The sequence below is a fragment of the Pelmatolapia mariae genome, linkage group LG10_11 (assembly GCF_036321145.2).
Source record: "Pelmatolapia mariae isolate MD_Pm_ZW linkage group LG10_11, Pm_UMD_F_2, whole genome shotgun sequence".
Lineage (NCBI taxonomy): Eukaryota > Metazoa > Chordata > Actinopteri > Cichliformes > Cichlidae > Pelmatolapia > Pelmatolapia mariae.
The window spans coordinates 5,459,526-5,520,473 of NC_086236.1; the positions used below are offsets into that span (position 1 = coordinate 5,459,526).

Consider the following 60,948-nt stretch of genomic DNA (forward strand, 5'->3'; position numbering starts at 1 on the left):
GTTTACAAGACCTTCATAGCAACACAAGTCATTATTTAAATGATCCAAAAATGTATTTTGTCAGTAAAAGACAAAAAAAAAAGCTTGAAATAAAAAATAATGATAAGTTTGTCTATCAACAGTTGGATTAGCTGGATTGCAAAAGTCTAATTTAATTAAAAGTTTCTAGAAGAAGTTTCCTTCACTTTGTTTCCTGTGTATGTCAGGGCACAAGACCATGAATGTTCATCCTCAATAACTAGACATACAAACATGACGCAAAAAGCTGGCTTTGGCATCAAAAGGTCACCTCTTTGTTCATTCCAATGAAGCCATAAGTACATAAACCTCTCCCAGGGAGGAGGCGTTGGATCCAGTATAACAATCACCATTAACTTTCCATTTAATGATACACATCATCATCTTTAAACAACAAACCACATTAAAGGAACACTAAATAATGTATCGTGAATGTGAGGGAACGATGTCCAGACCAAAACATTGCTGGGAAACATTTTTAATAAAATTTTAGCTAGACAGACACTAAAGAAATTATTGGTGCTTTACGACTTTGCCAACAAAAAAAGGTTTAAAGCCTGTAAATGCAGATTACCTAAATAGCTTGAGAAACCCAAAACAACAAACAATGGAATGGAAAAAGGTTTTGACTATCATCTGTGCTGTGACAATAAAGCCATCCATCTACCCTTCCAGCATAGCCCGCATTCCTGTTGCACTTGAATACCACTGTCGCTGTTTTCTCAAACACAATGACAGGTTTAGTCAGAGTTACTCACTGGAACAGCAGAAATGTCTGAATAGATGTTGTTTGCTTAAGGTTGACAATCAGCATCAGTACTTCCGTCTTTCTTCAGTATAACAATCAGCTAGTTAACTTTTTGGTAAGGCAGATAAAGATTTCTTTTACATTATCGAGTGAGAATTTGAAAAGTTGAAAAGTTATGCTTTTAAACTTCTACTGGAATTTCTAAATAATTTTAACCTATTTAGAGTTTGCTGAATTTTGTTCTGCATCATCTAAATCAGGGGTGGGCAACTCCAGGCGTCAAGGGCCGGTGCCCTGCAGGTTTTAGATCTCACCCTGGGTCAACACACCTGACTCAAATGATTAGTTCATTACCAGGCCTCTGGAGAACTACAAGCCATGTTGAGGAGGTCATTTAGCCATTTAACTCAGCTGTGTTGGATCAAGGGCACATCTAAAACCTGCAGGACACCGGCCCTCGAGGCCTGGAGTTGCCCACCCCTGATCTAAACTATTTATTATCAGAAAAAATGCATTACAAACACAACAAGAGGTGTCAAATTTTACATTTGCATTTATTAAATAGCTGGTATACATCTGGTGTTCTTGTGGGTGCTTCCTGCAGAAAGTAACGTATACGTGACTTTGTCACAATAAACAAGTCCAACAAAAAGAAGGAATGCTTGATGGGAATTTAGAACCGGTTCATAGCCGGCTGGTCTGTCAAACGTCCCAGACGTCCCAGTTTCATTTGGGTCACATATTTGTATGACAGCAGCTACTAATCATGTTAACATCATCCCATGTTAGATTTTGCACACCTGCAACACACAAAAGCCCTTTTCTCCTTTCTCTTTCTCCACAGACTGAGAGATACTGAAATAGATGTGTTGATGGCGGTCTACTTTCTTTTTTTTCCCACACGCAGAAAATGAATGTGACATAAATCACCGTAGAATTCAATAAAATTGTACAAAGTCAAAGATAATACCAAGGTTCTAAGTAGATGAACAATAGACACAGTAAGGTCTGCAGAGCAACTACTTTGCTGTTCAATGACTGTTTTGCAGCATTGTCATTACCTTTCCTCTAGACTGATGGCCGCTATGAGCCAGTGCAAACCCAGCAAACTGACCCTGATGGACTTCGATCATGGGTCTCTTCCATCCCACTCTGAACTTTGATTCTGGAACTTTAATGAGTGGGGTACGAGGTTTCGGAGTGTGCGAATGCAGTTTTCAGATGCCAGCAATCACTTCACTTAGTAGTTCGGAGAAGTTTCAACACCCTCTTTGTTCTCGACTTGTTCAACACCTGGAAGCATGCCAAGTGCGTGCAGCAGAGAGAAAAGAATAAAAAGCCATGGGCTGTATGTTTAATGCCCAACATAAACAAGATGTTTCTTCTTTTTGTGTAGCCTTTTCTGAACTGTACAGACTTGTCAGCCTTGCTGCTTTCAAGTTTCTGAATTCCACCTTCACACTAGCACATGAGAGTTACCCAGCTGATCATGTGTACTTACAGTCACAACATGCTAAATGATGAGACTGAAACAATACAACTTCAAAACAATTTCAAATTTGTGGTAAACCTACAAACACTGTCTAAAATGGGGTTCACAATGTAAGGGAATAGTGAGAGTAAGATTGCTAAAGCAAAGAAGCGTTCAAATCCAAATCAGCCAAGGCAGCTATTGTGTGACAGGAAATAAATACAGCCTCTGTAGCAACCAGACATTAAAGATAATCAGAATTGTCTTTATTTGGCCAAGTTTGTGCACACAAACAAAAAATCTAACTTCAGTTCCGGTTCAAAAAAGAAAGATTTTTGCTAAGAAAAAACAAATTACAGAAAGTCTTAAGAAACTATATGTGCAAAACTAAGAAGTGCACTGTACATATGACCTGAATGATAGAGCCGTGGGTTATTTCACAGTGTTCATCAGAGAGACACCCTGAGGGAGGAAACCATCTCTGTGATGGTTGGTTTTAGTAAACAGTGCTCTGTAGCGCCTGCCTGAAGGCAGCAGTGTTACACAGTTTTTGTCTGGGATGTAAGGGCTCTACAGAGATGTCTGTTTCCTAACCCTGGAATGTACAGGTTCTAGATGGATGGAAGACCAGTGCCAGTGATTCTCTCTGTAGATCTGATTGTCCTTTGCAGATATGCGTTTCTTGTGCACCCTTGTAAAACATCCACAGGCTTTACTTGTTAGGCCATAACTGATTTGGTGGGACTTGGAAGACAGACTGATCCTTTAAACCACGTGGTAACACTCAGAAACAATAGACTAGTCTAAGCAGCCAATCCATGATAGAGCTACAACCTTCAACGCACATATTAAACAAATATGTAAGACTGCTTTCTTCCATTTACACAACATCTCTAAAATTAGAAATATCCTGTCTCAGAGTGACGCTGAAAAATTAGTTCATGCATTTATTACTTCCAGGCTGGACTACTGTGATTCATTATTATCAGGAAGTCCTAAAAACTCCCTAAAAAGCCTTCAGTTAATCCAAAATGCTGCAGCAAGAGTCCTGACAGGGACTAGAAAGAGAGAGCAGATTTCTCCTGTATTGGCTTCCCTTCATTGGCTTCCTGTTAAATCCAGAATTGAATTCAAAATCCTGCTCCTCACATACAAGGTCTTAAATAATCAGGCCCCATCATATCTTAATGACCTCGTAGTACCATGTCACCCTATTAGAGCACTTCGCTCTCGCACTGCAGGCTTACTTGTTGTTCCTAGAGTCTCCAAAAGTGGAATCTGTTCATCTGGACGTAGCGTTTTGTGGGAGAAACGTTTCGTCACTCATCCAAGTGACTTCTTCTTTGTTCCTAGAGTATTTAAAAGTAGAATGGGAGGGAGAGCCTTCAGTTTTCAGGCCCCTCTTCTGTGGAACCAGCTTCCAGTTTGGATTCGGGAGACAGACACTATCTCTACTTTTAAGATTAGGCTTAAAACTTTCCTTTTTGGTAAAGCATATAGTTAGGGCTGGACCAGGTGACCCTGAAACCTCCCTTAGTTATGTTGCAATAGACGTAGGCTGCCGGGGGATTCCCATGATGCATTGAGTTTTTCCTTTCCAGTCACCTTCTCACTCACTATGTGTTAATAGCAGTGTTGGGAAGGTTACTTTTAAAATGTATTCCACTACAGAGGCTACATGCTTTAGCGCTATGCCTGTAACACTCTGCCTATTGCCTTCATATTACATCATTTTTAAAAATATTTCTTCACGTCATTATAAGACGCGAGATTGAGACACGGGCATTAGGGCCTCTTAATGCATGGAATTACCAAAAATAGAGGGTATAGCCAAACATATTGTGGCGAGCTCAGACAAGGAGGAGACAGATGTGTCGTTTGGTCTTGCTTCCCCGAGTTGCCAGGGAGCACAGCCGTTTATTTTCCAACAGAAACACACCACCGCTAACCAAACTGCTCGGCATAGCTTAGCACAACAACAACAACAACAACAAAAAGGCGCTCTCTCACCCAGGAAACACACAGTCGCAGAGAGAGCGCGTCACCCTCTAACCATGGCAACCGTAAGGCTGCCGCCTGGAACAACAGAACATAGCCGTCAAACAAAACCCAAACAGTCCTGACCCGCGACAATATGAAACAGGAAAATACCGCCGTGTAATCCATTTATTTCAACAAAGTAACTGTATTCTAAATACCACCTTTTTAAACGGTAACTGTAACGGAATACAGTTACTCATATTTTGTATTTTAAATACGTAACGGCGGTACATGTATTCCGTTACTCCCCAACACTGGTTAATAGACCTCTCTGCATTGAATCATGCCTGTTATTAATATCTGTCTGTCTTCCACAGCATGTCTTTATCCTGTTTTCCTTCTCTCACCCCAACTGGTCGCAGCAGATGGCCCCGCCCCCTCCCTGAGCCTGGTTCTGCCGGAGGTTTCTTCCTGTTAAAAGGGAGTTTTTCCTTCCCACTGTCGTCAAAGTGCTTGCTCATAGGGGTCATTTGATTGTTTTGTTTTTCTCTGTATCTATTGTTGTACAATCTACTGTACATTATAAAGGGCCTTGAGGCGACTGCTGTTGTGATTTGGCGCTATATAAATAAAACTGAATTGAAATTGAATTGAATTGAATTACACGGCTGCAAAGCAAATGAAACATCAAAATGTCCATCTTCTTCCACTGTCCAGTCTTTCAGAAACACGAGACTTTACATGGACATGTACTTAACAGTATTTAACGATTTTGTTTTCACCATCAGAGATGATAATGCAGTCAGTGTAGTTTTGGCCAAGCTTTCACTTTGAAGGTTTGGTTGCTGCTAATCAGATTCCTCAAGTCCTTACAGTCTGGAGGTTTTCCTACTGTCCTGGTGACAGCCTGCCCGGATTACCATTTTGTCAATTCTTGATGTCAGTCAACTGTCATGAGTCTTTTATTCTGCAGTCTATCTTGTCCTTGATCTGCTCTTAAAGTGCTAATCTAATCTGAACCCGCAGCAGGTGGTGCCACTATGCTGAGCTCATCGAAGCAGCAGAGCAGAACAAGGACTACTATCAGCTGCAGTCCAATATGATGGATTCAAGTCATAAAACATATAGTATTTAGTTTTTTCAAAACAAAGGCAAAAAAAAGCAACTCTCTGAGATCAAATCCGACTCTCTGAGAAACTGCTGTCTGGAATGTTAGCAAAACTGGCACAACTCACTCAAAATCAAGAAAAGAGACAAGAGGCAATCGAAAAGCTTGTCTCATGCGGGCACAGGTGCTCTGAGCCACGCCAGACTGGCGCAAGAACGGGTTTTAAAAAATGCCGTTGCTCAACAGAAACCAACATCCTGATTTCCAGCGGTCCTGCTACCGTGTTCACTCTGGCATGTTGTTATGTTGCATCAGCGCAAACAGAAAAGAAGACAGAAGTCCTGCACACTGAGATTAAAGTTCAGCCACCGTCACATAATGCTGACTTTTCTTTTTCTTTTTAATCAGCAATGCCAAACAGTCTTTCCAAGGTTGCTATATACTACAATTTTCAAACAGCCAATCTGTTGTGAAAGAAATGTAACATGCCTCTAAAGATGCTCTCTCTGAACTGTTCTTTATGGCTTTCACTGGCAACCAGTGCTCTTTCCAAATAGCCTCTGCTCAACGAGGAGAAATAAAAACATGTTACTTCTATGTTTAAAAACCGCAAAGCATATAAGATGTTCCCAGTTACTAAAGCCGTCTGCACTTCCAGGTTAACACTCACTTCTCTATACTGACATTAAAGTGAAACAGAATAAAAGAATATCTGCAGTTTTCTCAACTCCAGCTTAGGTTTTTAGATTCTTTCAGCCAATCACATTGTTGTGCTACTCTGAAAACCTTATTTCCAGTCACAGCAGGCAGCTGTTTTCAAACTGTGTCCTCCTTCCCAGCAGACAGAAAGTTTTAGCAAACAGCTTGTGAATTATGGATTTTGAATTCTGACGCTAATGCTAATGCTATATTGAATGTAAATAAGGTGATAAATATGCATTTTACATAATCTGAACTAAGTTATGTTGCTGGGTGGACTAATCTGACTGGTGAAAATAAGAAAGCACTCCAAGTACTTAATGTGCTTACACATCCTATTAAGTGGTTATATGATTATGACATGTGTTTATTGGGACATAGCCTAAAGAGCATTTGTTTTTGCTTTTACTAGTTGCCAACAGACCTACTTTCACTTTTACTATTTGCAACATTGAGCTACAGTGTGACAGGGCTACATTGTTTTGTGCATTGCTGTGCTAAAAATACGGATATGTGCAGGTTTAGCACCTGAGCAAGGACACGACGTAACCTTGAGTCCTGGTTTTCAGATCATTTTCTGCAACTTTCAGGTTTTAATGTAGAATGCAAACTGTGTGTTTATTAGTTTTTGTTTTTTCAGGGCTGTTCTTTTGCACAGTCAGTATGTATGTACACCACTCATGCACACACACGTGCACTGTTACTTTTTAACGCCATTGTTTATAGTACCACATTTCCTCTCATTTAAATTCTGTAAGTGGCAGTTGAGCTGCAGAGGAGGAGAGAACGAGTGGGAGTCAGAGAGAGAGAGAGAGAGAGAGAGAGAGAGAGAGAGAGAGAGAGAGGTTAAAAAGCGTTCAGATCGAGATTACGCAGAAGTGGATCACTCAGTCCTGAGAAGACGAAGAAGAGCACAGAGAAAAATAAGGATCTTCGACTGAAATCTGGTATAACTTGAACCCACACCCAGGTCATAGTTTGCATTAGTGTGCTTCTATGATAACTACATAACTGACAATAATCTAAACATTTAAAGATGAATTATCACCTTTAAAGCAGCATGCTTTTGTACAGGTCTGGTTGAACTGATCATCATCATGCATTTCTTGTAGTCTGAGTTTCATTAATGTGGTTAAAAAAAACAATAGAGTTAAAGTTGATTTTGACTTTTGCATTAATAATATTTATTTCCCAGTCTACTTAACAGCATGTTTTTATTTGAAGTTTCTTTACGGCTGGAAAAATCAAGTGTCTCTACATAAATGTACCTAAATATATTTGTTGTCTACGGTGAGTCAAATACTGAAACGCTCTGAAATAATTTATTACTTATGGCTGCATAATTCAGTCTTACTGAAAGATTCCAATATCTTATCCAATGTTTGATATCAACTCAACTTTGATTGAGTTGCATACATGTATTGAATAATAAACAAATATACCGAGGCTTACAGGATTGCAAACACAGACCAATGTTGCAGGTTAGTTGGCCTGAAGGGAACATTTAAGTCTAAAACTTTTAAAGTGTTTTCTTTGCGACCACTGTGAATGAATTTTAAGAATTATATTGACTAAAAAGCGTAAAGGAGAAGAAAAATAACCCCTGAATTAACTGCAAAGTAAAAACTGTGCAAAGTACAGAGAACCTCTGCTTTCAGTGACAGTGCAGATCCAGCCAGTGTCCATAGGTCGCTTAGCAGAGAGTCCGGAGGTGACACTGTCAGTGTGGAGTTAGCTATTATTGCCAATATTGACAGAACTGTGGTGATGCTCCCAAAGTGACAACATGTGCTTGTTGATCTTTATAGCGTTATGCTTATCTAAGTTATTTATTGCAAAATGTGCAGCAGCTTCATATTCATTATGTTCTAAATGAAGTATAAACTTCCCTGTTATCAAGTTGCATCTTATTCAGCTTAAACCTACCCATACTGGATGAATTAACAGAAACAACTTTAAGTTTTTCAGGGGAAATACTACGTTGGCTCACACATTACACATAGCGACAAGTGTCCTCTGATGAATTCTAACCGGGCTGTACAGTTTAATTGGTGAATATTGGTTCCATATTGATTGTTTTGTAGTTTTGTTAGTCCACGATCAATACATGATCAATACAATATAAAGAATCTTACAAGCAATGTAAACTTTATAAATATTTTGAAGACCTATAAAAACTGCATTTGCAATATTTCAAAGACTAAAAGTCTTTCATAATTTATTGACCTGCTAACTCAAACTATATAATTTAATGTATTTATATATTTGATTATGATATTAAATATCTAGTGAAGGTACAGGAATTTCAATCAGTCATGCTTAAAAAGTGGTTCTTTGCTGGCATCAAGCCTTAAATCTTGTTTTCAGTTAATCTTTAAGTTCTAATCTTTTGTTTTTTTCCTTCCAAGACTTTTTCCACCAGGGGTCCTGGGGGTCCATCTTTTAGCTGGCACACCCTGTACCCTCCTACGCCTGGGCGGTGTGGCTGCTGTCAGCATCTCCAGACAAAGGGAAGATCCATCCAGCTTCAGTAGCCTCCAGTTAGGTGAGCTTCGCAGCTTCAAGTAAAGTTCCCCACATTCTAGGAAAGGCTGCTTCAGTGTGCCATTGTTATTGTCATGGTCTTACTTGCAGCTGCTCTTACAGACCTCTGCCTCCACCTCTTGGAGAATTAATGAACACAAACTGCTTCAGCAGCAGCTGCATTAAAGCTATAAGATCTACCCTAGATAAGAGCCAGACAAGTTCAGATAAAAACATGTTTAACTGGGTTGAGTTGGCAGACAGAGATGCTCTGAGCCGTGCTAGTTTGGTACCAGAACCGTTTTTTAAAATTTGCTTGCTCAGCAGACACGTGTTCACAGCAGATAAACCTGCTGAACTCTAAAAGTAAAGGCCAGGGACCAAATGTCAGTGCAATCAGTGCAAACAGCAAGGAAGGAAGAAGCCCTGGACACAGTCCAGGTTACAGACCAGCCACTGTCAATGTAACACTGACTTTTCTTTATCAGCAATACAAAACAGTCTGTCCAAGGTGGCCGAGTTCAGCAGCAAGCCAGAGCTTTTACCCCACATAATATCTGCTCAACAGGGGGAAAGGGAACCACATGGCTTTTAAGTTCAAGCACCACAATGCATTTGACATGTTTCTAACTACAAATGTTCTATTTGATTAAAGAGAAATTTCAGCTAAGATTCATCTGAATGCTGCACAAGTAGAAAAGTTGTGCTACTGCCAGCAGCCTTTTTTTACCTCCAGATTAATACCGACATCCCTTTAGTGACATTAAAGTGAGACGGAGTAAAAACTATCTGCAGTTTCCTTCAGCACCAACAAAGACTCTTTCAGCCAATCACTTTGAAAATATTATTCTAATCACAGCTTTAGTTTAGTTTTTATTAGTTTAGTTTTCCAAGTTCAAAAAATTGCTTCAGCTGGTTTTAATATTTGTCAAGTCTAGTTTTTATTTTTATTTAAGTTAACTAAAATGTTTTTTTTCACATCTAGTTTTAGTTTACTTTTAGTTAATTACAATAACCTTACTGGACACTTAATGACAGTGTTATAAAATTGCTTGTGAATTGTGGATTGTCAGATTTCTGACACTATTGCGAATATTTGGACATATCTATATTGGATGTAAATAAAGGTGATAAATATGTCTTTTGTTGTTTAATGTGGGTTTTTTTTTTTGTCTTTTTTCAGTCTCCCATGTGTTCACTCCAGAATTTATCATGCAGTGTGAACATAATTCAAAGAAAGTTAAGAATAAACTGAAAGAAATTACAAAAATATAATGAATGAAGCAAAATTACAGTTCTGCGCTCTATGTTACTCCACACTTGGCTGAGAGTCAGTGTTTATGTCTTTGTTGAAGATGCTACTCATAATGTTTTGGTGCATCTATACCTTCTACAGCAACAGAGGTGGCGGCTTGTAACAACAGAAGGATGGTAGACAGCAGTAAGCCAGAGAACACGTCTTCTGACCGGGATACTAAGTCGGCTATGTCCGGGCCGTCGCTGTCATACTGCTCCGAGATGCTGCACAGCCAGACTGACTCCTTCCTCATGGCAGCCCGACTCGTCCGCAGAGGATGGCCCAATGAAGGGACCAAAACAAACAGGCAGTTTTCACAATCTGATGGTTCAGCACGTCAACCCATTTTCACCAGTTCAGAGGGGCATAAGGCTCCAGTCATTGTTAGGATTTGCCGTAAGGACCCCATGAGAGATTGGACTCTTGATATGAGCAGTGGGGAGACATCCCTGGATGGAAAGACAGGCTTTGAAAAAGATGATAAAGCCAAAGAGACATCGGAAGGTGCAGCCTCACCAAACAGACCAGAAGAAAGACAGACAGGTGTAGTCTATGTTTGGAAGTCTGGCTGTCGCATCACATGCAGACAGACCAGAAGATTTAAGGCCCCGGTGCTACCAGCCATTGCTGAAGTTGAAGTTTAAAAGAAGACCTGTAATTGAATCTACAGGTGTATGAAGTACAGGGTTAATGGTGATTGTAAACTTGAATTAAAAAGTGCTAAAGTACCTGTGAGTTTGTTTTCGCTTCATATAAATAATTTCATTTGCCATCAGTTCAGGAGTTTTACAGATGAAAACCTTTGTTTTTGTTCTTCATTCAACTAAAATTATCCAAAATCAAGATGCTCTTAAAACACCAGAGTAAGTCTAAAATGGACTTTCCACTGTGACAGTGTCTGTAAAAGTTACACGACTATACATCTCGCAAAATCTGAACACTGAAGCCAAAATCGACCAGAAAAGGATTTTTTTTAAAAATAAACTATAATAATTCATAAGTACATCAGAAGGTTAGCTAGTAATCTCTGGTGATTTAAGCTACATTAGCTAATGCTTTGAACGCCATTTAGAGAACAAAGATAATTCCAGAAAATAAACTAAGATACGGTGTTATTAACACTATTAATTAGTTGTTTTTAAGGGTGCTCTGATGAAAGGGTCTAAACTCGGTATGGTGTGAGCTGAGTTTAACACCAGTGCCATCTAGTGGCTTTTAGTGGAAACAGCAACTTCATTAACAATACTTCCCAAAAGGATAGGATTTGATTTTAGTAAAATGTGCTTATTTTACTGTTTCATTTTAGGTAATTAAACAAAGAGATGAGAAAAAAAAGTCGATAGCTATGGGTGTTGCCCAGCTGTCTCTAATGCAAATGTGGTTATTATTCTAACTACAATTATTACCTGCAAGACGCTCATTATGGCTCATTTTTTTCCAGGTGTAGAATGAACACGGGAAAAACAGACAGACAAAAAATATACCAGCTTGGGGGAAAGGAGTTATCAGCTGAAGTGCAAAAAGCACCACCCTGCCTTTGCCATCGTTGTTTAGTTGTAGCTCAAGGAAGACGTAATTTTACCACAATGTATTAGCACTCTAGTCTCTTCAGTCAGGCTTCAAAGAGAACGTCAGGTATTACTTTTCTTACCTGGAGTCCACAAAGCGTGGCAGTTTTTCCTTCAACTTCAGCCACATCTGAGCGATCACTGGGACAGGCCTGATGTTTGTTTGTTTTTTAACGCATTTATTTTGTTTGCGCAAAGCCACATTTCAGTTCAAAGCCCTAACACCAAACTACAGAAACGCACGGTCGCCACTCCCCAGGCAAGACGATACTTTAGATTATAATTACTCCCAGATTGACAAGTGTGCATCCTTCTTCATCATTACAGAATGCTAGCTAATGCACCAAGCATCAATAGTGATGAATTTAAAAAAAAGAAAAAAAAGAAAAAGAAAAGTAACGCATGAAGCATCTACGTGCACATAATGGTGTGACAGAGGTCCAGGTGACATCCAGGGAACACAGACTTTTGGATTTAGGATTCCCTGGAATTGGCATCCTGAGGTCAAACTTGGATCGCTCACAAATGACTGAAAAATAAAAACCGCAGGGGCTCAATTGTAGTTCAGTAGGAAACTTCCTTTTCCTTTATGGAATGTTTCTATTGAAAGTTTTATCTAATGACTTGGACCATTAACAGTAACATTAAGAATTAAAAATACAAAGATCATTACAAACCAGAATGTTTATTACTAATAAATGCCAGAGACACTGGCTGAGACGACGACACTGGCCCTCAAGTCCGTCAAGAAAGAAAGAAAAAAAAAAAAAAAGACATTTAACTTCAGAAACGGTCATTTCTAAAACCAACGGCGTATGAAGAACACGATCTAAAGTGACAAAACATTTCCCCTCCCAGTACATCCCACACACCCTGCAGGCTTCCAGATGTTGGGTTCAAACAGCCTGGAACAATCTTTTAACCTGTGTTTTACAAATGATGAAATCTGGCAAGTTAAAATTCCTTCTCAGGTACACTGGAATCCATGTAAGGAGGGACAAAGAGGAAAGAAAGGGGGGGAAGGGGGAAAAAAGAATTCCATAATCAACATTATCCTTGACATTTGAACTTTAATCCTAAACCCACTCAATGTTTCATATTCCTCCCCAAAACCTGGAAGCATCAGAACAAAATTTACTGAAAACTGTATTTATTTGTCAAAAAAGCTCCTTTACAGCGCCAAGATTTTCAACCTGTAAAGCCATCAAACATGTAAAATACAACCCTTACAATACAATAGAATCAAAACAGGTACCAAAAAGTACAGTAAAAATTACACTTCCGGTGGAAATGTGGAAGGGGACGAGGAAACAAAACAAAAACACGAGGGAAAAATAAAAACTAAAACTGATAGGGTTTAAAAAAAAACAAACAAAAAAAAAGAAAACAAAAAGAAAACAGAAAAAAAAGTTACATTTCTGGTGTTTTCTGTACAAATGGTCTTCTGTCATAAAAGAGGTCGAGTCTGGCCCAGTGTGTGTCCGTCCAGCCGTCGGTCTCACTGGATCACTGGAGTCCTGAGGGGTGAAACACATTAATGACACAGCTGGAAGAAACCATTCAAAGTCTAATCTATGAACTTTCTACGAGTATTTTAACTTAAAAACTTCAAACTGTTCTCCACTTACAGCAGCTATTAGCAGCTCAGTGCCAAGTGAAACATCGCTGTCTAGAACTAAAGCTTAAAATGAAATCAAAAACACAGAAGAGTGGCACATGACACCTAAGTGTTCTCTATTTCAGTTTCAACAGCAGAGATGCTCCTGGCAGCCAATTTACTCAAGTACAAATCGTTATGCTTGTGTTAGTTCCTGCATCTGTTTGGGTCAGTCTGAGGCTACAGGAGGACGTCCACATGTTCACCAGTTTACTGTGATCAAATGCTTGTCGGAGACACAGCGCCAACTATAAATGTGTCCTCCAGGTGTTCAAATGGAGTTGCATTAAAAAGAAACCAAAAATAAAAACAAAAGAGCAACTAGTCATCAGTTATGTCTGCAGGCATCTGTATCCAACAGTAAAACAATCCTGGCCTCAAAAATACAGCGAGTGCTTTTGAGACTTTTCAGGTTATGATCTTCAGTAACAAACCTGTGCAACACTGGACATGGATAAATATGCTAACTGCAGTCGGTCAGCAGCAGGTGGCTGCCTAACATCTTGAACCTGTGTTCTATTATTAAAACGCAATATTTAATACAACTGCCTGGCATTTCTGGTGTCGATTGGAAAGGAATGTTTTCCCATTTGGTGAAAGCCAGGACTGCCCCTACAGCTATGTTTGGGACAGTGGCAGGTCAAATCCAAAGGGGAACTCATGCAAACTTGAAATTACAACAGCAAGGTGTGAGCGGGGGTCTAATCAGTCTAGCCACTGTTTAAACTGGAATACTTAGCACTAGGACACAGTGGCACATGTTGAGTTGTAGCAATGTCATACCTTGCACTGCCAAGTGACCATCAGTATGGCTTGTAGTTGGCCTGGTGTCCCCCCCGCCTTGGGGTTTTTCCATAGCTGGCATTGCCCTGGTCTGTGAAGGAGACGCAGTATTAAAGCAAGAGCTCAACATCTGACAGATGATGTTTGAGTGTTAAGTAAAGAGCAGGACAGGACCCCAGTTCTCCAGCTCCCCAAACTACACTCTAGAGGCTTGAGAAGAAAACATGGCACTCAACGAAGTCTTAAACACTAAAGATGGGTGGCAGGAATGAGGCAAACTCCAAGAGTCAAAACAGGAAACACGAGCCAGATGTGTTTTGGCACATTTTAGGTTGTTAATGCAGCACCAACTTTATGCATCTATAGAAATATAACTGAGGGAAAAAATGAACATCTTAAACATTATGTTAGCAAGTTTATCAGAGCATATGGAACAGCTCAAACAAAGGTCTAGAAGCACTGGCATGGCTACATCAAGCTGTTTACTCTTGTATTGTGGCTCTAGTGGGGGTGGGGTAAGGGGAAACAATCACACAATCAGTACTGATGCGTATACCTCGGGTTTGGGCTTCGATGTGTTAACTGTTACTCCAAGTTACAACTCATGTGCATGTTTGCACTTACTGTAATCGTATCCAGGACCATATCCGTAGTAACCAGAAGAGTAGTCATAGTTGCTGTAGTTGCCATATCCACCATAGCCATAGCCTTGGTTGCCATATCCTTGGTTCCAGTAGTTTCCATAGCCCTGGTTCCAGCCCTGGCTCTGACCTGGAACACAAAGTGCACATGAGTTTGGTCTAAACTTCAATATCATCCAAATCTGTACACGAGAAGTTCCACATTACATTTTAATACCCATTACCACTAAAACGTGCTCTGTCAACGGTAGAGCTGGGCGATAGAACGATAACGATATGTATTGCGAAATAACTTTTTCTCGATAGAAAAATTAAACTATTGCGATAGGCCTCATCTCTCTTGTCCTCTTAAAAAAAAAAGAAAAAAAAGAAAAGAACAGCCAATCCAAATTAAGTAGCGCAGAGCCGAACCAATCACAGCCGCAGCGTCACGTCACGTGACTTGTTACGTACAGCACAAGTGCCAAGGCGCACATGTGTATTTGTTTTTGCAGCCGGGCTGCCCGGGTAATGAAGGAAATTAGTTTGCCGACTAGAGAAAAATCAACCGGGAGCGTGAGCGAAGGTTACCGAAGAAAAAAACGATGATGGTTCCAATGAGAGATTGTCGAACGGAAGGGCCATAGAAGTTCCGTAGTGTGAAGGTATTTCGGCTATTTCAAGTCTGACAAAAAACAGAGTAGCGTGCACTGTAAATTGTGCCGAAAGCAAGTCTGGAAATACAATAAACCGGTGCATGCTCAATCTCTGACTGAAAGCGCTAATTCGTCATTCGGCGTTTGTCAGACTAAAGTAACAGTTAAAACTGTTTGAAAAGCTAAGCTATACAACAAGGAGAGATTGAGAATTTCCTTTTAGTTCTCAGTTTATTATTTGATATTGACAAAAGTTAGTCAATTTTGTCTGTTCTTCTGTAAAACAAACTAAGATTTATTTTTAGAATTAAAATTTTGTTTCTAAGTAGAATTGACAATTTAGTAGTCTGTTTTGTTTGTTCTATTTTGAAACTCAAACGCTTTAGCGGCTGCCTTTTGTGTAGTTTGCAATATTTGCCTTTATTTATCTGAAACTGAAGTCTCATGTTCCTTAAGTACATCTACCCTGTTGAACTTATTATGGGAAATAAATATTTAAATCAAAACAAGCTGCAGATTATTTCACATTTTACTCGTGAGCAACGGCACATTTAAATCTTACAAATATAGTTACTTGATTGATTATACTTTATTCATCCCGAGGGAAATTGGGTTAAGGCTGCCAGCCGTGCCAGCGCCGTTATAATTTGGCTTATATCGTGACATATATCGTTATCGCCTGAAATGAAAAAAACATATCGTGATATGAAAAAATCTTATATCGCCCAGCTCTAGTCAACGGTGACCTAGCCTCTTAGCATTTACCCGATCATACAGATTCAAAACACACAAACAAGAAAATCCAGAAAGGAAGAGGGTGATCATCTTCATTTACCTCCACGGCCCCTGCCTCCTCGGCCTCCATAGCCACCTCCACGCCCTGTTCCGTACTGCTGCTGCTGGTACACCTCCTTTGGCTGAGCAATTTTCAGCTCACACTAAAAGAGATATACATACTGAAAAATCCATTCTCTCCTTGCAATATTTATAAAAAACATTTGTTATTTGCAATTAAAGAGTGACCCACTTCCCACATGTATACAGAAAAAACTCAAAGTTGTACATTTCAAAAACGTCTTATGCATTAACTCAGGGTTTAACTACTGACTTGGTCAAAAACCAGTTTGCAACAAGTTAATCTGTAGTGGCTTAATCTTATGAACTTTGTCACTCTGCACCAAAACAGATCACAGGTGAGGCTGCACTGTCCACCAGGTAGCTGATTAGAAAAACTTAAGCTGATTTCTGTACATCAGCACTTCTGGAATAACTGCTTACCCGGCCACCCTGGATGTTGTGGTATTTCTTCTCCAGACACTTCTTTACGCTGGTTTCCTCTTTGTATGTGATGAAGATGAATCCCCTCCTTTTCTTTGATTTGGGGTCAATTGGGAGCTCAATGGTTTCGATCTGAAAAAAAAGGAGGATCGGACAAAAGATTTTGATTAGAAACAACAAATACGGTGCATATTAGTGCTGGGCGATATGGAAAAAATATTTATCACGATATGAATTATTTTATATCACGATAACGATATACCACCTGACCTGTGGTCATCTAGAAAGTACGCAGTCTGTAAACAGCGAGTGCCGAGGGTGCAGTCTTAGTTTTGAGTTACCGTAAAGTATGTCGCAAATCCGGGTGCACGTACAGCAGCACCAGCTCGCAAACCACGAGACGGAGTTTCTTTGCGAAAAATATCATTTTTTTTATACTTTTTTTTTTCTTGCATAAAGTTAAGAGCATGTATAGTGAGAAGACAACACTAATATATTTGCCACAGGCTATTTAACATTTAAGACCTACCATAGAACCAAGTCCGCCAGAGCTTATCTTTATGTTTTTACATGCTGTAGTGCCACTTGCGGGAGTATTTCAAGTTTCCATCAATACAACCGTTATAGCCCAAATTTTAATAATATGTATGCATTAAGTCCATAGTAACTACATAAATTGCAAAAACTTGTAGTGCAATAAACTACAAAAAAATTGAAAATCGTTTGTTTTGGTTTTTTACATATATTTCTAGTTAAAAAAAAATTTAAGAGGTGTATCCCTCAAAACTGTAAATACAAAAGTTTCCAACCACGAGAAATTTATTGTGTCTTCATAGTTTTATTTTTGAGATACACTAATTTTTATATACTACAGGAAAAATGAAAATAAATATTATAATGCATCAAAATAAACTATTTCCAACAGTGTAATTTGAGTTCTAAGCATCCCAGAAACGATACAGAAAAGCATAAAGTCAAACATGTCTTTTAAAAACATCAACATAGGCTTATAAGGCCCTTTCGCGAAAATGACGTCACTTCCGGTTTCGGGCAGGTAATGGCGGACATGCGATAGTTCGCGCTGACGTATATGCCAACGTAGGAAGTCTTATGAACGTCGGCAAAGCGTGTTTCTGGAATATTATGTTTTTGTTGCTGCAAGTGCTTCTTATGCAATTTTTGCAAAGTTATATGTGGAAGGAGACCGTGACCTTGGACAAGCTAATGGCATAAGATGTAAGTACAACTCCTCCGGTTTCACGTGCAAAAAAAAAAAAAAAATATTGCACTACCTTACGTGGTTCCAGTTCTACAGGGATTTAAAAATAGTTAGGTAAAACGGAGTGTGCCTGCTCCGACCGGTTGTAAAGGGTTAATTATATATTTTATGTAATAATTTATAAAATTTGGGTTAGTACGATATAAACGATAGAAGACAAATGGCACGATAGACACTTTTCTATCGTCCACACGATATATATTGTCATATCGCCCAGCACTAGTGCATATAGTATGGCAGTCTCAGGAGTAAATTATCTCTGCTTTAAAAATGTCAGCCACATCATTTAGTCAAACTTCAAACGCACAAACAAGTGCCAGAATATCTCAGTTATTATTTATCCTTAATAGGATGACTTCCTCAAATTAATCTACAACTTTGTTGTTTACTGGCCAGTGGTGATGTAGATGTGGTTAATTTATGGCTTAGACCAGTTTAGCTGGTAAGAACAGGATTAAAACTGTAAATAATGTGTTGAACTGCATGAGTATACAAAGTTGGGCAAGTCAGTGGCTCTCAAACATATCCACGGAGTTTGTACAGGAGAATAAAAATAATACTGCCATCTACCCAAGTTTAACTCTGGAAACACTTAACCAAAGAAGACTCAACGTACAAGAAGTGGTTGCTGCATTCTAACTGCAGATATTTAAAATACATTTTATTTGAAACCAACCTCTCCAAAGGCGCCGAAGTATTCCCTGATGGTTTCCTCAGTTGCTTCTGGGTTCAAACCCCCAACAAAGATCTTCTTGACGGGATCCTTCTTCATAGCCATCGCCCTCTTAGGGTCAATATTGCGTCCATCCAGTCTGTGTTCCTTCTGCTCGAGTACCTGCAGATACAGATATATTACCATTAACAGACAATAACAGCACAGAGATTAAAGTCATCATCACAGAGATGACTAATAATGCAGACAAGGCAGTGTGGCTGATTAGCATATGATTCATTTATATTACTAAGAGCCGTTCTCCCATAAAAGCTTCTGAAGCCCGTTCGGGATCAAATTATGCTCAGTTACAGGGGGAGTCACCTTATCCACGCTGGCAGAGTCTTTGAAGAGAACGAAACCAAAGCCTCGGGATCGGCCAGTGTTTGAGTCCATCTTGATGGTGCAGTCTGACACCTCACCGAACTTACTGAAGTAATCCTTCAGGTCCTTTTTACTCGTATCCCAGCTGAGGCCACCCACGAACATTTTCCTGTAAAATGACATGTAGGCATTGCTAACATTTCTCCATTTACAAGGTTTCACAGTTTATTTTCCCAGGGCTCATCATGCCATCACGAGATGCTCGTACACATCACATGTGGCCAACCACAGTCCAACCAGACACTCACCCAGCATCCTCCTCTCCTTTGCTAGCGTCGATCTTTCCGCCATCTGTGTTGTTGTCCTGCTCCTCGTCCCCGGCCATCTGCTCCTGCTCAGCTCCATTCTGCTCCTCCTCTCCCTCGTTGCCGTTCTGCTCCGATGTCTCCATGAGCAGGTTCTCAGCGTCTGCCATTCTGACGGTGGGATCTTCAAATGACTGAGATGGGACAAGACAAAGTTTGAGGGATTGGAGAAGTAGGTAGCAGACTACATTAAACCCACGTTTATCAATTCACGCACAACACTAACTGGCAGCGGTATTGTTTTCTTTACGTTTTTGATGCTCTATAAATACTCTTCAACAAGGACAAGAAACCTTTTGTTCATGTCACTACCTGATCCCATCTTTGCTCTCACTTGCTAGTTTGTTCAAATAAGACTGATTAAAATTCAGCCACACTTATGCTGACTTAAAGTCATTCTCACATTGGTTTTAAACTCACTCATACTTAAATGTACATTACATACTCTGCAACAGGCAGAACTTCTAAAATGCTGTTGATTTATTTACCAAAAGGATCCTCTATGATCTATTAACTGCAAAGTTTAACCAAAACAAAAACCGAGGCAGCACTTCCCATCTGAAAATACTGACATTTAAACTACAGAATGGCTTTTATTAGCTTATAATAAATGTATGGTTTTAGTCCTATATCATTTGTTGATCTTCTGTGATCAACTAATCGTGTGTAGTATTTTAAACATTTGTTACTTTACATCTTAATTTCTAGTCATTTTTAGGATACTACATTTTAAAATGTATAGTTTTAAAGGTCCTTTGTTAAAATAGTTAAACATAACCAATAGCATCATAACAAAACAACAGAATAGGCACATGGCTCTAAAAACACCCGGGATAAAAACTAATTAACTCTAAACAGATACACACAAAGAGTGTACTCATTTAAATTCAAGTAGCAAGAGAAACTATTTTTTCCAAGAGTTTGGAAATTACTGTATAAGGAGAGCCGAAACACGGCCTAAAGATATTTCTATTCGTCCCTATTTTCAGAGAATATTGAGCATAAATCGGAATGCTAATAAAGAGCCGCATACCTAATGCTAACTGAATGCTAATTTTAAGTTAAAGCGTTAGTCCGATCATTGCAATGGCGCCATATATCGGCAGGTTATTTATTATTTACACACCACCGACTATCATCAGTAATAAGACAGTTACACGCAGTTGTGCGTGCACCAGTGACCCCACAGCCGTGGTTGAAAGGAAAGAAAGAGCGTGAGTCTTCCATGTTATCCAAACGTTTAAGCGGACCGCGCTTTGCTCCGTTACCGCTCGGGGCAGACAGCAGGCCCGGCTATCAGATGGGCAACCGACCAAACACAAAAACCGTTTAGATGATATAAAGTGCACTTAAAAACTACCATTATGCGCAACGGATGAGAATCATGCCGCGAAATGTGAACAAGAGACTCGTAGCGTGCAAAAGCCGCGCTAACGCACATTAGCACGCTGCAGCTAACGAACTAGCCATGCTTACAGGCTAACAAGAAAACACCGCACACGAACAAAATGGTCGCCGCAGAAGAATCACGATGGAAATAAGCACGATATAAACCAGAACTCCAATAATTACTATTTACTACTCTTATATTTGCTATTACTCAAAATAACAATAAAAACGTGTTCTTACTTTGACTGAAAATACCGCGGACGCCGAGTGGCTGTTCAAAATGGACACGCTCCAAATTCGCCGCTAACTCGTGGCAACATATATATGACCGGATGTGACCAAGAAACAACGACGTCGTAATGTCGACATGCGTGATTGGACGAAAGCGACCCTTTCGAAGTTAAAGGCGTTGGATCATTGGTTGACTGTTCGCCCGCTGTGACAAAAGCCACATTCAGTAGCCAAACGTCCTTCCTGCTTCCTGTGTTCTGCTTTCTTTTTAGAGTGGCGTCTCAAAAGAAACGTTTTAAACGCGCCAGGCTTAAAAAACGTGAATAAGACTAATGTTCCTTTCCGTATCTTCATTTTAGTCGGCTATAAATAGCTTCAAAAGTGAAACCGATGTTTGTACTGTAGCTTCGCTACATTGTTACGATCCTCTGTGACATCAGGGATTAAAGAAGACATTTTGTACTGTACATATTTGTCACACTTACATGTTTCAGATCATCAAGAATATTTTAATATTAGACAAAGATACGTAAAAATAAAAATACAGTTTTTAAATGCTGATTTTATTTATTAATGGGAAAAATGCCCCTATGAGAATTAGTAATCGCCCCCTAAACCTAATAACTGGTTGTACAACCCATGGTAGCGAGAACTGCGTTTAGTCGTTTGCGATAACTGCTAATAAGTCTTTCACAGGTTTTTGGCCAATTATTATTTGTAGAGGATTGTTTTAATGTAGTCAGATTGGAGGGTTTTTGAAGCTGAATGTCTTGTTTACGGTCATGCCAAAGCACCTGAATCTGGTTTAAGTCTGGACTTTGACTACACACTCTTTGTCTTCTTCTTTGTCTTCTTCTGGTTTTTTTTGTTTGTTTGTTTGTTTGTTTGTTTGTTTTTTTAGCCTTTTAGAGGTGGACTTGCTGGTGTGTTTTGGATCATTGTCCAAAAACACACCAGGGCATAAACTGATGGTTTGACATTCTCTGTCAGGTTTTTCAGAATCAGAATCATCTTTCTTTGGCCAAGTTTGTGCACACAAACTTAAAAAAATATAGACAGTACATGCAGTATAAATACAAACTATAGGTTTTTTTATGGCAAGTCTTCCAGGTGCTGAAGCAGCAAAGTAACCCTAAACAATCACACTACCACCACGATGTTTGATTATTAGTATGATGTTCTTTTTCTGAAATCTGTTAATTTTACACCAGATGTAACGGGTCTCAAACCTTCCAAAAAGTTCATCTTTTGTCTCCTCAATCCACAGAATGTTTTCCCAAACATTTGGGGGGTCATCAAGATGTTTTTGGCAAATGTGAGACGAGCCTTTGTGTTCTTTTGCAGTGGTTTCATCTTGGAACTCTGCCATGGATAGCATTTTTGCCCCCAGTCTCTTTCTTATTGGTGAATGATGACCTGACCTTAACTGGGGGAAGTGAGGCCTTCAGTTCTTTAGAGGTTATTCTGGGTTCTTTTGTGACCTCCTCGATGACTCGTCGATGCTCTCTTGCAATAATTTTGGTAGACCATCCGTCCACTTCCTGGGAAGGTTTTTTCATTTGTGGATCATGGCTCTTACTTATTGGTGTGTGATACTAATGCAAATTTTAGCATTGATCCGAATACAAATATAGGTCTAATATTGCTGATGCCAATACTTTTACCCTATAAAGGCAGCGTATGTAGAGGAGAGCAGTGTGTCATGATTTATGAGATGAATCATCATTAATTAGCACATTCTGAACAAATTTTAATGACTACTGTATCACTGTGAATTTTTTCCCCCCACAATAATTCATTAATACAACAAAACACACTTTTGAGCATTTGACGCATCCCACACAAAAAACCTCATATACAGAGAAAATTAGTAGTGAACAGGACTCAGGTCAACTTATTCTTGCAGAACCTCCACAACACCCCCAGGTTGTCATGCGACACCACCCCTGTGTTAAAGAAACTCTTTCCATTCTGTAGGAAATTGAGGGAAAGTAGGTTTGAACTATAGTTACAGGCCAGAGAGTGATTCTTCATTTACACCAGAGCCAAATAATGTGGGGTAGAAACAAATGTACTTAAAACACAAGAGTGCTGGGGATTTGTAAATAGGGCAAAACGTGCCAGTCCTGGTGGTCAGGGCGACTGTTTACTGCTTTACCGGGCAAGTTGAGGCACGTACAACATGGACACACACACACACTCATACGCACACACAGTAAAGGGTATCTGTGGAGACAGTTGTGTTTCTCCAGCAGTGGTCACTTGTAAACAGAATGAGAACTGCAGCAACGACAGGTAAGAACGCAGCACATTTTAAACATGACTAAATTCTTTCTTCTTCTACTTTTTTTCAGTAAAAATATTTTCCAAGTTTACTTAATCCATTCAGTTGTATCAAAGTAATGATTATGCACTATACTAAATGTGTAACATGACTGACATGCCAGTTGAAGAGTTTGTTTTGGAAAGCCTGATGGAAAGGCCATCAGGCTCAAACCTCAAACCTTTTTGGATCTTCACCCAGCAATAATAATCTAATTAGAGCTTTATGTCCCTGTCTTGCTTTTTCCCTGCAATGTGCATTTTCCAGATTTGTAGATGTGGATAAATAAAAAAGTTAAAAATCCTTAACTGGAGTGGGTATTGTTATTTAATTTTAACTAAAATTACTTATTAGACTTTGTCTTTACATCCAATGTTAACTTTTTAAGAAGTCATTGCATTATAGAAAGAGATTAAAGCATGACACAACCTGTTTCTTGCACACACACACAAAAAAAGTTGTGGTGCTAAGGCCCATACATTGTTACCAAAGACCAAGTATAAGAGTGAGAAAAGTTGTCTTAGACAGTGTGACTGCTTTTGTTGTTCTAATAATGATCTCTTAATGCATGTGACTCATTCAAACTTTTTTTTTCCACGGCAAAAATGCATTAGAAGGCATAGACGTGGCTTTGCAAAGCGGTGACTTCATTCTTTTACAGAAGTATAGGACTCGGTTATTGAGCTCCCTCCTGGAGTGTCTGAAGGTTGCCTGGTGACTGCTCAGAGCTAATCACATGAAAAAGGCTTTTTGCACTTCTACTTGTGTCGGGATTTATAAAGTGCATATGGATTAAGTGGTGGATTTTGGATATTTTAATAAACTATCAAAATATAGTTTATCAAAATATGTAACCCTGTTTTACCAGTCTGAGTAATCTGCTCCCTGTACCCTTACATTTACTAAACATGAAAATGGCATTTGCTAATGCTTCAAGCTATTTTTGACATACATACACTATTACATTGTAAAACTGTGTTGTAATTTGCATGCACTCATTTGCCCTAAACAACATACTTAAGCTACTTTTGCCTGCTCCTTTGCCAAAAGGGTCGCCATAGTGGGGAGCTCTGCAAGTTTGATTCGATTAGTTTTATGCCAGATACGCTTCATAATGAATAATGAAGACATTTTTGTCTTTGGCCGGAATTGAACCAGCAACGCTTCAATTGTAAAACATGTTAACCACCAGAACAACTTCCAGATAAACATAATCTGCTTTCTGGGATAACCACTGCACACCATTGGAGCATTAAAGAAAAAAAAATCCTGTCAGGGGGAGCATTGGTCATTACAAGAGCATGAAAAAAGGTGGCAGCTGGACTGCTTGAGATTGTGAAGACATTTCACTTTGTATCCAAAACACTTCTGCTCTAAAAATAAAAAGCAGACAGTCCCAGGTATTGGCAGCTCATTGACCTGCTATTCATCATGCGAGTCATCACATGAGCCAAGGTCGGGAAAAAAAAAAAAAAAGGCACGAGTCATTACTGTCACTGGGGGTTAAAGGTGAAACCACTGTGAGACTTTGCACCATCCCACGATGTGCTTTATTGATGTTACCTGAAGCAAGGTGTGAGTGGGGTTTTTAGAAGTGTGAAAATCATATGTGGTTCCATTTAACTGACTGAACTAAATTAAATACAAAGTTACAAAATAACAAAAATTATAAAAATCTCAGAATATTAAGCAGATTATATATGGTTGACATTGGATTCGTAACTTTAAAACTTCTATTTTCACTGTAGAGGATGTGCAAGTGTTAAGGTTGTGCATCTATTGCACTCTCTGCTTAGTTGGATGGGTTGCAGAGAGAGATGGCCGAATTCAGGAATGATTTCCTGTGCCGTTCAGTGATGCAGATGGGAAATCTCATAAGGTATCAGAAACAAGGTATATTCAAGCAAAGGGTCTCCTGCACTTCTGCTAAAAATATTACAGGTGTGACACCAGGACCAGACACTGTACAAGGGCCTTCAATGAAGAATAAAAATGAAACTGACAAAAGGCAAACAACTAACAGGGACAAAAATATACATTTTATTACAACCCAAGCATTTACTGCAAGATTACAAGTTTCTGATGGTCAGTGTGATTGGGGTGGCTGTATAGGCAGTGTCGTTAGCTGATTGTTCTTACACGCTAATCACTAACTACACTACCAGTACAACCACCACACACACCAGCGCAGCTGTATTTGCTTCCAGACTGACCTGCTTTACAGGTAAATATAGATTCAGTGTTTTTCAAAGAACTTTTGGGATGTTTTATCTAAAAGTGCTAAATGTTAGGTTAACTAAAAACTGTTTAAGAGAGGGAGAAAAAAACAAAACAAAACATGTTATGGCCAGTAGAGCTGGCATGAATCCATTTATTTCTTTTCAATGACAGTTCAATGTTACTTTATTCACACTTTAATTTAAAAAAGACAATTAGAGTGAAGAATTATTTAAAATATCAATTTTCAAATCTTAAAAACATACTTAAACAGCATTACTTTAAATCAGGTACAAATAAGCTTATCCTTTAAAAGATGTACAAAGTCTGTGGCCTAAATCCAACATCAGCAGGACCCAGATTCTGGTTTGTATCTTTAAGGCTAGGATCGCGATTTGCTGACCCAGTGGTACTTGTCAACTCGAGGTCCAGTGAAGGTGAACGTGGCTCGATAGGATCTGAAGCCTTTCTGGCTTGAGAAGTGGGCTCCAGCAGGAGCGCCATGAGGTGGGAACATGTCTCCTGGAAAGCCTTTCCGCTTCTCCCTCAGCCAGGTCTGAGGGGCACCTGGAGAGAACTCGCTGAACTGAGGACAGGTACAACAAAGTCATTTAGAAAACCTGAGATCTCTTAGAGAAATACTTAAGTTACTAAAAATACTTTGCAAAGCTCTAGATTTAAAATTTTCATTCATTTTTAGCAAAAAACCAGCAGAAAGCCTATTTTTCAAGTCTCATGTTAATGAGCTTACAGAGAATGAAAATGTTAAGATATAAAACGCTTCCATCATTATCGTCATACAACAAGCTTGGGAGACTTTAAATTGTCCTGCATTTCATATATTGAACTCACCCTGTAAACACTGTTGGGGTTGCTAACAGTCGGAATGGTTTGGGGTTCACTGTTCATGGGTGGGATTTGAGGAGGGCAGAGGGTTGAAAGGCTGCTGCTGCTGGTACTCGTGCTCATGCTGTTGTCTCCGCCTCCGTCTTCATCCTCATCTGATGAGCTTCCTGATGGGACCTCGAGACTCGCCCGTTCCACAGCTTCATGGATGCGGCGGGACAATTCCCCATCACCGCGCCGACAGTTGTCCACCACTGAGACGCAGAATGGACTGCTGCGTTCACCATACCTGCAGGGATTCAAAAGAAAATTAGAGAAACTGCCGGCAAATTCAGGTTTCACAATTTCTTTGTACATGTACAATGATAATAAAGGGCTTTTCCATTATGAGGCCAGTATATGCACAAACCAGAAGTTCCACCTTAACACTGCTCTAAACTTCCGTTCCCCCATCACTCCTTGTTCTAATGTTCTAGAAACCTGCCAGAGCTGTGACAACATCAACCTGACTCATGTGCTTCAAATGTCTTTAGTTTAGTGGCAGGAAATCAGGACAAAAAAGCTCCAGCAAGGAAGCCAAATCAGCCCTTTTCAGTCACAGTCCATTCCCTCCCTTAGCAGCATTGATCAAGTACACAACTATGAATATATTAGTACACGCCCATGACAGACTTAATTACAAGTAATCAGATGCTTATTTGTAAAAATGAAATTACAACTATAGGTGTGGTAGACGCACAAGGTAAAATAGTTAACAAAAAACAGGTCATTTTATCATCTTGCTAAATTGTTGTCAGCCAATGCAATGGTATATTGATATAGATAAGAACCTTCAGTTTGACTGTTAACTCCTGGTGGTCTAGGAGAAGTTGAGATAAAGATTTCGTGTATTATACAAAGACACTCGCTTTATTGATTCAACACTAGGTTTGTAACTCACTGAACCACTTGTTAGCTCTAGATTTGGTATAAAGACACTGCTAACTAATCATATCACCATCTGTTTGAGCCATACCAAAAAAAAAAAAAAAAAAAAAAAAAAAAAATGTTGATTGGACCAATTTATTTCCACTTTTCCTCAAGTCTTGTCACTGTGTGGATGATCAGTAATTATATTATAATTAAGCATTTACTTCAAACTCTGCTTTTAAACTCTGACATTAAAATAAATTCTTATTCATGTCTTAATGATATCACCAACTGTTTAGTAAGTTAGATGTGAAACCAAATGGACTGGGGACTTTGAAATTTGAAACAAAGACACTTTGCAGGACAATATTAAGTCTTAATTTGGAAGCTACATCAGAACTCTTGTCTTTGAAATCAATGTAACCTGCAGCGTTGCACAAATGCAAGGTGACTAATGATTAAAGCAAACCTGCAGGACACCTCTCCAGGGTCGACCCACACTGTCAGCTCCTGGGGCAGGCCCAGGTCCTCGTACCTCACCCCGCTCCGCTCGCAGGCCTGCTCCAGCACCGGGTCCTGCAGCCGAACACGGTTCATACGCAGACACCTGAAAAACACCGGGCAGCTCAAAGCAAGTATTTTATCTAGTGTTGCAATTTCACGTGGTCACCAAGACATCAAGTCCAGTAAAAATCCAATTAAAATATAGATGGAAGAGTAGTAGTTGGTGCCATTAAAGGTGGTTTAAAGCCAGACAATTAGGAATGACATCAGCACATTAGTTCTTTAAATGGTACAAAAACAAACTGAAGATCTCCCTTTCATGAATCCTAAAAATTGTACGATTTCTTCATGTCCCGAATCAAATGAGAAAATACAGAATATAGAACTATAGATTTGCCTATAGTGTGCAATGCAAGCCCCATTTATTTTAATTAGAGTACAAAAAGAGGGGGGGAGTATTTCCCACCCCGAGTACCATTGAACCACAACACCTAATATTACATGGCCTAGCACCACTCAAAGTGAGCAGTGGAACGCAACTTTGTGCATTTACTCCAGTACTTTACTTAAGCACAGCTGCAATGCAAACGAATTTCTATTGTGCTGGTTTCTACTCCCTGCACCACTGTAAAGAGTCTTGTACTTTGAGCTGCAAGTCTTCAGACCTCTCCTTTGGTTGCTCAGATAAAGTGAGCAGATTGTAAGTCAAGCAATTTTCTGAGCAGCTGAGCAAAGCTTAAAATTAACCCGCCAACATTTAGATGGATATCCATTATATTCCTGTGAATAAACCTGAGAGCTGCAGTCCTGCTTCTTACTGAGGCCAGTAGAGTGGAGCATTACAACACATTTCCATTTTTAAGTGTTTTTCCAGGTGTTTTGATCATTTACAAGGTTAAATAACTCAAGTATAACAGTTGGTATTTTAAGTAAAGAATCAATACTTTCAATTACAAAGTGGGTTCATAATATTTGTTGCATTTCTGAAGGCAGCAAGAGTTTCATAACCTTACAATTTTAAAGATTTGGATACTTTATAGTCCAGTATATTTAATACAATCACCAGCTGCAACATTAAAGTGATATTCATTAAAAATAAAATCAGTAATTGTATTTTTAACCATTTATTTCTGATCAAATAATCTGATTTCCTGTGGGTCCCCGACCAACTTGTCTTATAGTAAATCCATACAACTTAAAAGGAGAGTGCCAAATGGATACAGATTCAAGCTCTGAAACAAAGTTTTTCCTCTTAAATTTAACTGAGTTTTTAATTTTTAAAATCACGTTTGGTTAACTTTTTATTTTTAAAAGGAAGCAGGACCTTCAGCCATTTTGAAACAATCAAAAGCATTTGCTTTTGGATTACTGACCTGTAGGCCTGACCCCTGGCGGGTGCACTTGGGTGCCAGTGGTTCTTGTAGTTCTCAAACAGAAGGGAGGTGAGGGAAGCAGCAAAGCGCTCTCTGCTATCATTGTCCAGACATCCGTATCTCTTCACCAGCCGAGCCAAAAAGAACACAGCGGCAGCAATTTCCTCCTTCATGGCGACACACTTACCGAGCACAGCAAACTCAAACCGTATTTTAAAAAAATTATCTCTTCAGATAAAACACATGTAGGGATCCTAGTACCACAGAAAATAAAAACTCCCAGAGCAAAGTGGAAACCAAACAATTCAAGCAAACATATTTGCTGCTGAAGCTCCACAGAGAACTCAGCTTGGATTGTAAGGCAGCTTCGTCAAAGATACCAAAACACAAATATATCCACATGCATCTAAATGTGCAAACGCAGCAGCACCCTTCTCAGCAATGAAACCTCACTCAAATCAAATTCTAAAAGAGAGTTTTTAATAAAACCACAGTTCAGCTGTGCGACCAGCTGCCACAGCTGATGCTGATTTACTTAATGACTCCTCTCAGGGTTAAAATGTAAACAATGCTCTCTCTGCACTTTTTCAGTGTTAAAATGCCCCAAATTCAATGAAATGTGTGAACAGTTCCGTGCAGCAGAAACAGACTTCTACATTAAATCTGTCCATAAAGCCCAAACAGAGAGAATATTTAAATTTCTCAGCTCATCAGCACATAAGAAGAGAGGCATTTCTGATGATGGTGCAAGGCTGAAAAAGTTGTTTTTACAACTTATATTTATTTCGTTGACTCAGTTTCATTTAAAATCACTTTCACTTATTTATGGTGGTACTATTGTGCAAGACGGTTCTGGGGCCTTTCTCTGTGGAGCTTGGATGTTCTATACCTGCACGTGCTCTCCGTGGTTCCTCCCACAGTCCAGAGACATACATGTTTCTAGAGTGATTCTAGAAATATGCATGATGGACTAGCAGCCCATCATAATCCTAGCAAGATATTTACTTCTGGAGTTGTTAGTCAGTGATTACATCGAGCCTATTTTGCTATTTAGAAAAAATAGCTGGCCTTAACCAGACACTAGCTGATATGTGACTCTAATCATGCTTGTAGTTGATTATTTAGTTTTATACAATGAATATGTAGCTTGCAAGGAAAAAGAACAATACATATATTTTTGTTATTCATTTGTTTGGCGTTCACGAACAGCCTATTTTGTCACCTGACTATATACGGTGATATAATGAAGATGAAAGGAATAATGTGATAAATTAACACGTCTGTCAAGTCATGTCTTTTCATACATGAGCGAAGCAATTGTGCCACAGGCCTGGCAAAAACCATTACAGTGCACAGAAAGCCAGAGGGGGGGACACTGCTTTGAGATACTAATGTAAGTTTTCCAAACAGTTTATCAGACAAGTCTGAGGTTGTTGCCTCTGATTTAGCAAAAAGAGTGAAATAAACACAGATCCTTTTTTGGTAGACGCAAGTGAAACCTTCCTCTAAGTAGGCCTGGAAATCATTCTCTTGATAAACTGATTAATCAGTCAACTATCCTATTAATAAGGGAATCTGTGTTTTTTCAGGTTTCAACATGACAAATAGTCATGCAATCTACTTCAAACACACATTTTTGCTTTTCTTTTTAACCTCACTAATAAAAAAGGGATTGTCTCCTTGTTAGTTTTTTTTTCTGTGTTTCACTTACCCCATCCCTCACCCAGTCCTTGAACCTTGATGTTGTATCACTGGGGACCCAAGTAAGCTTCACAGTTGTGTGCATCACTGTTGGGGTTTTAGTCTTTTCCATGTTGCTGATGCTTTGATACCGCTCTCTTGCTCTCTATATAAATATCTCTTCTCATATGTGCAAAAGTTCTAGGCAGGTGTGAAAAAATGCTGTAAACAAAGAATGCTTTCAGAAATATAAATAATTGTTTATTGGCCCCAAATGTATTCTGCAGGAGGATGACGACTCCAAACAGCCAAAGCCATTAAGAACTATCTTCAGCATAAAGAAAAACAAGAAGTACTGGAAGTGTTGGTATGGCCCCCACAGAGCCCTGATCTCATCGAGTGTGTCTGGGATTACATGAAGAGAGAAGGATGTGAGGAAGCCAGCATACACAGAAGATCTGTGTTTAGTTCTCCAAGATGTTTGTAACAATCTACCAAACAAGTTCCTTCAAAAACTGTGTGCAAGTGTACCTAGAAGAATGCAAAGGGTGGTCACACCAAATATAGATTTGATGTAGATTTCTCTTTTGTTCCTTCACTGCATTTTGTTGATTAATGAAAATAAATGATTAACTCTTCCATTTTTGAAAGCATTCTTTGTTTACAGCATTTTTCCTCACCTGCCTAAAACTTTATATATCTATCTAAAAAAAATCTCTCTGTATATAATTTTTAACTCTTAGATGTGGTACTAATGTTACAGCACATAACTTGTAACTTTTCTCCCCCAAGAGAACAAATGATATTTACCAATACTAATAAAAAGTTACTGTTATTTACTTATATCAGCTACTTTTACTTTTCATACATTTTTATTCATCATAAATATTTTTTTAAAAATCCATGAAATTGATTTTATCAACTAAACAACAAACATACAAAAATACAGGAAATTAATAATCACAGCTTATATTTTAATGATAAGTGAACAGTGAGTTTATATTGTCAAAAAAAAGGAAAAAAGAAAGATGTCTTTATACAGCAATGATACAAGCTAATCACAAATAAAAGTGCAAATGATCAGTGGGAGTGAAGAGGACACTTACAAAATAAAGATTTTCTTCTGCTTTCAGACTTTAAAAGAAGATGAAAATTTGGCAGTTACAAAGTTTCATAATTAAGTTACTTTAAACATAAAATGATGAAATTTAAGTGTGTCTGGACCCATCAGGACAAGAAACATTGCCTTTAATAGATGAAATCCAACCTTCAATTACATGTTTTCATGAAGTATAACGAAACAATAAAACCAATACACTACGTGTCCAGAAAAACCCATTTCCCCTGCATCACAAAGATCATTGATGCCAACTGCCCAAAATTGAACACTAAATTATTGGCCCTTAAGTCAGTGTAACAGTGTTGTAGTTTTGTTAATAAGAGTAAAAATAAATAATAACATGGCACACACTGGTGGGAAAAATTACTAGGCCCGAAAATGTGAAATAATGTGGTTGACACATAGCACCTGAACAGTTTAAATAAAATCACCCAAACAAATAAAATAAACATGTCTTGACTTCAGGTTAACTGAAGAGAGTCGAATAAATAGACAAATCAACAGATTGTCACATAAGATCAGCCAAAAAAAAAAAAAATAATAGAAATGTTATCATCAAACATAAAATGACCCTGTACAATCATGATTCTAAATATTTGACAATCAGAAAAGAAGAGAAACCTTTGGACATTTAAAAGCTGAACAGTTCACAGAACATTACAGTGAATTTCCAGCTCCGTGGTTTTACCGTTGGACTGTACTAGAGTGGATTTACACAGTTCACAATTTAAAATGATCCCATTTATCTTAGACTGGACATTTGCTCAGCCCCTCAATTCATCCTGTGTCTGAATCAAACCTTCCAAATTCCAAATTGGCTGTCCCTCACACACACACAGCATGTGGGTGGGGCCTCTGTGGTCACAGCCAGAGCCCTGTACCTAAGATGACCATATTTGGGGTATCCACCCTGATTGACATCATTAATTTAAATTTGAGGAGACCCCCCCCCCCCCAAAAAAAAGACAAAATTTAAAAAACAAACAAACAAAAAGACGTGAAACTTGCTGTTTAGAGCAATCTGAAGCCTGGGGTTTCGGATTACAGGGATTATTTCTATGTTGCTGATGTTTATTATGAGCATTCATCATCTGAACTGTAGACATATCACAGGGGAAACTGGAAAGCAGAAAAACAGGTTGAGCAGAAAGTGAATTACCCCACTGTGACATACATTCGTGGAAACATGAAATATGAGAGCGAATGTCAGTCAGCACTCCTGGTTTTAGAGAACATTAGAAGGAGTGAGATGAAAACATGTTCTGTAAATTTAAATGAGCCGACCTTCAACTGTTGTTCAATTCAGCGCTGTTCATAAATAAGTACACGACAGAAAGCCTCATCATTTACCTGTCTGAGTATCACAATCACATTTACATTCACAAAAATGTGCAAAAAGTAGCCGTTATACTCAGATTTAATAAATAATTATAATATTTTTGTGTACCATCCTTTACCCAAGTTAACAGCTTGAAAAAGTTTGTCCAGAGAATTAAACTTAAAGTTCTTCAGTCCAAATGACAATTTGGTTTTCCAGTAATTTCATCATTTTAAAAAAATATTAGTTTACATTTATCATGTTGAATGAATCGAAGACAATTGTATATTAACTAAATGTTCAATATTATCCACATTTACATCGGTACATCTGAAAATGCTGTTTGCACATCAAAGGTTTGCATCCAAGAAAAGCATTATAAACATATACTGTAGCATATGTTTATAGTACTTCAGTATATTAATGGAAGTTATTGAGGAGGAAACAAAGTATACCGGCATGACGGTATACTGCAAAAAATGATCAGGCGTAACCCCGTTAACCAGTCTTGCCAGTCCTAAGTCACCATTCGTGTCAGAGACATCAGAGACATGTCAGTTTGCCTTTGAAGCTGCCAAGGCTCTCCTCTGCAGTGCTCCTGTACTTGCCGCCCCGGACTTTACACGTCCCTTCAAGCTCGAGGTAGATGCCTCGAGCTTCTACCTCGAGCCCAGCCCAGGGTCTTCCCTGGGCTGGGGTGTAACACAATTTAATTAAAAAAACAAAACAAACAAACAAAAAAAAAACCCAAGTTTGAAATCAGGCAGGTCTGCCCTTTTTCCTTCTGCCTAGAATTCCCTGCTGATATTTTTTAATAAAAGAAATTATTAAACACACTTATAACTGCAGTATTGTTACTTCGGCGTGGACTGAACCCAAAACTGAAGACACATCTTTGTTTTCAGATGTACCCCTGTTATGAAAAACATCCTTGTGTAGCTGCATCTCCACCTCAGTCTTTAACCCACTCCATGGATTAAACCCTGTACTCAGATTACCAGTGTGCAGACAATAAATAAAACTGAAGTGCAAAAATCAGTACACTCAGTGCAGTGATGAGCCGTCAGAACAGGACTGGAAGAATATAATTACAGAATATCATCTCTAACAGCTGACTGATCTACAGTGTAAGGCTGTAACAGCACAACGCTCCCAGGATTCCAGGAAAACCTATTTTAAAGTGACCTCTGAAAGCAGCACGTCACACTTAGACGTACAAAGACGCAAAGTGAAACGGCTCACTACAAACTCTGGAGCACAAACTGGAAAAGAAATTAAACGCTACAGCAGTTTGAGGACAGGTAAAACCTACCAACTCCTCCTCGGAAAACTTTATTCACCATTAGTCACTTTAAAAAATGTGCACAGGACGACAGCATTTACACTGGAAGACTGTCTGTTTACTTAGGATTCTAAAGTCAGGCTCAATTAAGGAGAACTCAGTGGGTACCATGTGCCCCGTTTGTTTGATTAGCATCATTAGAGTACACAGAGGCCCAGGCTTAAGCAGGGCACTTAAACAGCTGCCTTTATGAAAATTGTGTTACGCAGTTAACAAATTGTTCCAATTAAACTACAAGATGCATAAAATTATGATCCTAATGCTCCTATGGAAGAGTGCTGCCCAAAGGTGTTTGAAAGAGACAAGCAAGCATGATAGAGAAGAGTTGAGATGCTGAGACAAAGTAAAGCACTCTCAGGGCCAGATTATTAAGCACATGTAATTAAAGGGAGGGAAGGAGGACTACTGTACGCAGTGCAAATGCAGCCTAAAAAAAACCAAACAAAACCCAAACATTTCTGCAGCTGCAATGATTCAGTACCAGTGGACACCATGTGCGTCTTTTAATCAAAACCAGAGGAGACGGGGTGATGCAATTAGAAGAAGAAACAGATTCACAAAATCCAATCAGGTTTTTTTTAGCATTTGAGAGAACGATGGCAGAGCTATGTGGATGAGTATGACCAACGTGGTGCTGGTTTATGAAATATTAGTCAAATATAACTTAAATAGCACGGCTGCCTACAACAGTGCTGTTAAAGGTTTTTGATAAACTAAGCAAAAAAAAACAAACAAAAAAAAAAAAAACTGAATTTGACCAGCACCCAGACACAAAATGAGGAAAAAAAATGTTTATTTTAAATAAAATTTAAACAAGCAGTTAAAAATAAATGTAAATGTGTCTGGTCTGTTTTACATGGGTGGAGTTCAGAGAATGTGATTTACAAATGTGCACACGTCACTGAGTAATCTACATCAACTACAGTGACTTATTACAAAGACCAAGTGCAAGTTCGGGACGGGACGCAATTTGGCACAGGAACTGAGGTTAAAAGAGGAAAGATAGCGCAATAAGGCCTTGTATGTACAGGAACATGCCTCAGGTAAAATACATCCACCTCTGAGTGTGAATGTGTCTGTACATACATTTACACTATGTACTGATTGTTCTCTTGTTGGTGTGGCAGCAAGCTCTGCTCACCACCGACTACATCCTAATACTGATTCAGATGGACGTGAACAGAACTGAAAAAATAAACAAAACAAACCTTTTTGTTAAGGATTGGCTGCTGCTTTGAATCAAGTACTTCTTAATAAGAGCTGATGTGCTATTTACTCTTCACAGGCTCAGATGGTTCAGATTTCTGACTGTAAAACAACAGAACAGAACAAAGGAATAACAAAAACCTTTAGATGAACAAAAAAAAGTCAATGTGTTGGGTTATTTTCCACCAAACTCCACAGAGACAGCTCACTGGAAGAGCCATCATCTCTCTGTAACAGTGTCAACTCTGTTGTACCTTCATCTCTCTTATTACTGTGACTACCAGTAACAGTCACTTTGTCACGTGTACCACTCATTCACACCATTCCTCACTGTTCAGCAGTTAAAATGAGATTTTCTGAGCAAATTTCATGCGCCATCTTTCCCCTAAAACAAAGCTTTCTACACATTCTTTTTAAAATCTAACACCCTTTTTCCTCCGTACGTGCATCAGCTGTGTCTAAGAATCCTGAGCAAATAATTAGAAATGTGCACTCTGTCCTCGGAAAACCCAAGTTTAAAAATCCAGTCATGCAATCCACACTAATCTGTTTCTCATCAGCTGAGAAAAACAAAACAAAACACATTGTCCTCTAAGCTTTCCCTCTTTTGCTAGAACTACGCATTTAGCTGCCTGAGGAGTGTGAAATGGTGAGTGAAATCATTAACCACAGCAGTCTTTAAAACAGAATCAGTAACAATAAATAAAACTTAAAAAAACAAAAAAAAAAACAAAAACAAAACTTGAAATGAAACTGGTTTTTGTTCAAAGGGAGTGTGAATATAGATTTGCCAAATCTCCTGGTGCTGCCATGCTCATGCCCCACTTATCTCTGACACAGTCCAACCGACCCACACAGTCGCACTACTGGCTCTTGTTAAAATGGGAGCTTCTTCAGCTGCTCAAAGGTGATGAAGAACTGAGAAGTATGTTAAGGAAACACAGACAGTGGATTGGCAGATACAAATACTTCAATGCATTTACCTTGCAAAAAAAGTTGGTATTCAAATTGCACCAATGAAAACACTGACAGAGAGCATGATTGTCAGCACTACGATGGTTCATGGGGTAGGCTGAACAAACTCACCAAGTCCATTACTTGATTGCCATACAAGTCAATTTAATTTGTACTGTGCAAAAGTCTCAAGCCTTCTTTAATTTCTTTATATTTTTCTTTCAAGGAGCCAGACTTTCTTTAAAAGTACAGCCAGTGGCCAGCCGTTAAAAAAAAAAAAAAGTTATTTAGCAATATAAAACAAACAAACGAACAAAAAGAAGCATACTTCACTCATAAATATAAACTGATTAGTGTGTAATTATGTTCTGTAAGAAATTGATGCATTCTCATAAATGCATAAAATGAATCCAATAAAAATACATAGGAGTGGGCACTGGTTTTGAACACAGTGGCTGAGATGGACATCATCCTTCTGCTTAATGGAGTAATGGAATGCAAAGGTCGAGGAGAGGAGAACTCATAGGTATTTATGTGACATGGAGGCAGTGAAATTAATTAAGTTAAGGGACAAAATAAGCTTTCTATACATTCGAACCTCGAATACAGGAGGAACAATGCGGTTTTCGTCCTGGTCGTGGAACACTGGACCAGCTCTTTATCCTCTCGAGGATACTCGAGGGCGCATGGGAGTGTGCCCAACCAGTCTACATGTGTTTTGTGGACTTGGAGAAGGCATTCGACCGTGTCCCTCGGGGGGTCCTGTGGAGGGTGCTTTGGCAGTATGGGGTGTCTGGCCCATTGCTACGGGCCATTCAGTTCTTATACGACCGTTGCAAGAGCTTGGTCCGCATAGCCGGCAATAAGTCGGACTCGTTCCTGGTGGATGATGGGCTCCGCCAGGGGTGCCCTTTGTCACCGATTCTGTTTATAATTTTTATGGACAGAATTTCTAGGTGTAGCCAAGTGGCGGAAGGCTTTCACTTCGGTGGTCTCAGGATCTCATCTCTGCTTTCGCAGATGATGTGGTCCTGTTGGCTTCATCAAGTGATGGCATCCAGCTCACCTTGGAACGGTTTGCAGCCAAGTGTGAAGTGGTGGGAATGAGAATCAGCACCTCCAAATCTGAGGCCATGGTCCTCAGCCGGAAAAGGATGGAGTGCCCACTCCGGGTCAGGGTCTCGTTCCTGACCTGGAGGGGTCTTGTTCAGGAGTGACGGGAGAAGGGAGCGGGAGATCGACAGATGGATTGGTGCAGCGGCTGCAATGATGCGGACACTGTACCGGTCTGTTGTGGTGAAGAGAGAGCTGAGTGTAAAAGCGAAGCTCTCAATTTACTGGTCGATCTACGCCCCTCCCCTCACCTATGGTCACGAGCTGTGGGTAGTGACCGAAAGAACGAGATCGGGAATACAAGCAGCGGAAATGGGCTTCCTCCGAAGGGTGGCTGGCCTCTCCCGTAGATGATAGGGTGATAAGTTCGGCCATTCAGGAGGGGCTCAGAGTAGAGCCGCTGTTCCTCCACATCGAAAGGAGCCAGTTGAGGTGGTTCGGGTATCTGACAAGGATGCCTCCTGGGCGAGGTTTTCCAGGCATGTCCCACCGGGAAGAGGCCCCGGGGCAGACCCAGGACACGCTGGAGAGATTACATCTCTCGGCTGGCCTGGGAACGCCTGGGTGTTCCCCCAGATAAGCTGGAGGAGGTGGCTGGGGAGAGGGAGGTCTGGGCTTCTCTGCTTGGGCTGCTGCCCTCGCGACCCGGCCCCGGATAAGCGGAAGAAAATGGATGGATGGATGGACAAAATAAGAAGTGGCAGGCCTAAAAACTGGAAGTCATGTCCACTGGGATTTATAACTACCCTGGTATATCATAACACCATGATATAGCCCGAGTCTAATAGCGATGGCCAAATTTTTCCATAATATATATCTAGATTTACTATTTCTGATCCTATTCCAGGTCTTTTATGGAATTAATTCTTTTTCTAAGAGCTAGAAATGATCCAAGTTCAAGTTTTGTTTTCTTTAAAGGATACAATGATGTTCCAAGGTCCCAGTCGTAGCCAGTTAGGCCAAAATCCCTTGTAGAGAGCAAAGAAGCCTTCATTCCTCCACGTCTGCATCAGTCCATCCAATGTTCCTTTGTAAATGGGGTTTCCAGACAAAACTCGCTGGTTCATCATTCGAGTTCTGACCACATCTACAGGATTGGAGGCCAGTGCCCCCGCCAAGCCACATGCAAAACTTGAACTGCAGAAAAACACAGAATGCACATTAACTACAGCTGTTGCTACTGCACAGCTAAAGACAGACTTTAAGAGTAGTTTAAACTTACATGAAATGTGCTAAAATAGTGTCTCCCATGAGGCCGGAGCGAAGGAGGTGCTTCTTTGTTATGTCATAGACAGGAAGTTCCACTCCGACAACAATAGCTGCTCGCTGTGCTGTGGGGATGACACCCTGAAGAAGTGAAGGATGGAGAAAATGAATCAGACCGTAACACACTTACAGTACAACTCAGTGAACAGAATGAAGCAAGATGGGTGCCTATTTTCCTTGAGGGCATAGAAAAGTTGCTTTTAGGCTTTGTACTAAACTGTGGATAGATTGGACCAGATTAACTTGTAAAGAAATCACCTGAAGAGCTAGACCAGACCTTACTGTAACTATTATGGCCAAAAACACCTTGACCTAGCTATACAGCGAAATGCAGCACTCACTCTCCATAGCCCTCTGGTGCCCTCTGTCTGGTAGATGTTGATGAAGTTGGACATCATGCTGCCTTGGAGCAGGCTGCCCTGTGCCTGCATTCTGATCTAAAACAAACGGAAACACAAAACAGTTGCTAAACTTTTGGCTCATGGATTAGGTTTAAAAAAAGAAAAAGGATCAATCAACTATAAAGTTACTAGTATTCTGTTTCTGAGCACATGAGTGAGTATTTCTCAGCATATCAATGTCACAACTGCCGTTTAATAAATAATAAAGCAGTGCTTTAATATTGACAGCACACACATTCCAATATCCTAGGGCTTACTGCCAACATGAGTAGTCACCTTGAGAACATCTGTAGGGTTGGCCAAAGAGGACGACAGGACTCCAGACACGACACCGCAGAAGACGTTGATGACCATCGTCTCATCTGTCACAAAATGACACAAATTGAGTCAAGACAGAGCCAAAACCAACCGGCAAACTAACAAATACGTTATTAAGATCATCCTATAATTAACTATGAATTGATGTCTGTGGCGGAGATGTGGTCCCTGGCGTAGCTGCAGGGGAGGGGTGGAGCGGTGAGCTCAGGGGGGCGGTACCGGGAGGCAGGTGAGCCACAGGTGGTGGCGATTGTGTGATGAGTGTTTTTCCTTCTGTGTGTTTATATAGTGACGGCAGAGTCGAGCGGGAGGCGTGCTGAACCGGGACGAGCTGTCACGGCGCATTGTTATCATAAATAAAAACGTTTTCGTGAGCAAAAACGGAGTGTGTGTGCGGGTGTGTGTGTCGCATACATCACAATAACGTAAATTTTATGAACACTTAATTCTTGCTTTGTGTATCAGTTTTGGTACACTATTTGCATCTTCTCTGGGTCTAAACATCAGTGTAATTATTTAGAACAGCAACCGAGACAACTCAGTTCAATTATTATTATTTCTTCTTAATGTCTGTAGATTACAGAACAAAGTGTTAATTTTGCAAGGATCCAGTTACTGTATAGTGTATACAGTTTAAAATATAAATACAATTTTTTTAATGCAAACTAACTTAAAGTGTTGACTTTTTGTGACATTAAAAAAAACATATTGGCATTATTTTAGGGCCTGTTTTGAAACATCTGTTGAGGAAGAAAAGTTCAATTGTTTTTGCACTTGTACTTTCAACATCTCACATCAACGTCTGATCACAATGAGAAAAATCGACATATCAAAGAATCAACCCTTTTAAATATCTTACATCCTTAAAAAATGACAAATCAAGAGTAGAGCTCAACTGATATATCAGTCTCTCTCATTTCAGCATTAGTGTAAATGTTGATGTTGTTGTTCACACTTTTTTTACATTTCTTATAATGCTGAAAATAATCCTCATGAAAATGTATAAATGGTATTATCAGTGTTTACAGCTGTTTCTAGACAGATATGAGAGTTTGCTTGCAGTCCAACAGTACTAGCCATTAAAGTCTAAGCATGCGCTAAAAAAAACTAAACCCAAAGTTGCCAAAAATAAATTTAAATAAAAAAGGGAAATGGCCTGAAAACAACAACATGCAAGCAGAATGGAGTAGGCAACACGGCTAAGCAGACAATGCATAGTCAAGTGACACCTTAATGGCAAGTTGCTAACTACCTTGTAAAATATTTTGCTAGTAGGTGATAACCTACCCAACCGCTGACTATTTTTCTCTTTAAATGCATACGACAGAATATTGTGTATCAACAGTAGCAAATGATACACTGGAATTATTTGAACTCCACGGAAATCATTATTAGCCTCAAAAAGAAACATTAGCTGTTAGGCTCTAGTTAAGAGACAGGCTGTCTGAAATGAAGTCCTCTTTGTTTTGAGTAAAAGCTACAATATTAGGATAGCTATTTCTGGAAGGTGGAAAGGTTAAAAATATGCTAAAAGGCACCAAGTTGAAATTACAGATTCCTATTCAGAGCTCTTAACAAACACACAGTACTTCACAGTCAGTTTTAAGAGAAGAGAGAGGGAGAAAATCAAAGGCGTAACCATTGTTGCCAATTTGGCTTATCTAATTTTCTCATATTTTCTATAATCTACATTGTGCATACTGGCTTAAAAACACTCAGATGGTTGATCTCATTTGTAGTAACCCAATGTGGTGTCTACACTGGATCAAGGAATAGAAATCTGACATTAGCAGTACAACAACGTAATCGCTGTGTTGCTTATTAAGGACAGAAATGTACACATTTCCCTGTGATTTGTGGTCTCAAATAAGGTCAGTGCAAGTACAAAGTCAATTTTATTATATTTTATACTGACTTTAAAAATTATTTAGCATCAAACCACAACAACTATTGCCAAGGTGGCTGGGATGGTGCCTTCCCCCCTCCCCCTCCTCCTCCTCCCACTTATGGCTTTGGATGACAATTACTTAAACTAAATTAGGCAGGTGCATAAATTTGGGCACCCCAACAGAAAAATTACATCAATATTTAGTAGATCCTCCTTTTACAGAAATAACACCTCCAAACACTTCTTATAGCTTCCAATGAGAGTCTGGATTCTGGTTGAAGGTATTTTGGACCTTTTGTCTTTACAAAACATCTCCAGTTCAGTCAGGTTTGATGGTTTCAGAGCATGGACAGCCCACTTTAAGTCACACCATAGATTTTCAGTAATATTCAGGTCTGGGGACTGAGATGGCCATTCCAGAACATTCTACTTGGTCCTCCTGCATTAGTCTCCCATACAGCATCTCCTTGTGCAAAGTGCGCTGAATAGTTGAACGATGCACAGTGACACCATCTGCAAGAAGATGATGTTGTAGGTCTTTGGAGCTGGTGTGTGGGTTGACTATGACCGTTCTCACCATCCTTTGCCTCTGCTTACCTAAGATTTTCCTTGACCTGTCACTTCCAGCCTTAATTACATTTGTCCATGTGGTCTTCCATTTCCTCACTATGTTCCTCACAGTGGAAACTGACAGCTGAAATCTCAGAGATAGTTTTTTGTATACTTCCCCTAAACCATGATGTTGAACAATCTCTTTGAGAGTTGTTTTGAGACTCCCATGTAGCCACTCTCAAGAGAAGATGCAAAGAGGAGAAAAACTTGCAAGTGGCCACCCTAAATACCCTTTCTCGTGACTGGATTTACCTGTGTATGTAGGTCAAGGGTCAATGAGCTTACCAAACAAATTTTATGTTTCAATAATTAGTGCTAAAGGTATTCAAATCAATAAAACAACAAGGGTGCCCAAATTTATGCACCTGCCTAATTTAGTTTAAGTAACTATTGCACACTTTCTGTAAATCCTATAAACTTCATTTCACTTCTCAAATATCATTGTGTTTGTCTGCTATAAGATATATTTAAATTAAATTGCTGATCCAAACAACCAATGATTTATGAAGGAAAAACATGAAAATTATCAGGGGTGCCCAAACTTTTGCACACCACAGTATATAAAAAGGAAGCCAATTTCAGTCTCAAACAACATCACTTTCCTTTTCTGGCAAAAAAAAAAAAATGATGCAATTTTGTGCTGTGCACACTTAATATCAAATATATGTGTGACAAATGGATAAAAGCATATCAGAGTGTCAGTATCAAAACAGCCTCTTTCATAGTTTCCTGCCTTTTCCATCCCCACTCATCTTTCTGTCCTGGACGCACTTTGCCTGTTGTTTAGCTTGCAAATTACTGCCGGGATGTTAACACACTCACTTCCAGATGGGTCAACACAGGTGTTGTATTGTTGCTCTATTCAGAGGAAATATGTTGGAAAAAAGAAATGTTCAACTTAACCTGGGTAAAATGTTGGGACCTTAGTGTGTTTGCATTTTCCCTTACATTGTTTACTTTATCAAGGCTGATTTTGATTTTTAACAAATAAAGGACATCCACTCAGCTAAGGTGAATGTATTTTATTCATTTCCAGGGGCAAATTATCATATAACTGCTTTACTTTCAACCATTTCCAACAAACATACAAACATCATTAACCTCTTTTCATCCACTGAATCTCAAACAAGTGACAACACAACACCCAATATTTTGCAATCCAAACAAGGAAGAAAAGATTTGCAAGGGGTTTTTCACGTTTGATGCACAAAACTAGCATTGATTGCAAACAGAAAGAAAAAGAATGAGCATGAAAAAATGAAAAGCAAGAGAAGCACAGTCATGCACAATCAATTTTTGGTTCACCTGCCATGGAGACTTTTATAGTTATGAAACTGCACCAGTCCCAGATTTATCGAAGGCCAAGAGCATTTTAGAAGCCGAATTTTGTGTTAATTATTCCACACTACAATGTTAAATGACTCTGATATTCTGCTGTTTGGTTTGCTGTCCTAGAAATATGACTTGCATAGTAATTAAAAAAAAAAAATACTGGCTAGAAGTCAAATTGAGGTAAATCAGTGCACTGCAGCTTTGGTTATGCTCCATTCCTGTTCAATGTCAGTATATCTTAATGATCAACTCAACACTTGGCAAGAAAGAAGAAATGGCTGTTGTGTCTCAGGGAGCCATTAGAGAAGGACATTTATTGATATTCACTCTGGACTGTTTAAACTGAGCTTCAAAGTTCGCCTTAAAGATCATGGCAGGCTTGTAAAGCGCTCGCTTTGCGTAGCAGAGTTTTTACCATTTAAAAAATAAATAAATAAACAGCAATATTAATCTTTTCCCGTTTCTCCTGTCTAATTCCACCATGCTTCTAGTGCTAATGCCACAAACCTCTGTTACATCCGTGCAGGCACCACTAAATTAGATATTTTCAGACAGTATATACTAGCATAAACTATTTAATAGAAGAAGAAGAAGAAGTAGTATAGTCAATAATAATGATGTCGTTGCTGGGGAAAAAATGATCAAACATCTTAATGAGTGTAGTTGTAACACATTATCTTTGCCTTACTTGGTTCCCTGTTGCTGTGCATATGCAGAGCTGCCTACATTTTAACTGTGCTGATTACATCCAGCACAGAACCTGCGTGAGCAGAAAATAAGCAAAAGGAGTCTGTTTAAAAACAGTTTTTTCTGGAGCATCTCTTTTTCAACCTCTTGGCCTTGGCCTTTGCCTTTGTGACAGATCCCTTTCCTCTCCTGTACTATATAAGCCAATACCATAGTATGTTTAAACAATTTGGAGTTCATTTTGTAAGCTTACTGATCCTCAAGATGCAATGCAATATTACTTCAAGTATTCCAACGATGATTAATACGTTCACTTGGCAACTGAAAGGTTGCTGGTTCGATTCCAGTTGGAAACACAAATCCCCTTTGGAGGGGTGTCAGAAAGGGCATCGGGTTTAAAACTCTGCCAGATCAAATCATGAGCTACTTGTTATGGTGAATCCTTGTAGAAAAGGAGCAGCCGAAATATCCATTTAGTCATCATTACTGGGTATGCTGAATGGAAGATGGCCCTTTAAAAAACAAAACAAAAAAAACAACAACAACAAAAAAGAAAACCCTTTACAGCAGGGGTGGGTAACATAAGAAGGTGTGACTGTTGTGGAGGGCTGCACCATAAACAGAACCCAGTTCAGCTTTTTAGCCTCCACAACAGTCCCAGATTTAGACTTTTTGTTTTTATTTCACTTTATTTTCAGTTAGTTTACTTGTCTGTGTTCAGTTTTTAATCATTTGAAAATGTTTAGTTTTAGTTTTCTATTGTTTCAGTTAGGGCTGGGCGATATGGCCTCAAATTCATATCGCGATATAATTTGAAGCATGTGCGATAACGATATATATCACAATATATTCTTTTCTTCTGTATAACGTATTTCCACACTATAAGGCACACTTAAAATCCTTTAATTTTCTCAAAAATCGAGAGTGTGCCTTATGTATGAATTCTGGTTGTGCTCACTGACCTTGAACCGATTTTGGCGTGTAGAAATCTGTTAAAAAATGTTTTAGTACAACTTTGGTAAGCCTGCTGATGGACTGCTTGATGGATTGTCAGAGCATTACGGCTGCCGTAGTGAGGAGTAATCTGGGTCCAAAACTCCGTCACCTTCAGGTCCCAAAGTCAAACGAACACTGAGAGTTAAAAACAGTCTAAATTCTTTCATCTTTAACAATTAAGTTTAACATCCATGCAAACATGAAAACAGAATTTATTAAATTTAACGGAGTTAGAAGTTAACAGGAAGTTAGCTCGCTAGTTTATACCTAAACATTTCATACCATGTTCTGACTGAGAGATTTTTGAAACTAATTCAAACGTACAGCTCTGCTACCACTTCCAACATAAATGAAGACAGAAAACTAAACAGCAGTGGCATTTGCAGGGTTACCGAAGTTGGACTACCTGGTATATAATGTTGTGCTACGTGATTGCTAGCGACACAGCTATGTTAGCATAACATTAGCACAGTGAAGCTGGAGGATGAACGGCAACTTTTTTTCCACTCGATAAAAGTTAACGTGAGGGATTCTGGTGGTTAGGGACAAATGCAATCGCATAGCAGGATGCTATACACGGGCCAAACTTCAGTCAGGAGAACATAATTTACTGATGATAATGGTTGTAGCCGCTGTGATACTTTCTACCAAAACAGGCGCAGCTTGATGACATCATCAACATGCGCTATCGCGATAGAGCGATATAGTCAAAATCTCTATCGTTGGCCAAATCTATATCGTTTCTATCGTATATCGTTTATATCGCCCACCCCTAGTTTCAGTGGTAGTTTTAGACTTTCTCATTAGTACAGTTTGGAGGGTGTTTAGATATTTGGAGAAATTTAGAAAAAAAAAAAAAATCACAACAGACGTCACAATACAAATGCAACTGTGTAAAGCAGGGGTGGGCAACTCCAGTCCTCGAGGGCTGGGGTCCTGCAGGTTTTAGATATCACCCTGGGTCAACACACCTGAATCACATGATTAGTTCTTACCAGGCCTCTGGAGAACTACCCCCGTTTCTCAATATGCGTACTTGCGTTCTCGTGTACTCGTGATACGTCATCAGTCGGAGACCAAGTACTGTTCCAATGCGAAGTACGCATCAAGCCGAGAACGCGAAAAAGTCCCGGATGTGTTCTCGCTCCGCCCGTTTTATCGAGCATGCATCGGTGGTGACTTGTGTGGACTTGGTACAGCTAAATATCCCAGAATGCATTTCATCCAAAACTCAACAGCGGACTCCCGGCACATCGTTTTCAAACCCCCCCCCCCGCTCGCGGTCTTCTCACTACTCAGGTTAAAGAAACCCCAGCAGCTGTCTATAGTATTGAGTGTCCACTAAAATAAAAATAGAAGCGTTCCAACATCTCACCTGCTTGTTTTTATTAAGGTATGTACACGTATGTACATGTACACTATTTTTATTAATAGAGGTTTCACTACTGAGGTTAAAAATGATATATAAGTCACTTAGATCACTTCTACATGTTAATGTTTGGTTTATTTCAGTGTTTTATTTGTTCCTGAGTAAACCGGTTTGGCTGTGATTAAAGTTAAGCTTCATAACATGTTACTCACAGTTAAATTAAGAGGGGACGGCAGTAGAAACTCCGGACCTGTGACATCATCACGTACGCTGGTGTTCCAATTGTACAAATCGCGAGTCCGTGCTCGCGTTCTCGGCGAGTGCGTACTCCCGTGCGTTCTCGGCCAGTACGTACTCGCCGAGAACGCGAGTACGTACTCGCGTACTTGAGAATTGAGAAACGGCCTACAAGACATGGTGAGGAGTTAATTTAGCCATTTGAATCAGCTGTGTTGGATCAAGGACACATCTAAAACCTGCAGGACACCGGCCCTCAAGGCCTGGAGTTGCCCACCCCTGGTGTAAAGAGATGACCAAAGTGCCACATAACTGCTTGGGTTTTCTTTTTTATTCCCCTCCCAAAAAGTCAAAGTTCTATTTATTGCACAGCCCAGTGTCTTTATATTAACACATTAACTAAAATGCTTTACATAGTTTTTCCATTTCATATGTTAAAGGGGTCAAAGATATGACTCTGAATAGCAGCATCAGTTAACCAGCTAAAATGCAAATGTAAGAAAATGACTCTCTGTCCGTTCTGTTTTTATTATGGAAGATCCAAGATAGCTTAAAAAGCATTTGCTTATTGTAATCTCTGGTTTTGGCTGAGCCCAAACTAAAATCTTACAAATCAAATGCATGTTAAAGGACATTGCATCAGTTTCCTGTGAGGACAGAATAATTGTTATTCTAAATTTTATGCCGTATTAAAACACCTACATGGTTGGCCAGTTGTCTGGTTTAGCTGATTAGAGTAAATGTGAGAATACTATCAAGTTTTCAGCTGCGTGCTGTGTAACTAACTAATGAAATCCTGTGAATTAAAGACAGTCTAAAATTAGCCTTTTAAGGAGAACTTAGTAAAAAGACACAAAAAAAAGATATTTGAGTTAGAAATAGTGATACCAACCTTCTGGCCGACTGACAAATAGCCTCTTCAGAGAATTGTAGGTTCCTATCTTGATTGTCCCGTAAGAAGCCTGTCTCAAAAGAGCCGGGGAAATTCTGTGAGGAGAAGATTAAAAAAAAAATGTTTGATTCAAGTCAGTTCCTAAAGCGAGTATATTTCAAGAAGTTACTTGTGTGGCTATGAATGCAAGTCAATACCATTTCGGCCTTATTAAGGATTGTGAAATTCAAGCTATTGTCTGTTACACAGAAAGTGGATTTTAGAAAGTGCTCTGAAAACACCTGAATGCTCTAAAAACAAAGAGAAGCTTGTTTTTAATCTTTTTCAGAATGGATTGCATTACTTTTCCCACGGGGCTGTCAGCTGAATTCACAACAGCCGCCCGCAAAGTGTAGCAGCTCTGTGTTCAGTCTTTATTACTGCATATCGTAGAGCACATCAAGGCTCCAGACTAATGTTCAGTTCTTTCCCTCCCCACATCAGTAAATGTAAAAGAATATTCACAGTGTCTTACCATGTTCAAATAATCAGCCTTTACTTGTCATGAAGTTGTTGCTGTGGCACATTATAAACTCTATTTGTTCTGATGATTGCAAACAGTTAAGAAAAACCACATGGTGAACAGCCATCCAGCTTTTCTCCTTCAGAAGGTGAGTACCAAAGGGCTGAAGATGAGCGTGGCTGATAAATGAGAAGTGAATGATTCCCACACTTTCCACCACTTTTTGCTTTTCTCCGACTGCAACATCCTCAACTTGTGTCTTATTCCACCCACGAGAAATGTGAGCAGAGGAGTGGAGGCAACATGAATTTAACAGAATGAGAACATATTTGCCTCTGCGCCTCAGTTAAAGAGGGCATGTGGTGCAGCATCATCATAAATTGGTTTGTTACTGCCCACCTACTGATGTATGCTACGATCTCAGATGCAACAGCGCTCATGACATGGTACCATTTAGGACTTAGTTAAATTGAGAAGGGTGCAACATGACCAAATGTGAAATCATACACACAAGAGCAAAAAGTCTGATTAGTTTCTCGTCTTAATAACTGAAACACCACGCAGATACAAAAGATTAGCTGACTGAAAATGCACGAGACATCTTTAAAGTAAAGAACGATTGTATAACAATTAGCAGCTTCCCCTGTATGCCTGTTCTCTATGCTCTCCACACGAATTTTAAGAATTCAAACAGTTTTCAGTATGGTGGAAAAAGACCGATTTCCTGGTCACTGGCAGGAGGATAGAGGACAGAAGAGACAAGGAGGCATAATTTAGAGAACTCAGAGGACTTTAGGCTTTACTTGGGCAGCCAACCCAAGTATATTATTAATTCTTCCCGCCTTGTGGTTTCCCTAACAGCTCGCCAGCTAGCTACTCTGGCAATCCATGATATTACTGACCTTCCACCATCATATATTTTTACTGTATTTCTCATATGCTGTCTTTATAAATTTATTATTCCTTTAAATGATCACTTATTCTATTTCTCTATTTTATATGGGCATTTTTTGCATCTGTTGTGGACAGCAAAGGAAAAATTCAGTTGTACAGGGAAACATGTTGGGAAATATTTTGTTATATGTAGATATTTTGTGCATATGACAATAAAACTTTGAAACTTCAATGTGAGAAACACTGACAGTGGTGAGTTTATTTTTAACCAGTGGAGTGCATTCATATTTACTGAAGTTCATATCCCGACCAACCCAAGCTGCTGACCACTCTCTAACCATACGTGACCCGACTCCCTTCTACCCCCCTTACACAAAATATCATGAAGCTAAAATAGAATACTAAACTGCTTTAACAGAGCAGCCAGCAGCAGCCTGCGTCACCCATATACGATATCACAAGTGAGTAGCAAGTAAGACGACTTATTTGACTGCACAATGAGAGAAAAGAAAATGAGATCTCCCTGTCTTCTAGGAACAATAATTTACCTGGGACTGTATGCATACTCCCTGGAAATAAGAGCTGGTAGGACTGAAATTCTAAGGAAATCTTTATTCAAATACCCCCCACTTAAACTTACAGCGGAGTCTTATTTCAAAGTGTATTAGCTCTTAGTAAAGCTCAAATGAAAAACACTGGCTAGGGGGGCAGTCGCTTCTCTGCAGCACAAGCAATGTAGACAGGGAGATAGCAGAATTATTTATAACATTAGAGAAAATATTAAATGCAAATGGACTTTCCTACATATAAGAAATGATGGAGCCAACCAATGAGGTTTTGGCATTCAACCAAAGGGATATAAACCAGATTTTTTAAACATTGTTGCTACAGGAGTATAGGGCTGCACGATTTTGCATAAAATGAGAATCACGATTTTTTTGCTTAGAATTGAGATCACGATTCCCTCACGATTTTCTTTCCAATATAAATATTTATTGCACTTATTAACTGCACATCGACTTCGTAACAGTTGAGACTGAACATAAAAACAATAAATGAACATAAAAACAATAAATGTCTCACATTTTGTCGTTGCCGCAAAATGTTGCACTGCTTGTAATTCCGGTAGCCAGGTGATAAGTGATAGCCTCCGTAATTTTTTTTGTGCCTGCGGGAGTTCGACGGGTATGGGGAAGCGCTCTATAAGGTTCCCGTTATTGATGTTTGGGTGGTTGACCGGGACGGATTTTCTCCTGTCACTTTCTTGGCCTTTACAGCTTCGTCATCTCTCACGTGCTCTCCGTTGTTTTTTCCCTGCCAATTTTAGCAACCAGCTGGCTTCTGTATCACGTGGTATAAGGCTCTGCCCTTGTCATTTGTTGCGCAGGAAGAGTGAGCGCTTGTTTTCATGCAGATTATGTCCCGGATCAAAATGCGGTACAATCATCATCTTTTTTTTCTTTTTTTTTCTTTTTTTTTTTAAATCGTGGTCATTTGGAAATGACATCGCACATAGGTATGAATTGAGATCGCGATTTTCTAACGATTAATTGTGCAGCCCTACTACAGAGTTAAATTTATTAAGACTTTTCTGTACATCAAATGGCCCAAAAAATACAGGAAATGCTAAGACATCCATTAGGTAAAGCAACACAGGCTCTTTGCCAACACTGCTTATGTGCACAGTCAGCCTAGAAAGGCTCGGTTGAGTCAGAAAACAAAAACCCTTGGCGTATTAAGCAAAGACAGGAATTTTTAATCTTGATCAAGTAATAGCATTCATGTAAACTAGAGAGATGCATCACGAAAAACCCTTCTACAGTGAAACTATGACATGCAGATCAAATGAGTGGCCTAAAAAATAATATTCCATACCCAGAGTAGAGCGCCCGAATGCCCTCCTCCTTCCCGATCCTGAACAGGGCATGGAACATGCCTCTGTAGCGCACCTCTGTGTACTGAGACTGACCTTGGACCTGTAGTCTGGTCTTAGTAAGGTCAATGGGAAATGTGCCTGAGAATGAAAAATAATGATAAATAGGGATTAAAAACACATTTTATGTGGTTTATTATTTTTATTTTATTTATTTTATTATTTTAAAAAGACTCAGAATACAGAAAAAATGTATATCATGTTCATATCATATACAGTAAACATCAAACATTTTAAAAGAGAAATCCTCTACTGAAGTCAATAGAGGAGTTCTACAAGAAGAAAGATAGTGGTAGAAGCATAACTTCCAGAAAAAGTTTATTTTGGGCATATTAAAAAAAGAAAAAAAGATTAGTCTGAAATGAACGCCTCAAAAATACAAATTGATTATGACAAAACTATTATTAACAGTTACTTTAATCAGCACTCAAACCACAGATTATTCAACAGAATTACACATTTACTTATTATTTATATTAAAAAGAGAAGCATGTCTTTTTTAGTTGTAGACTTTGCATTCAGTTGCAAAAAAATAAACAAACAGGTCCATGTAAAATGGACTAACCCTGCCAGAACCGAGCAGAGAGTAAATCTGAACTTGTATGGAGACGCTTAAGCGAAAGAATATGATGGGCTGAAAGCCAAAGTGTTGTTAAAATTTAAATTTGAATGCCTCCATGGCTCTTGCTACTGGCTACTTGCTCTTAGAAGGTCTTTGTGTTATTAGTTTTACAACCTAATTCTAAGCAACATCTATTTAAATACTGGAAATGTATTTTTCTTCATTCTTTAAGACTCTAAATAGAGCAATAGATGAAATGTTTTAATTTTGCCTCATATTCTCTGGAGAAAAAAAAAGAAGAATAGAATAGCCCTTTATTGTCATTGTACATGTACAATGAAATTGGAGGTGCTCCACACCAACTGTACCGGAAGAAAATATATAACTAGTAGACAATAGGATTAAATAGCAAAGAGTAGCTGATGAAGAGTGATTTAAATGTGCTTTTGCATGGAGCAAACAATCTAAATATGATTTTGAATGTGATGATTGTGTGAGAGACACAAACTGAGGCTAATAACCAGACTTTTGTCAGCACTCAACAACCTGGACTGAACTTTGTGAATGCCACACACCTGCAATTGCAGAATGGGGAACACAATTATCACCAAATGGCTTTGACATTTTCTCTGCTACATGCACCATTTCCCTTTTTGGAGCCAGTGTTATCTGTAGTGATGCATTTTCCTACAGCTTTCCTACAATACTGGCGGTTAACCATTTGCATACAACGCGCTCTACTCGTGTTACATTAAAGCATATACCCCCCAACTCCCAATAAAAAAAATAAATAAAATAAATACACCTGATGGTCAATGTGTGGATATTGCGGCGCACCACGTACCGAATTCTGCGACAATCGAGGCCATCCCTCCGTAGATAAACGGCTTCCAGTTCAAGCTGGCCATCTCCGTGGCGGCGGCTGCTGCTTCCACCTGCTGCAGCCCCGCTAAAAATAGAAGAAGACCACCCAGACAGAGGTCAACGCAGTGCTGCCACCTCAGACAATACAACATGTCGACAAACATTGAGGTAAAAGAGGATGCTACAGATATACGAAGTGCCTCAGCATCAGCATCCCAGCATACTGCGCCGGAAAGAGACGCCCCGCAGTATCGAACACGGCGAGGAGAGCCGTCATATTTGTTGTGACCCTACTATTGGCTCATAATAAAGTCTATAACATTTTCGGCGTCTTGATTGGCTGGGGTGTAAGAGGCGGGCACGGAATGCGTTACCGATAGCAACAGTGCCAAGAGAAATAAATTAAGTTATTTATTATTATTACTACTGATCATAGAATGACAAAGAAGCTATTTTATTAATTAAATCTAAATCATATGATGATATAATACAGTTTTAATCATTTTATAAAATGGTCTTTTTTCTTTTTTTTTTTACAGAGATGATCGCCCACCTGCTTCCAGCGTTCCGCCTCGAAACAGATGGCTGTTGCTAGGCTAACGGCTACTTCTAAAAAATTACTAGCCGGTCTGTTAGCAAATTTACCAACTGGCAACCAGTTACTGTCAAACTGAACGTACCTGTGCTGTAGATAAAGTCCGCGACCTTCTATGCAGCTTGGTTTCCCATGTGTCAGCGAATAACTATGCATTGACTTTAATAAAATGCCGGCGGAAAACTTCTCACCTTTCGTTAGCTTCCCATTTACGCTAGCGCCAACTGTGGCAGAATTAGTAAAAACAGGATTTCCGTTAACACTTTCAAAATAAAACGCCTTTTGTCTAACTAAAGTAGTCAAGCAATGTAATTTATGTCGTTAAGGTTAAAGCAGTGTTTACACAAATAAAACATAAATAAACAAAGTAATGCTAAATTTAATTTCTGGTGGCTAAAAATGAAAACAGTGATCTTAAAATAAAGTTTCATGAAATAAACAATTTTAAACTACTGCTTTAGCTAGGCTACTGATGGTTTACTGTTGTTGCACTTTTTTCTAAATGTTTATTGGGTATTCATCTATACAAATATATAATTAACCACCACAGCTGATAGATCTTCAGGAAAGCTGATTTTGTTTTATTGGAGTTGTACTGTGGAACAGGTCTTCCCCTGAAGAGGGTGAAACGCACAGTCATACAAAAGTAAGAAAAGTACATAGTTTTCTAATATCTTTTCAGGTAGCACATTAAATTAAAATCCATCCACAGCATTCAAACTGTGATATATTTAATCACACCATAGCGTTTCCAACATCATATTTCTTTAATAAACCCTTACTCATTTATCTTTGTGCTCTCAATTGTATGGCAACACATATTCAGCATTTTTTTCTTGCGTGTTTGCAACAGATGAGAGACTACATTCTCAATAAAACATAAAATCGGCAACTTGAAACAACCAAAGTTTTTATTTTTCCAATTTCTTAATGAAATTGATTTTACATATGATGCAAGGTTTTCTTTCTTATTTTATTATGATTTCCTGTTGGATTCTTTCACACCTAACTGCTCTAATACTAAAGTGTTCGTTTTCTTCTTCTTCTGGCTGCTCCCTTTAGAGGGTGACATATCAGATCATCTGCCCCCATCTCACCTTATCCATATCCTCGTCTGTGACGCCAACCCTCTACACGTCCGCCTTCACTACCTCCTCTGCAGTCTTATTTTCCTCCTGCCTGGCAGCTCCATATTCAACATCCTTTGTCCAGTACTTGCACTGTCCCTCCTCTGTACATGTCCAAACCATCTCAGCCTTCTCTTTGTAACTTTGTCTGAGCTGTCCCTCTGATTTACTCATTTCTAATCCTGTCATTCCTGATGTAAATCTTCAGCTCTGCCTTCCGGCAGTGCTACCATTTCAAAACTGTACATCAGAGTAGGCCTCACTACCATCTTGTAAACCTTCCCTTTCACTCTTGTTGCTATCCTTCAGCCAAAAATCACCCCTGACAGTCATCTACGCCCACCTCCCCGACTCTGCCTGTGCTCTCTTCCTCACCTCTCTTGTGTACTGTCTATTGGCTGTTGGTTTGCATGGTTGACCCATTGTATTTAAACTTACCCATGCAACCTAACTACCTTCACTATCTGCAAGTGTTACAAAATAAATTCACTCCCATTACTTTAGCATTAAAAAAAGTAACCCCCCACCCCCCCCCCCCCCACCCCCCTTCAAACAGCATCTGTTTGGTGCTTTAAGCACCTGAGAGTTGCTCATCAGGTAGCTGCACAGCAGGAAAACATACTTCCATCAGGGACACAAATAAAAATGCTCCAAGCTGTGCACAAATGACATTACCTTTTAAAATATGACACCTGAAATTCTTCATATGATGAAATGTTGAGCTGCAGTTTCACTTATGTAATAGGAGTAAAGGGCATAAGGGCAACATGGTTCAGCTAACATGTCTAAGGCTTATGTTTCTTGTACAACCATGCCACATATTTGCAATGAATGAGCCAAGTGTTACTGCAGTGTTTAGGGTTTAGTAGTTAGTCCAGGTTGCATTCACTGTAACTGGGTTTTGATTATGATCTACTGTCTTGTTTTTATCATTCTCTTTCCTTTTCAGGAGCATTATGCTCCTCTGTTTCTTGTGGATTTTCCTGCATTTTGAACCTGTGAAGACAGCACTTACATCACAGGATAGAGTAGAAACAGAACACAAAAACAGCTCTTTGGTAGTTATAAGCAGAGGGAAGAAAGTTTGCGTTTGCATTTCAAACATTACAACTCACAGAGCCTCCTGGAATTTAAATCAGCAAATTTTCAGCTACCCAGCTTTTTTTTTAATGTAAATTAAAAAAAACTGCAGTAAACCCCTTAAATGCTTTTAAAAGAGGACTGCTGTCCTTTCCACATCACTCACATGTCAAACAGCAAATATCCACAATGCTAAACTTCATCAGTAGAAAAATAGACATTGGCTAGGTATTCTTCTCCTCTACATTTAAAATATAGTTGGAAAATATCAATAATAAACAAAAATGGCCAGTTGGAGCCAAATTCAAGGGAAACTGAGTGGATGGAAACTCTGCAGTCCGAAAGTTTAGGGATGCATTTCCTCTGTTTCTTCTTCTAGAGGGCATTCTTGATGAAATCCAACCTTACTTGTTCAGGCACAGGAAGTTGTGTGGAATCACAGAGTGGTGCGCAGCAGCCGAATGGCTCGTTGGTAAAGCTGTTGGACAACTGACACCAGATTCCTAAAGGAGAAAAGACTGAGTTTGAAAAAAAAAAACAGGATGGAGAGAGAATTGCTCCAAAATTTAGTCTAGATTCACTTCTTTAACACTACGTCGTACACACAGGTGACCTGTGCTGCTCTTTCAATTTTCTACCATCTGAACATCTGTGTGATTTTTAAATAGATATACAAATTGTCATGACCAGTGACTACTGATCAGTGGTCATGAGTACCATTCACAGAGAGTTGGCTGCAATCACACCATTGTAGGATGGTGAAAGGTGTACCCTTTGGCCCCCTCCTCGATTCAGAGATGGTCTTTCCCTTTTCACGTAAATGGCCTCCTTGACTCTCCGCTCAAACCAGCGTTCCTCCCTGTCCAGGATGTGTACATCCTCACCACTGAAAGAGTGTCCACTGCCCTGTAGATGTAAATAGACTGCAGAGTCCTGGCCTGACAAGGTAGCTCTTCTGTGTTCTGCTATCCGCTTAGCCAGAGGTTGTTTGGCTTCCTCGATGTATAAAACACGGTTTACAATTTGCATATTAATGATCATGAAACTGACCTCACAGTGCATTGTTAGTCAGTGGGCTAGTTTCAGTCATTATGCAAATGTACTGTTTATAAGGTTGGAAACCTGCAGTCAGCAGAGACTGAAGAAGTCACCTGGATGAGTGACAAAACGTTTTCCCACTGAAAACACTACGTCCAGATCAACAGAATCAACCTTTTGTGATTTCCTTACCTGGATGATTGAGCATAGTTGTTGTTAACAAAATTCTAACGATACAATCTGAATGTCACAGATATTTAGACTCATCAGACCAGGCAACATTTTTCATCTTCTGCTGCTTCAAGATTCAAAGTGTTGTGCCTTTCGGGATGCTCTGCAATCCTTTGTTGTGATGAGTGGTTATTCAAGTTACTGTTGCCTCCCAATCAGCTTGTAGCAATCTGGCCTTTTCCTCTAATGTCTGATATCAACAAGGCATTTCCCCCTGCTTTTTCAGACCATTCTCTGTAAAGTCTAGACACGGTTTTGAGTTAAACTCCCAGTGGATCAGTAGTTTCTGAAATACTCTGACACCAGCAACCATATCATTCACCTTCAGAGTGACTTAAATCACCTTTCGTCTCCATTTTACTGTGCGCAGAATGCTGCTACTATGTGATTGGGCGATCAAATATTTGCAGTGATGAGCAGTGAGTAAACAGTGAGTGTATGTTTTATAGATACTCGCTGATGCAATCCTGCGGACCACCAAGCGTCTTTGTCTTTCCTTTGCCTTATTTCCCCCCCACTCTTCCTCTAGCAGTCCAGCATGAAGGCAGTTCATAGCTTAAGCAACTATTTTATTCAGACCCACAGTGGAGTGAAGATTACTTATTTACTTTTTTGTGTGTTTCTTTAGAGATTAGTCTGGATTAGAAACTGAGCCTACAGCTTAGCTGCTTCTAGCACAGGCTATAAGGGGTGAATCAAAGATTAAGCAAAATCCTTTGACATAATGATTAATATGTAAAGCTTGAACTTTTAATTGCATTTCTCTCCCTCATTTCCTGTCATTTAGCTACTGTCTGGTTGTTGTAAAGCCATAAACATGATTAAAAACATTATTAAAAAAATATGTATGAGGTTACTCCGCTGTTTTTCATCTATATGAAAACGCAGACTTACCGAGCTCCGGCAGAGAAGCAGTTGTTGCGGTTTGGATGGAGGCAGAAGAGCGAGGCCACGCAGTAAACACAGCACAACAACATGGACAGCAGGCGCCTCTTTAAAGACATCTTCAGTCTGGCAAAACACAGAAGCAACAGGTAACACTTGAAAACTTGGCATTTTCCTCCAATATGCTGTTTACACTCGGGGTTAAAAATTGCAACAACAAAAAAGTAATATTATTATTATTACATTATAAAATGTTTCTTCTTTAGAGACTCTAAGCTTGTAAAACCTGTTCAAATATCTAATCTTGAATGCTACATTCTATAATTCATTCATGATGGAGGGAGTGTGAAAAAATATGTGACAAATGTTATATCATGAGCTGAATGTAGGAATTCAAAGTCTACTGAAGGTCACACTGTTGTGTATTAGCCCAAAATCCCCTGTCCTCCATCATCCTGACAGCATCACTCACACAACACCATCCTAACCTTAAGAGTTGTTCTCAGAAGAAATCTTTACTGACAGACTGATATTCCAAAATTTTGAAAATCCTTGCTTTGGTTGAAAACAAAAAAACTCTGAAACGCCTTCAAATCAAACCCCAGATGGAGAAAATCCCTCGCTGTGACTGTAGGAGTATAAACACAATCAGAGCTCCCTGGGTGGGAGGGCTGCTGGGCACTGGGCACAATTACTGCTGACCCACGCTTTGTTTTGAACGGTCCTGAAAGGTCTAGCAGGAGTGAATAACATTCTCACATTGTGTGTGTGTTGGAGCTATTTTAGTGTGTTGAGAGGGAGGGTTGCATGTGATAAAAGAGAGATTCTTTCCCCTCAGGTTGCTGTGGACTAAGCTAGTTGAACCTGTGTCCTGCTGGTGTGGGCTCACAGACGAGGTGTGACAGCAATCAGGCTGGACTGACATATTCAAATCAGGTTTTGCAGAGTACATATAAATAGTTTTACAGGACTCCCGTCCTGATCCCTCTGTTAGCTTCATTTGTCATGTATAACATGAGACTGTTCACACTGGACATATGGAAGTTGTAAGATGATGATTTTAGAATCACTGATTTGTCGGCTTTGGAAGTAACAACAGAAGCTTTTGAGGATAACAAAACAGTATAGACCCAGTGATTGTGTCACATTAGGAACTCTGCACTGCTATTGGTTCTCTGTTCTGATGCTGCAGGAAGTTTGCAACTGTGTCTACAGGCTCTTACGTCTGTCACATGTGCTTAGTGTAAATATGCGCTCATCTGTGAAGAGAACAGGGTGCCAGTGGCACACCTGCCAGTTCTGGTGTTCTCTGGTTGATGCCAGACAAGCTGCATTATACTGGTCTGTGAGCAAAGGTCCCACTAAAGGATGCTGGGACCACAAGCCAAGCTTATGCAGTTAGTTTCCTACAGTTTGGTTAGAAACATTCCCATGAGTAGCCCACTGCCGGTCATTTTGTAGGCCTCTGACAGTGTGCCTATGTTCTTCCTTGCACATAAGAGCAGGTATGGGTCTAGGCCTAGCCTTGTTGCCTTGTGTATTTATTGTTTGAGTCTCCCCTTTCTCTTTGTTTTTACTGTGTGTGCCCTTGTTCTGTGTTCCTTGATCCCACAATTTAATTCTTTCTGGCCCCATTCCCATCTTTTTCTTAGACTTTGTTTATTTTCTCTTTTGTCATCAATAACATGCCTTTTTTCATTAAAACTGTATGAAACTCATTGCCTGCTATACAACGACGAGGCCACTAGCAAAAAGCAAAATTAGAAAGAAAAAAAAATCACTAGGAATAAGAAAAGAGCAATGGTCTTTGGTCACTGCTTGTGAAACCATTCCCCCTTTTGGGGGTTGGCTTCTTGTTGCTTCTGTGGCACACCTGTCATTAATTTCATTTACATCAAAAGCAGGTGAAATGGATTCATACTGGTTTATGCTCCCTAGCTGGACAGATCCCTTTATCCCTGAAGCTTAAATGACCTATACTGCGATGACCAAACATTAATTTTCATCTTCCTGGATATGAATGTCAGCATGCTAATGTAACATGCAATAGATAAAACAGACCACTGACGATTGTTATATTGCTCTGGGATTATTATACCTGAACCACATAAACAAATCATATAAACACAAATCACCACCATCAAACCTGAACTTTCAATGGACACTTATTAAATAGCACTAGCTTACATAGAAAAAGAAATGGAAAGATAAGCTAAATGACTTAGTGTGGTGAGGGGTCTGGGTATTAACACCCTAAACTCTTCACACTCAGTACTAAACATAACTTTAAAACAGTAAGAGAAATGTTTCTGATTTCTTAAGAGTTATCAAAGTCCTTTGTTTTTCAGCCAGAACCCCAATAAACCAAACTAATAATCTGCAGAATGAAGCCCAGCAGCAGTCTTCACACCTGCTGGCAATCAACCTACTTCTCAGTTTGTGCCTCTTATCTGATTGGCTGTTGCCTTCTGCCTGGTTCCCAGTTTTCCCAAGTCACAGCAACATTTTCCTATTAGCAGAAAACACAGGGTACTCATCAGTATAAAAGGAATTTGATTAGTTTTGCAAAAACCATAAACAAAATCTGACTTGAAAAGTCTTTGGTGCCAAAGTTGTAAAAAATTGCAAGAAAAAGTAATAAAAATAGTTTGAGGTGTTACAAGACAGGCTGAATGTAAAACTCTGTACTAAAAATTTCATTGCAATCTATCCAACAGTCACCATGTTGTAGTCTAGACCGAAGGGGTGGATGGATCAGCTGATGTAAATATTTCATTTCATGCACGGTACCCCACACCCCAAAAACATGCATGGTCCTTGGTGGACAAACAAAGAAGCAAATACTTGCATACTAGCAAATACTGCACAGTTGTGAAATATAAACTATAGAGTCTCTTTTTTTATTTTGATGTTTTCCCTCTCTAAAAACTCTCTCGAGTAAGGTGAAAGCTCAAGTGGAGTGCTGTTTCTGGTGACTGATAATATGTCAGTAATTGGGGTTTTTTTTTGGTTTTTTGCACAAGGAGACAAGATTTATTCCATCCATATATTGTGGCACTGTCAGGGTTGGTTGAAGGAGGACTCAAATGTATGACTTTCTGAATGGAAAGAAACTATGAAACAGTGCCAACAATCCACAGTGCATGCGTTCCTAATCCCGATGCCATGATTCTTCTCCTTGATACGTGGTGATGCTTTGTCCTCCTTGGCGCCTATGTACAACAGTGTGCTGCTCCCACCACACATTTCCGCAATCCACCTAGAAACAAGAGATGCCACAGTGAGTACAGTCCCATCTACCGGCTGACACAAACACTCTAACCATTCCAACAGGAGATGAAAACACAGTGATATGCGTTTGAGAACTAACTGCGTAACAATCCCAACTGCCACTCCACTGTTCTCTTAAGTAGGCCTCCTTGATTAGGCAGATCGTCAACAGGTGAGTGATTAATCCCAGGTGTGGCTGGCTCAAAGGCAGGAGACTCTCCAGGCCTGGCGTTGCAGCAAAACTAACACACCACAACACACACACACACAAACGTGTACACAGGGAAACGAGGGACCAGGAGCATATCACACCAACAAACACATGAACCTGACACATGACCAAAAATGACACATGAGC

At 39.4% G+C, this 60,948-nt stretch overlaps 3 protein-coding genes across 4 annotated transcripts; all 3 read right to left on the reverse strand.

The window, feature by feature from the left end:
* Window positions 1–12,077: 12,077 nt before the first annotated feature.
* On the reverse strand, window positions 12,078–20,814 carry LOC134637380 (heterogeneous nuclear ribonucleoprotein A/B-like). Its single transcript, XM_063487790.1, has 9 exons — window positions 20,716–20,814; window positions 19,030–19,220; window positions 18,722–18,890; window positions 18,362–18,520; window positions 16,407–16,538; window positions 15,964–16,066; window positions 14,477–14,623; window positions 13,853–13,943; window positions 12,078–12,929 (listed from the first exon to the last, which is right to left on the reverse strand). The coding sequence occupies exons 2-8, from the start codon at window positions 19,194–19,196 to the stop codon at window positions 13,873–13,875; spliced, it is 948 nt and encodes a 315-aa protein (XP_063343860.1). The 5' UTR covers window positions 19,197–19,220; window positions 20,716–20,814; the 3' UTR covers window positions 12,078–12,929; window positions 13,853–13,872.
* Window positions 20,815–25,628: 4,814 nt separating this feature from the next.
* Window positions 25,629–29,051, reverse strand: btg4 (B-cell translocation gene 4). Its single transcript, XM_063487991.1, has 4 exons — window positions 28,879–29,051; window positions 27,471–27,608; window positions 26,099–26,381; window positions 25,629–25,832 (listed from the first exon to the last, which is right to left on the reverse strand). Exons 1-4 carry the CDS (start codon window positions 29,049–29,051, stop codon window positions 25,629–25,631), a joined length of 798 nt encoding a protein of 265 aa, XP_063344061.1.
* Window positions 29,052–31,525: 2,474 nt separating this feature from the next.
* On the reverse strand, window positions 31,526–53,167 carry slc25a14 (solute carrier family 25 member 14). 2 transcript variants are annotated; one of them, XM_063487259.1, is made up of 9 exons: window positions 53,045–53,167; window positions 52,345–52,449; window positions 50,881–51,019; window positions 47,610–47,704; window positions 39,555–39,640; window positions 39,219–39,314; window positions 38,834–38,958; window positions 38,535–38,748; window positions 31,526–36,462 (listed from the first exon to the last, which is right to left on the reverse strand). In XM_063487259.1, exons 2-9 carry the CDS (start codon window positions 52,406–52,408, stop codon window positions 36,421–36,423), a joined length of 861 nt encoding a protein of 286 aa, XP_063343329.1. In that variant the 5' UTR covers window positions 52,409–52,449; window positions 53,045–53,167; the 3' UTR covers window positions 31,526–36,420. The 2 variants fall into 2 exon arrangements, with proteins under 2 accessions (XP_063343329.1, XP_063343328.1); XM_063487258.1 differs by lacking the exon at window positions 53,045–53,167 and having other exon boundaries at window positions 52,345–52,576.
* Between the last annotated feature and the right edge of the window lie 7,781 nt (window positions 53,168–60,948).

Coding starts and splice junctions, on each gene's coding strand:
- LOC134637380 (XM_063487790.1), bottom strand. CDS start 19,196: ATGGCAGACGCTGAGAACCTGCTCATGGAGACATCGGAGCAGAACGGC. Junction 18,521..18,721: donor ACTCTGCCAGCGTGGATAAG/GTGACTCCCCCT, acceptor CTGTATCTGCAG/GTACTCGAGCAGAAGGAACA. Junction 14,624..15,963: donor AGGAGGCAGGGGCCGTGGAG/GTAAATGAAGAT, acceptor TTTGTGTTCCAG/GTCAGAGCCAGGGCTGGAAC.
- slc25a14 (XM_063487258.1), bottom strand. CDS start 52,528: ATGTTTGTCGACATGTTGTATTGTCTGAGGTGGCAGCACTGCGTTGAC. Junction 38,749..38,833: donor ACTATTTTAGCACATTTCAT/GTAAGTTTAAAC, acceptor GTTTTTCTGCAG/TTCAAGTTTTGCATGTGGCT. Junction 36,463..38,534: donor TGGGACCTTGGAACATCATT/GTATCCTTTAAA, acceptor CATACTTCTCAG/TTCTTCATCACCTTTGAGCA.
- btg4 (XM_063487991.1), bottom strand. CDS start 29,051: ATGAAGGAGGAAATTGCTGCCGCTGTGTTCTTTTTGGCTCGGCTGGTG. Junction 26,382..27,470: donor CCTGGAGAGGTGTCCTGCAG/GTTTGCTTTAAT, acceptor GAATCCCTGCAG/GTATGGTGAACGCAGCAGTC. Junction 25,833..26,098: donor ACCCCAACAGTGTTTACAGG/GTGAGTTCAATA, acceptor ACCTGTCCTCAG/TTCAGCGAGTTCTCTCCAGG.